Here is a 67,773-nt window from a genome sequence, read left to right on the forward strand (position 1 = left end):
TAATAAGCACACAAAGACTTACATAAATCATTAAACTGTAGGCTGGGCTAGGGCTTCTTATTGGATAGTTCTGTCTTAATTATTAACCTGTTTCTATAAATCTATGTATTTCCACGTGGTCTTGGCTTACTGGAGAATGCCTGGACCTGTTACTCCTTTGACGGCTACATGGCATCTCCTCCGCAGTCTCTCTTCTGCCTAATTTTCCCAGAATTCTCCTCACCTCCTAGTCACGCCCATCTTCCTGCCTCTATTGTTCAAACAGTGTTTTATTCATCAACCAATAAGAGAAATGTGTATGAAGAAGGAGGACATCCCTCATCCCTAAATTGTCTCCCCAGCCCTGATCTATTTTGGATCATGAAAGAGCCATGCTGATGGCAGGGGGGGGAGGGGATTCCTTCTGTATATGTTTGTCTTATTGGTCGATGAATAAAACACTGATTGGTCAGTAGCCAGGCAGGAAGTGTAGGCGGGGCTACCAGATGAGGAGAATTCTGGGGAGAGGAGGCAGGGAGAAGCAGCCAGAGAGATGCCACGTAGCTGAGGAAGGAGTAACAGGACTGGACATTTCTCAAGTAGTACTTGGATTAATAGAAATGGGTTAATAATTAAGAGAGAGCTAGCCAGTAAGAAGCCTGAGCCATTGGCCAAACAATTTATGATTAATATAAGCATCTGTGTGTTTACTGCTGGACCAGGTAGAACAGAAACCTCTGTTTCTCTACCATGCCATGACCAAGACTTGGCTTCTCCTACCAGGCAAGCTTCTCAGAGCAACTCCGCAAGACACAGTGGCTCTGGGTGGCCTCGGACCCCCACCCTGCCATGGATGGTGACTTTGTGTCCCAGCGATGAGAGCTTCATCAGTCCCTTTGGGCAAGGAAGAGACAGACTCCCCGACATTCTTGTTACATACCATCAGACACACATCTGTTTTGAGACATACTCTGGCACAGTTGGAAAAAACCAAACTAACAAACATAGGATGGACAGCTGTGGAGACTCCATGGGGCGGGGCTGTCAAAGGGGGCCCCTGGCAGTAGGATCAGGATCTATCCCTAGTACATGAGCTAGCTTGTTGGAGCCCATTTCCTATGAGGGGATGACATGCTCAGACTGAATGCAGAGGGGAGGGGCTTGGTCCTGCCCCAACTTAATGTGCCAGACTTTTTAGACTCCCCATGGAATCCCTCCTTACCTGTTGGGAAGAGTAGATGGGGGGGGTGGGCTGGGGAGGAGGTGAGGGGTGGTGGTGGGAGGGAGAACTTTGGTTGGAATGTAAGATGAAATGAAAACAAACAAATAATATTAAAAAAGAAAACCCTAAAATATACCTACATGATGAAGATTAAAAAACAAAACAAAACCAAACAGCAAAAACAATCAGCCATCGGCGATGGGCTGTGATTTCCTAAGTCTGACGATCCGGCCTGTGAAGCAATAAGGCCTTCTCTTTTTATTCGCTCAGACTCAAGCTGACGCACTTCTAACACCAGGAAAAGGGGAACGTGGCTTTCTTGGTATCTCCCAAAGAGGAACCGAAACATACAGCCAGACAATTCCATTCAAGAGAAAAGCAGACCCAACCCCAGGAAATAGCGTGTGTGCCTGAGGTCAACCCATTTTTTTTTTTTTTTCTGAATGGAGAAACAGGGTGTGGCAGGGGACTTGAGGCTTTTAATAGAGTGAAGAACTGTGGAGCCTTCCTGGGCTCTGCGGGGGCACAGCTGGCCTCACTGTGCGTCAGGGTGACTCCCCGACAGGCTCATACTCCACCCTAGTGCCTGGGCGCCTCTGGGAACGGACTCGGTGGCCGCAGATGTGGTAGCCACCGAGACCAGCTGTCTGTAGTTGGCGTGCCTCTGTGCGACTTCCGACAAGGCTGGGTGGTTTCTTTCACGGTTGGCCTCCTTCATTTCTGTTACGCGGTTCTCTTTACGGGGTGCCCCTTTCTGTGGGTGTCTCCTCTGGGTCAGGGTCTCTTCCCGCTCTGGGACACAGGACGGATGCCGGTCGTTTTCCACACGGGATTCAGCTCACCTGTGTGTTCGGCCTTCTGGTTTCGCAATTCGGCGTTGTCTTCCGCAAAGCCAGTCCTGGAGAAGTGTGAAACTGAATTTTAAAAAAATGGCAGGAAAAAAGTTATTCCCGTTTTAAGAAGTTCAGGATTCTGCGTTGAGCCGGACTCAAACTGTGTTCGGCTGCAGGCTGGACACACCCATGTCACGCTAAGGCGTGTGAGTGATAAGAAGGGTACTTTCCTTCTCCACACAGATCGTTCTGCGCCCTTTGGGGATGCATGAGCTTTCTCGTGGTTAGTGGGAAAGGGCCAGTGCGGAGAGGAGAAGCAGGCAGCCTGCAGCATCCGTCTGGTGGGCCCCACCTCGATGCAGGTCTGCCAGATAGTTTTGTTTGTTCCCTGGCTCATGTCCGGGCGCAGATGCAGGCGGGCAGCCTTGGTAAAAGACACCATCATTCTCATTGGTTTCTTCCTCCACGGCATCAACAGTTAGATTGAAGTTTAGATGCCATGGCAACAGCACCGAGGGGTGTGGCCTTTAGGAAGTGGTTCTGTTCCGGGAAGGCTTCGCTCTCATGGATGGAATGATGTGTCTCTCAGGAAAAGTGTGAGGGCTATTTCAATGGTGGGCCGTCAGAACAGCATCAGGATGGTCAGCACCTAAGCTCACCCCTTCCCTCTCCTGTATGGTGATCTGAGTGAGGCAGGTCCCCCTACAGGCTCACTGTCTCAACTTAGTCTTCACAGCAATAAAAAACCCAAGAGATCAGCCTACTGTCTCTTATCTTATTTATTTGTGTGTGTATGTATGCACATGTATGTGTGTGTTGTATATGTGTACACTTGTTCCTGTGTGAGTGTGTGTGTGTGTGTGTGTGTGTGTGTGTGTGTGTGTGTGTAGGCCAGAGGTCAACACCAGGCACCTCTCCTCAGTCACTCACTGCTTGTTTCTTGAGACCTAGTCTCTCATTGATTCTGGAGCTCACTGCTTTGGGTAGACCAGCAAGCTCTAAGGATCCTCTTGTCTCTGTTCCCTGACTCCACTCTGGGGTTGTAGGTACACATGCTGCAGTTGGCATTTCTATATGGCTGCTGGGGATGGGAACCCAGGTGCCCATGCTAACTCAGGGCTTCACTCTCTGAGCATCTTCCCCAGCTTCTAAAGGTTTCCTTGCCTGTTTGCTCACTGGGACCCTGATGTCACCACAGCAACCTTCTCTCTTGTCCTTAACCATCAAAGAGGACTCCTTAGAGGGTTCCAAACCCCTGTTCTGCACTTAGGGTGAGCAAGCTGTGAGCATTGAAGGCTTTGGATCCCTGTGGGAGGGGAGCCTCCCTTAGCCTCTGACCTAGTGCTGAGACCTTGCCCAGCCTCCAGCTTCATCCTAACTTGAATATTAGCTGAACATGTGCATTGGGCAAGCCGGTGAACTCCTTTTTAAACGGCCTTATTCTTTTCATTGCAAAATGGAAAAATAACAACAAAATGTACAAAGTTGTCACAAGAACCAGGTATTATACCATGTGAAGGTTCCCAGTGTCCAGTCTGGCATGACTGTACCAACAAGCCCCAAACCTGGGGCTTAACTGTCACATTCATGACCCTGCATGCCAGAGCCCAAGGTCCAGGGCTGGGTTCTTGAGACACCTCTCCTTCCCTGCAGGGCTGACTTCTCTTAGTGCGGTCACCTCCGAGTGCCCTATTCCCATTTTCCTACAGCAGCACAAATCTATTGGCTAGGGAATCTCTCCAACCTCTCATTTTACCTTAACTCCAAACAACTTCATTTCCTGAGGTTCCAGGTTTAAGATTGACCACGAAGGAATTTTGGGGACCGTACGGCCGATGCCATCCAGTGCAGTGTCATATCCAGAGTTGATAATCGTGCCTTCTTTTCTTTGAGACAAGGTCTCACGATTTTCAGATTGGCCTTGTACCTGATACATAACCAAGGGCAACTTTGACATCCTGGGCTTTGTGCCGCCACTTCTTGGAGTGCAGGGATTACAGGTATGTATGTATCACACCTGGCTTATGTGTGGCTGGGGATCAAACTCAGGGCCTGCGGGTGCTAGGTGAGCTTTCTTCCCACCGATTCACATCTCCAGCCCTGGCACTGAATGCTTTTAAGTTACTTTTTGTGTTGCTGTAACCAAATGCCTTGGCTACAACTTGGAAACAATGTAGCAAGACTGCTTCGCTCAGCTCAGCGTTGAGTCCATGATCACTTGGCTGGGTCTCTGTGAGGCAGGTGGTGTGACTGGTTGGTGAAGGTCGTTTATTTCAGGTGTACGGGAAGCAGGTGGGGAGAAGGACTTGGGACCGGGCGTAAATTTCAAAGCCTAATTCAGGGATCTTCCTTCATCACCCAGACCTCAGCTTGCATTAGCACTCCCTGCCTGTCTAACACCAGCCTTGGCATTTGCTTTCTTCTGCAAGGGAACACAGGAAGCGGCCTCATCTGTGTCTTAGTTACATTCTCAGTCCTGTGACCAAAGAAATTTAAGGGAGGAAGGACCTTCCCCTTGCAGTTTGAAGGTTCAGTCCATCATGGCAGGGAAAACCATGGTTGGCAGGAGCTCAAGGCAGCTGGTCACCTTGCATCCAGTCAGGAATCAGAGAGATGAATGCTGGTACTCACCTTGCCTTCTTTTGGTTTTTGTCTTGAGACCTGAGCCCATGGAATGTTGCTGCCTACATTTAGGGTGGATTTCTTCTCTCCTCCATTAACTTAACCTAGAAACTTCTCGAAGACAGGTCCAGAGGTGTTTCCTGGGTAATCCTAGATCATGTCAGCTAGACTGTGTTGGCCGTCACACCAGGATACACAGATCCAAACACAGCATTGACCCTCACAGATGGACACACAGATCCAAACACAGTAATGGTCATCACACAGAATACACAGGTCCAAACACCATTCAATTGAGTATAAAACATATCCAAGGCATTCCCAGGTAACCAGACAGAGGAGACATCCATATAGTCACCCCTTCACTCAAAACGTTGAGCCCCATCAGACTATAGAAAAGTCTGGGAGCTCAGCAGCCCACCCTGGCCTCTCCATGTGGGCCCAGCCAAGTGCTATTTTCCAGTGTCTACTGGTGTGCATACTCCTGACTGTGCATCAGAAGCACATGGGATCTCTTAAAAACTTTCCCCCGGCAGGGCACACCGGGCTCAGACCACCACATCAGAGTCTACAGGGCCCAGACTAGAATTTTATGAGGTAGATCTGGAGCACAGCCAGGTGGCTGCTTGCAGAGTTGTGCAGAGTTCTAGAATCTTCTCTGCCCCAGACACCCTGGCTTCCAGACATCCTCATTTTCAGAGGCTGGATGTACCTAGACGTTGGGGCATCCCTACAATCACGGAGGTGTAGCTTTCTTCAGGATCACCTCCCAAAGAACCAGGCATCAGGTGGTGCAGGACCCATAAACGTATTCAATGGCGGTGTGGGAGGATCTGACTCTTGCCACCCTGGGCTGCCACACTCCGTGCTGGCATCATCTAGTCTCAACTCCCCTTCTCCTGCCTCTCCTCTGATCTTATTCCTGTCTCTCATCAGGACACTGGGCTTAGAGCCCAGTTGCATGGGGGAGACAGCTAATGCTCCTAACCTTGATCTCTGGTCCAAACAAAGTCACATTCTGGTGTTCAGGGCAGATACGTCTAGGGTGAGGGACACCATTTAACTTATTCAGCCCGGACAATTTAACTTATTCAGCCCGGACAGCCTTGTGACACCAGAGGGACCCTTCCTTCTGCCAGTTGCCTTCATGTGACTACCCAAGGAAGGCTGAGGAGGCTCAGTTCCATCAGAGGATAGTGTCCATGTCCATGTCCAGCTTTCTATTCTGGTCTGGTCCTACTGGGCGTGGCAGGTTGTGTGTCTTTTTCAGTAAATGAAACCTAGGAGAGAGCTGTTTTGGCTCCCCACTGCTCTGGCCTCAGGGCTGGTATTATTTCTGGCTTCTCCACACCTGGACAGCTGTGAGCTCAATGGGTCACAGCTTGCCACCCCTTGCTAACCCGAGTCTCTGGGGTTTACAGGTCTGGAACAAAAGCCTACAGTCCTTGGGGTGGTGATGGTTTTTCTCCTGAGAAGTTGTGAAGCCAGTTTTGTGAGGTTAGCTGGCTGGGTTTGCCTTGGAGGGCTTTTGGTCCACAAAGGGCTCATTCAGCGATCTCCTTGAGCCTTAATGAACTGTAGAAGACAGGCCCTGGGGCCAGACAGCCCTTCTCTGTCTCCATTCTGCTGTAGGCTGGACCCCTTGTGGTGGTTCCCCTTGGCAGAGATTCCTGGTATCAGATCTACCTTTGTGACCCTAGGGCTTAGGCTCCTTTGCGGTTGAATGGAATTAACAGAAAATGTTAAGGTTCAGGTGGATGTCCTGTTGGAACTGAGTTCCCAAGGCCACATCTTGGGATCTGGTTTGCTTTGGGGTCAAAGGGATAGACAGGGACCAGACTTAAGTCCTGTACAGTGCTTTATTTGCGTTTCTGGTAAGACAATAAGGTAACCCTTCTCATTTCTTCCTTTTAAACTTTTTTTTTTGAGCCAGGCTTGGGGGTGCTCACCTTTAATCCCAGAACTCTGGAGGTAGAAGCAAGCAGATCTCTGAGAGTTCCAGGACAGCCAGGGTTACACAGAGAAACACTGTCTCAAAAAAAAAAATCAAAGAAACAAAACAAAGAAAAACCAATTTCTGTTTTTTTATTTTTTTTAATATAAGTATGCTATATAGCTCAGGTTGGTTTTGAACGTTTTTAGTCTGCTGCCTCTCCTCCCATTGACTGAAGTTACAGACAAGAGTCTCCTCCTCACCCCATGCTTTCTTCTCCAGAACTGCATTGCAAGGGCTCTCTTTGTCCACAGGTGAGGCTCCTTCTTCTTCCCCTTATTGACTCTTCAACCCTCAGGCAGTGTCCTTCAGGGCAGTGGGAAAGGGAAGAGTTGGGGATGCTGAGGCTGAGTCTCCTGACCTGAGCCCGATGAAGAGTGTCTGGGGCCCCTGTGTGTTAATGGCTATATTCATGGTAATAAGTGGAGAAGTAAGGCTTGAACTCATGTCTGTGGAGCTTGAAGCCTGAGCTTTCTCTCCCTATATAGGAGTGGGTTTAGAGAATTTCCCTGGGGGCAGGGCAGTCACAGAAGTTGGCTTCCAGGGGGCTTTACTGCTTTCCTGTCTTTGCAAAGGACCTAAAGGTCACTGTAAGTGCTAGACCAGTGAGTGACCATCCTAAGAGCAACTCCTCAGTGATGTGGCAATATGGTGCCTGCACTTTTGTGATCGTCCCCTCTCACTGCCATCTAATTCACACTGAGCGCCTCCCGTTCACACACTGAGCACCCCCTCTGTGTGAACTCTTCTATAGAGGAATCTGAGGGAGTGAAAGTACATCCATGGGGAACTTGGGGAGTCAACTAGTCAGGAAGGCGCTGGCCCTGCAAGCTTGAGTGACTGGGTTCAATCCTTACAGTCCAGGTGTGGACATTTGCTCATAATCCGAAAGGAGGATCCCTGGGTCTACTTAGCCAGATTGGTAAGCCCTACGCCTCAGCGAGAGAGAGACCCTTTCTCAAAGAAAGCAAAATGGATGGTGATCAAGGATTGGCATCAGAGTTTGACCTGTGTCCTTCATGTGCATGTATGAACACACACACACACACACACACACACACATATGCACACACACCCCAGAGAAAGTACAACAGTTGTCATCATCACTAGGAGATGAGACCAAAGTTCAGGAGGGCCCCAAGGGGGCCGGGCACACCAGCCTGTGCCTGGAGAGAGAGCCGCAGTTGCAGGGAAGAGCTGTGGAGGGTCAGTGTGACTTGATTGGGAGGAGGAGCCAGGGCCTCGGGGAGCTGGGAAGACAGCGGCAAAGGCCTGGCAGGCTCTGAGTGCTTCATGGCAGATGGGGCCAGAAGAGAAGCACAGGTGTCCAAGTCAACCAGAAGGACACCTTCCAGGGGTCCCTGGTTTTGTCCTGAGCTGTCACTAGGAACAGTGACCTCTGTGTTTGTGTGTGTGTTTGTGTGCACGTGCATGTGTGTATGCATGCATGTATGTGTGTATGTGTTTGTGTGTATGTGTATGTGTGTGTGCACTTACACATGTGCATGGATGTGTGGGCACGAGTGTGCATGTATATGTGTGTATATATGTATGTGTGCACGTACACATGTGCATGCATGTGTGTTTGTGTGTATGTGTGTGCACGTGTGCATGGGTGTGTGCATGTGAGTGTGCGTTAATGTGTATATGTGAATGTGCGTGTATGTGTACATGTGTGTGTTTGTGTGCACATGCATGTGTGTATGAGTGTATGTATGTGTGTGTGTGTTTATGTGTGTGAGTGTGTGCATGTACACGTGTGCATGCATGTGTATGTGTGTGTGTGTGTGTGTGTGTGTGTGAGCAAAATGGGGAATTTGTCCCCAATGTATGACAGGCTCTAAGCTCTAGAATCCACTTAGAGTAAAAACTCTGTAAGTTGGAAACAGAGTCGCCCTAACCTGCCTCGTGTTGTTAGTCACACAGCAAGCTCCGGCTGAACTCCAAAGCGCCTGTGCCATCCTGAGAGGATTGGCTCCCATACAGCTAGAGTGATAAGAGTAAACTCCAGCATGTAAGTTTTCTACAGAATGAACTTTGCTTTTGTGCCATGGAGAGGTTGAAGAATGTTGAGCAGTCGGGGACCAGTGGTGGTAAGGAATGTATACAGGTGCTGGGCACTCCTGGGGTTCAGACTTGAGAGCTCTGCAGTGCCTACAACAGCCCTAAGCCTGCCCTCCCTGACCCACACATGCCAAAGGAGCTGTGCTGTGCCCTGGACAGCTGTGGAGAGCAGACAGCCTGTTCTGGGCCATGTGGGCTCTGCTGTGCCGTGGGGAGTGGGGAATTGCCCTCGTCTCTCATAAGCTGGGTGCTGCTGCCATCACTCACTGGTGTAGGGTATGCTTTGAGAAGTCACCCAAGAATGGTCTGAATGGATGCAAGAGAATCATGGGAGGCCTTGTGCCCTGGGTGTTTGGACCACTTCAATGTTTGAAAGCTATGCCCCTGTCTTTGGGAGAGCTTGTTGAGCTCCAGCTTCTCAGGCCCCCTTACTGGGGAGCTGGGTCCTTATGGGGCTGAACCCTGACTCAGTGCCTTCACCTAGCATCTCTGTTAATTTTTTTTTGGTTTTACGAGACGGGGTTTCTCTGTATTGTTTTGGAGTCTGTCTGTCCAGCCCAGCCTCAAACTCGCAGAGATCTGCCTGCCTCTGCCACCCGAGTGCTGGGATTAAAGGCGTGCGCCACCACTGCCCGGCTCATCTCTGTTAATTCTAAGGCAGGCGAGCAGACACACTGGCTATATGGTAGGTAGAAGATGGGAGTCTTTCACATGGAGGAAGCTTCTGGGTTTTCCAGCTCATTGGGTATCATCACCCATGGAAACACCCACCCCATGGTCATTATGAAAGTTTGTTTTATTTTAGTTGTGTTCAGTAAAACTGTATAAAAACTAGTGGTCCATTTCACCCCAATCTGTTATTATTTTTAAAGTTTTAATTAGCCATACAGAGTAATTATAGGCTTCCTTATGGCATTTTCACATACACTTAGTTTTGATTGAATTCTTCCCCCTCCCCCCCCACTGAAGATTGGATAATAAAAAATTAGCAGGTATACACAATGGAGTTTTATTCAGCTATAAAGAAAAAAAATAAAACTATGAGATTTGCAGGAAAATGGATGGAACTGGACATTGTTATATTAAGTTTGGTAACCTAGGCTTGGAAAGATATACACCAGACATTGGCTTTCACATGCAGACCCTAGCTTCGAATTGTTATATTTGTGTATTTGTGTGGGAGTGAGTATTTATGTGGGTAGAGACCAGGTGTGTTAGCTAGGGCCCCTTTTGCTATGAAGAGACACCACTGACCATGGCAGCACTTATAAAGGAAAACATTTAATGGAGACTAGCTTACAGTTCAGAGGTTTAGCCCATTATCGTCATGGAGGGAAGCAAGGGACCTAAATTAAGAAAATGCCTCCGTAAGATCAGGCTATAGGCAAGCCTGCCTAGCATTTTCTTAATTAGTGATTGTTGTGGGAGGGCCAAGTTCTTTGTGGGTGGTGCCATCCCTGGGCTGGTGTTGGTCCTGGGTTCTATAAGAAAGCAGACTGAGCAAGCCATGAGGAGCAAGCCAGTAAGCAGCACCCCTCCATGGCTTCTGCACCAGCTCCTGCCTCCAGGTCTCTGACCTGTTTGAGTTCCTATCTTGGCTACCCTCAGTGGACTATGACTCTGGATAGGTAGGCCGATGCTTTTGGTCGTGGAGTTCCATCACAGCAATAGCAACCCTAGAAAAGACACTGAATTTTAGCTGCAGTCAACTTCTTGCCAGAGACTCAGCCTGTCTGTGGCATTTTCAGCCCTTACCTCCCCATCTCCCAAGAGAGCGGAGTCCGTAGCAGAGGTCTGATGACATGTGGATTTCTTGGTTCTTCCTCATCAGACATGAACAGAAACAGTCTTATGCAAGTTGTGACTCAGTCCTACCACCCCCACAGACTCCACACACTCAGGAGATTGACTGAAGGGAACAGAGGGAGCTTGCAAAACAGCGTGCCTGTAGACAGACTTAACATCCTAAGGAAAACGTACCAGTCCCCAGCCCTCAGCCCTGCAACATTGTGACAGCCATTCCCAGGGAACTAGGGGGGAGATTTAAGAGGCCAGAAGGAGGGGGAAGAGGACAGAGGGGTTTTTACTTTAAGGTCCCCTTGGATACACTCACGCCCGTAGGACACAGGGGGCCATTCTGAGTCAGCCAGAAAGTAGAGGCTGTGCCATCTGCCCCTCACACAACCAAAGACGGAGGCACCTGCTTAACTTCCACTGTCACTCGTGGAATCACTTTCAGTCTCTGCATCTGTAGAACATTCTCCTAACCACTCCCGGGGAGAGCGTCGAAAACTTGCTCCAGGAGGATTACCATTTCAAGCCTCCGGCCTAGCTGTCCTCCATATTGGGAAGACAAGCCAACCTTGCCTCCCCAGGCATTATTTTAGCAGGGACCCAGGTGAGGCAGGACTTTACTGATGATCGGGGATGCAGCATTGGCCCATTGCCATCGCAGCCATTCCTCAGGGGGCCTTGCCATGGAATCCTCATCCATGGCGCTACCGCAAAGGCGGCCACAGCCAATCAGCTCACATGCGCACTTATCCTGAAGGTCCTCCCATGGCCCCTCCCACCTGCATTCGGACTGGGCGGCTCTGCCCAAGGCCTCATCGTCATGAGTTTCTGCATTTGACTAAGGACGGCCCTCCGAGCTAGTCCGCCCTGCAGCTAGGGTTCGCGTGCTGTCTGTAAGCTACGATGTGGGAAGAAGACATTATTTATAACCAGCCACCTCTGCTTGAAGGAAGGAAGGAAGGCGCGGAGTCGATGAGTTATAGTAACGCGGGAATGCGGGTCCGCCCCCCTCCAGGTGTCTGCCCTCACTTGCCTGAGTGTGGGTGGATAGTTGCCCCCTGCGTGGCTGAGAGTGAGCGGAGGGGACAGAGGAGGCTTCCCTTCCTCTGGGTGTCGGACCTCTAGGATGTGTTCACATGTGTCAAACGCAGTACGCTGGTTTACAAAGGAAATCTATTACACTGGTATCGTTATGTAGTCCTGTGCATTAAAAGTGTTAAAATGCATGGCGGCTGGAGAGGCAGCTTAGCGGTGAGAGCCTTAGCGGCTCTTGCAGTGGACCTGGGTTCAACTTCCAGACTGACGTGGTGGCTCACCACGCCTGTAATGCCAGTCCCAGGGCTCCGTGGCACCTAGGCACGCATGCAATACACATACATACATCCAGGCTGAGCACTTGTACAAACAAAAACAAAATCCCCCAGAAACTAAAAAATACAAGTGTGAAGTGTATGTGTGTGTTTGTAGCTCAGGCTAGCCTGGGATTTATGATTCCCCTGCCTCAGCCTCCAGAGTACTGGGAATTCCAGTGCATGTCCAGCTTGGGCTGATCATTCATTTCTCATAGCCGGCTTAATTTCAGTGAGCAGTGGGAAGAAATGTTCCGAGCCTTGGGGAACAAATGTCTGTTATCTGCCTATCCATCTGTCTGCCTGTCCGTCCGTCCGTCCGTCCATCCATCCATCCATCACCTATCACCTCTGAAGTGTGCTCTAGAGACCCCTGTGTTGACGCTCACTCCCCAGCCCGTGGTGTCACGGGGAGGTGCTGGAACCTTTAGCATATGGAGAAGTCAAGTGACTTGGTGACTTGGGGCCTTGTCCTCGAGTGGAGCCCCTGCTGGGAGAATTTTCTCCTTAGGGTGCCTGTGACTAGGCAATGCCACTCCCCCTTTTAAGGTCCCAGTGACAAAGCAAGATACAAGAGTCCCTGCTGGGGAAACACCCAGTTGACTGGGCTTCCCTTACAGAGCAGGGGTGAGGGGTTGCTTGCAGGAATGTGGGTGACCTTCAAGCAGCCATCCCAGAAAGTCTGCAACCAGCACAGAGGCCAATTCCTTACCCAGAGCCACACAGGTACATCCCTGTCCTCTATCTTCCGTAGCCTGCATATTTCTAACCCCTCCTCAGGCTGCCCCTCCCCCCCACACCGTGTGGTATTAGGGCAAAATTGCATACAGCTGTTTGGAAGGAGTTGCTAGATACTCAGGTGAGATACTCAATGGGGAGTGAGGGTCAAACGACCCTCCCCACCCTCTTCCCTAAGGGGAATACCAGCAGTGAACAGGCACAGCTGTGAAGATCATTGGCGAGCAGACGCCGCCGGCCTGAGGGAGATGGCGGCTGCTTGGCTTGGAGGGTAGTGCATCAAGGCCTCCTCTGCCACACAGTCACCTCATACGATGTCGCTGCAGGTTCCAAAGCATCAGCGCCCACCAAGGGAACCCTCTGAGAGTGAGTCAAAAGAAACCCGTCCTCTTTGTGTGTTGGGTGTCTAAAGGACTTTCCACCAGTAATGGAAAGCTAGCACAATTTTTTTCTCCTTCCTTCCTTCCTTCCTTCCTCCCTCCCTCCATCCCTCCCTTTCTTCAATCCTTTCTTCTTTCCTACAAAAGATTTATCTAAGCAATATTTTTAATGTATTGTATGTACATGACATTTAGTTCTAGTCCACATAAGTGTTCTGGTGAACACAAATGCGCCTCTGTGTGTGCGTGCGTGCGTGCATTTGCAATACTTGCATGAAACAAATGAAATGTCTTGGTGAAGGATGCGACCCAAGCTCCATGAAGCTGTGTTTATATAAACCTAACACACATAGCTTAAGGATAGCTTTGTATAGTATTTCCTATAATTTTATGCACGAATCAAAATTTCACGGTATGGGATTTTTCCACTTATGGTGTCATGTCAGTGCCCTAACTGTTTGGGATTTCAGGACAGTTCATATTTCAGGGTAACCGAGCCTGGGTAACTCTGCGTGGATGCGCTTGAGGCTGTTACTAAAACTGTGGTGAAATCCGTTGGTCTTTTTTGTTTGATTATCCAAAGCCAAGCGTCTTGCCAATGCTGTTGAGCTATTACTGTAAAAAGTTCTCTGGGAGTGCTGCAAAGCATCAGAAATATTGAATTCACCCAATTAGCCTTTCTATCTGTTATTTTAGCTGCTATTACTTGACTTTATCTTTGGTGGACAACCTGGTCCCTGGGACATTGATTGCCAACAACTGGGATTCTGGGTGTCTCCCAAGTAGCCCTTGATGATCAAGGAAAAATCAAAATCCCAAGGAGACGTGCAGATCTGACTGGGCTGATAAATCAGGGCTCTCTTCCCTCAGGGGTCAGGAGCCTCCTTTTGGTGCAGGCTGGGCTAGGGAGACACCCAGTCAGACCTCTGACTCACTTGACTGCCCCGGAGCCAGAATGTTAACTGCCACCAAAGGAGCCGTAACTCATGGAATGCTCCATTGATATTGTTGGGTCATTGATCTTTCCTTGGGACCTGACAAAATTACAGCTTCTCTGGACAACTGTGATGGTGTATTAAGTTCCTGGGACAGTGGAAACAAAGTGGTGTGAGCTGGGCAGTTTACACTTGGAAATCCATTAACTTGGTCCTGGAGAAGGTATGTCTGAGACCAGCATGGGTCTCCCCAGCCAGGAGGAAGGGTCTACTCAAGGTCTCCCCTTGTGAACAGATGGTTTCTTCTCTGTACACATAGCTCTTGTTATGAGTGATGAGAACACACCCCAGTAACCTCATCATATCCCCAGGACCTCTGTCAGGATGCTGTCTTCAGACACAGTTACATGCTGACATATCCAGGACTGCATTAGGATTTCCACCTTTTTCTTTTCTTTTCTTTGAAAGGGGTGCAGTTCAACTTGTCATATCTAGGCAGGTGATTCTGCCTGTCTTCAGAAAGTCCAGAGTAGGTAGGTGTCCTTTCCTCTCCTTCTGCCTCTTGCCATGGCTCCCATGGGGGACTGCTTGGGCTAATTAGCATGCGAGCTAATGTGACATACAGATGTGACGCACCTGCACTTTGTGGTTTGTCCTGGCTTCTTATGTCCCTGCGTTGGCCACAAGGAGAGCATGTCCAAGTGGCTACTGACAGGCAGTCTTGGTTCCAAAATATGTGTCTGTAACCTCAGTATCTGGGGACAGAGACACATAGATCCTTGGGGCTTAGTGGCCAGCCAGCCAAGTGGAAGTGACAACTCATTCAGGTTTAATGAGAGATTTTGTTTCAGAAAGGTGGGGATGGAGTGATGAATACACCCAGTGTTTATCCCTGGCCTACACACGCACACACCAGCATACACACACATACGAACACCCCCACGCACACACATACCAGCACACACACGCACACATGCATACACACCAGCACACACACATACACACACCCACATGCACAGGCACATACCAGCACATACGCACATGCACACACCAGCATACACACACACACCAGCATACACACACATTCACACACACATACACACACACCAGCATACACCCACATGCACACACACACCAGCATACACCCACATGCACATACACCCACATGCACACACACCAGCATACACACACATGCACACACACAGACTCACAGAAAGAGGGACACAGAAAGAAGTAGACAGAGACAGACAGAGGGGGTCATGGAGGAGAGAGGGGGGAGGAGAGAGAGGGGGGGAGGAGAGAGAGGGAAAGAGGAATTCACGAGAAAGGATAAAAATCACAGATGGGAAAACAAATGAGCTGGTGGCAGAGAGACTGGCCCCTCACAAACTCAGTGTGGGGTCACCACCATGGGAAAGTGACCAGGTTCGAATCTGCCGGCTCAAGGGGCCTTCGGGAATGTCTCCAACCGCCTGCCAGTTGCTCTGTGCACCAATCATTCCTCCCCGGACCGCAGACCGAGGTGCCAGAGGCAGCAGAATCTTTCCCGGGTGTTCCCCAGGCCAAGTTGGAAGAAGATGTAGACCACAGTGTGGGCGGAACACACAGAACAAAAACCCATCTTTCGAACCAGCCAACACCAATTCAATCAGAGGGAAAGGTAAGCCTGAAATGCCAGCCTGCGCCAGGGAGAGGGGCCAGGGTTGAAGACGCCTTGGAGTGAGCCCTGAGGGCAGGGCAGAGTGGCAGAGCGAGGGGTCTGTCAGTGACAGGGGATGACGGCGTCTTCTAAAGCAGCCTGAGGGTCAGATACGACTGTCCTCAGTTGTAGTGCCCTGTGGAAAGGAGCTGGTCTCCTGCTCAGCCACGGCTGAGAATTCCAACGTGCCAGCATCGGAGTTTTGAATCAGAGTTGTGAGAGCCTTCTGTGTGAAAGCCTCTGAGACAGACAGGGTCTCTCACTGTGACCTAGGGCTCACCAAGTAGCCAGACTGGCTGCTTGGAAGTCCCCTGGCCTCTGCCTCTTCTGCCTCCCCAGCCCTGCGATTGCAAGCATAGGCACACACCTGCCTATCGTCCCCCAGCCTCCGGAGATGGCTGGTCTCCTTAGAAAGTGCGGACTCAAGCTTTCTACTGGAGCCGTGAAGTTTCCACTCCTCCTGTAGGTGTGAGAAGTGATTAGATGTTAGATGACGAGGCTGGGTCTTGGCCAACACTCACGGAAGTCCTCCCAGGCTGTCTTTTGTCACCCGGCATGCATCTCTCTAAGGTTGCCAAGCAGCACAGAAGATGCCCGGCTAAAGCAGAATTTCAGAACCAGAACGGCTAAATGTTTGGTACACGTGTGTCCCATTAATATTTGGATTACATTAAAAGTATCTGTTGTGCGTATGAGACCCGGGCTGGACTAGGTGGCCTTGGTGTTTGTTACCGACTGGACACCGAACACGTTCTTCAGACACCAGAACTCTAAAGGGGTCACTGCCAACACCGTGACAGGATTTGGGAGGCCAAGCTGGGCTGGCATGTGGTGGTGATGTAAGGGGGGATGATATATGATCAGGGGACATCGTATACATGTGTGAAATTGTAAAAGAAACAAACCAGCCCCACAAATAAACAACAGGTACATGAATAAAAGTAAGCTATAGGGGAAGAGAGAAGAGGGGTGGGGGAGGATGGGGGGTAAGAGAGAAGAGGGGGGGGGAGGAGGAGAGGAAAGAGGGAAGATAAGAGGAGGGTATTGACAGAAGACCTCCTTAGATTCAGGAGCAGACTGTATCGGCTGGGAATATGGGCACTCCGCTGCTAAGGACAGCTAGTCCTGGCTGGAGTTGGGACACAGGAAGGGCAGCCAATTTCTTGGCAAGTCCTCTTGAGGTCTCCATTTACCCATCAATAAGCCGGATCTCCCAGCCCCAGAGGGTGGTTTGCAGTGACCAGTGAAGACATTTGAGAGCCGCTGGGGAGCAGAGAAAGGAGTTACCATGGGGTTCGATGCGGTATGGAGATGTTGGGGTGAAAAATCTCCAAGCAGGAAATCCAAGAATTCCCCAATTAAGATTATGCTAAAAGATCAACCCATCCTCGGGCAAAAGAGGAAAAAACAAAACAGAGCAAACCCAAGAAGGAATCTTAGAGACAGAGAAAAAGAATCCAGCCAGACATTCCCATACTCACCCCTTTTGTGGGATTTCGGTTTAGAGGAAAGTCTCATAAGTAGGTCCTGAGTGGCATGATCATTCAAAGTCTCTCCTTTGGGGACATTCTCTGCTGTAGGCGGTGGTGGGACTCCGGGTATCAGAGGAAGTACCTGCCTGAGGAACCAGTGCCGAGAACCGGACACAGTCACCATGCTGCGGGATAGTGTCTGTGTTCTTGAGTGTGTGGAAACTTCCAGACACCTTTCACCAAAGCCAAAGGGGGACATGCAGGAGCCATCTCAAGCACAGAAGGTTCTAGAATAAGCGTCTATTGGCGATCATTTGCCTGTCTCTGTTCCTTTGGGTGTCTGGGAGCCATGTGTATGTGGCTACTTGACCTTTGCATGGCTGCAGTAGAAGTTCCATCAGGTAGAGCCCCATGGTAATAACGGGAAGGGGGGGCCCCACTCACTTCATGCTATGGGCAAGCCTGAAGGGTGAGCGTGCACTGGGGAGTGTTACCCAGCATGCTCTAGGCTCAAGAACATGACTTCAAATGGGCTTGCAGTCTGTCCACACGTGTGTGTGTGTGTGTGTGTGTGTGTGTGTGTGTGTATGTATGTATGAACACACTCAGAGGCCAGATCAAAATCAGATATCTTCCTTTCTCACCATCGTATCTTTTTTTTTTTTGGTAGTCAAGCTTTTATTTCTCTCTCTCCTTTTTTTTTTTTTTTTGTTTTTTTGAGACAGGGCTTCTCTGTATAGTTTTGGAGGCTGTCCTGGAACTTGTTCTGTAGACCAGGCTGGCCTCGAACTCACAGAGATCCGCCTGCCTCTGCCTCCCGAGTGCTGGGATTAAAGGCGTGTGCCACGAACGCCTGGCTTTCTTTCTCTTTTTTAAACATACTAATCTCAGTTCCCCCTCTCTCCCCTCTTCCCGCTCCCCCCCCATCTTACTCCTCAGAGAGGGTGGCCTCCCATGGGGAGTCAACGAAGTCTGTCCCATCACCGTGTTGAGGCAGGACCAAGCCCCTCCTGCCCACCCTCCCAGAGAGACTGAGCAAGGTATCTCTCTACAGGAAATGATCTTTAAAAAAGCCAGTCATGCACTAGGGATAAATCCTGGTCCCACTGCTAGTGGCTCTACAGACTACCCAAGTCACCCACTGTCACCTGTATTCAGTGGGTCTAGTTTGGTCCTATGCAGGTTCCCCAGCTGCCAGTCCAGCACCAGTGAGCTGCAGCTAGCTTGGGTCGGCTGTTACTGTGGGTATTATCACCTCTCTCTCTCCTCACTGACTTTGAGATCAGCCTCTCACTGATTGGCTGTGCTGGCTGACCAAGGAGCTGTGAGCATCCTCCCGTCTCTGCCCTGACTGTCTCCGGAACTGGGGTTACAATGTGTGTTAGCTAGTCCTGGCTTTTATGTGGGTGCTGGGAATCCGAACTCGGGCCCTTACTTAGCATGGCGAGCGCCGACTGACCTCATTTACTCTTTAAAGGTCCGTGAGTTGTCCAAGACAGATATATGCAAACGGCAGAAAGTCAGGGGAATCCCAGTGGGAGGAAGGAGTGAATTCACCTGGAGTCACACGGACACTTTGGATGTTTGGCGGGGGCATTCTGGTTACTGATACTTTCCCCATTTCTCCTTCTATTTATTGCTTTTATCATGAGCACTTTCCAAGCCACTGAAAAGCATTTAAAAAGCGTTTTCTTATGGAAACATGAAAACATGTGCAAGTTAAATATCATGGATTTAGCGCAGTGACCACCCAGCCAACTGGGTCATCACCCGGCCTGTCTGCTGATATCCTCCCAAGCCTTGCTCCCTTCCAGAAACCTCCAAGGAGTTTACAGGAATCAAATTTTATCTCCAGATGCTTTGGCATGCCTGAGCTGAAAGATAAGAGTGACAAAAACTTGAAATGAATGACAAACGGTTTTCTCACGTAAAAATAATACTTCGAGTATCGGAGTGTTCTGCCAGCATTTATGTTTTCCAGATTATCATACGAATTTTATTTTTCAAAAGCTTGTTTGTGTTGGAATCGAAACAAATTCAATTCATTCATCTAGACTGACTCCCATCCCATTTTATTTTATTTTTTTAAATTGAGGAAACCAATGTAGTTACTTTGTGGTTTTCCGTGCGTGGGCGTGGAAGATGTGGGCATATGCCACGGTTGCTGATGTGCCTGCCATTGTCCCTAGCATGTTTGGATGTCATTTGGCTTTCCTGTCAGAGCCAGAGGTTTGAGCCAGATTCAAGTTCAGGTGTTGGGGACATCAAGATGATGTCACTGGTGCTGCCTTGCACAGGAACTGTCCGTTTTCTTGTGATCATGTGGGCTTGATTCCCCAGTCCATCCCGGCGCTTCAGAGTGTCACACCGAGTCATTCTTCTTTGTATACTGATTGGAATCAGTTTCTTACCCAATCCTCTGGTCGCCCTGTGAAGACTGGAGCACAGGCAAGGATGGTAAACCAGGGGCTGGAGAGGTAGCTGCAGATGGGGAGAATGTGAAAATGCTCTAGAAAAGTCAAGGTCGTCCTGGCGAGCCATGAATAGTCTGCATCTCAGGTTTGATTGACCGAGCGTTAACAAATAGTCGTCATAACGGTTTCCCGTCTGCATGGAGTTGTGGGAGAAATGGGACACTGACATTCTGGCCTCAGTTCTGATGCCAGTGGGCCCCACAACCTTCAGCAGGTCCCTCGGGCTCTCTGAACCTGTTTCTTCATCCGTTTATTGGGACAGCAGCCCCCGGCCCCCTCCATGTTAGGAATAGGACAGGACAGAGTCACTGATAAAAATGTTCCATAGACTGCAAAACCTGGTGTGCAAGGCTGAGTACTCCTTTGGGGGGGGCGGGGTCATGTGACACATACCAATAACACCCCTCCCTCCCTGTCTTTCCTTCTCTCTTCTTCAACCCCCCCCTTTTCTTTCTGTAGTGCCTGGCATAGGACCCAACCTCCACCACTTAACCTCACCCTGCGGTTTGGGCCACAGTACACTTTATTAATCTAGTTTTAGAACGTCCCTTGAGCACGTCGGGTCAGATAAAGGAGTTAAAAACTGTGCACTGGCGGTCCCTTCTCCACTCATTAAAAGTGTCTGGGCGGGGGGTTGGAGACGACACAGCTCACCTGTTAAGAAGACCGGCTGCCCTTCATGGGACCCAGATTTGAGTCCTAACACCCACACGGCAGCCCACAGCCGTCTGTAACTCCAGTCCTAGAAGATCCTGTGCCCTCTCCCACCCTTTGGAGGCAGTATATGCAGGATGAACACCCATGCATATGAAATGAAGGAATGAATTAATTAAAATTTGCATAATGGTCTTGGGCCACGGAGTTTCAATGGAGCAGCCTAGGTGAAAGGAATAGGAGGCCGCTCACCCCCTCGTGATGGGAGCTCTGGGTCCTCACGGACCACCAGGAGGAGGCTGTTCTGTCAGGTCTGGAAGAATGTGCCCAGGCTCCCTGAACGACAGGACCCCAAACAAGGTTTCCGGGACCCATCAGGAGCACCGGCTTGCTGGGCCTTTTCTTGTGGAGCACCCCAGCTTGCTTCTGCACAAACAGTACTTGATGGTATTTTTTTCCACCATCTACAGTGACCGCTCACACAACTCTAGAAGCTCTGGAACTATAGCCAAGTGCTAAAAATAGCAGCAATCGTAAAGAACCTGGGTGTTTCCCAGCGTCTAAGAAGAGCCTGTAGGGCTCGCAGGGAGGCATGGGTGTGCCCTTCTCTCCAGGTAGCTCTGTGTTCTCTTTCTTCCCCTCCTCGCTTCTCCCCTTCCCTCCCCCTCCCTCTCTCTTCTCCTTGCCTTTCTTCTCCCTCCTCCCCTCCCCTCCCCTCTCCTCTCCTCTCCAACTCCTTTCTCTACACACTAGTCCCATCTTGTTCTTGGTTTCACTTTCTGCAATGTCAGCGACCCAAACACAGCGGTAGTGTATGTAAAATGTGAAATGGAAAAAAATCCCAGAAATGAGCAAAAGGTATGTTGTAAGGCATGCGCTGCTCTGAGCAGGGTGACGGAGTCTTGCCACCCCGTTTAGTCTGCCAGGGTTCTGAGTCATCCTCAGTCTGCCGCACGGTGTCCACGTGGTGTGTGCTACCTTCCCGGAAGTCACCTAGCAGCTGTCTTGATGGATATACACAGTGTGTTTAGGATAAGCCTTATTCCAGGTAGTTCAGGCTCAGGAGAAAGAGTAGCAGCCCTGACAATGCTGTATGCCAAGCTGAAGCTGCAGGCACTCCACTCCCGCCAGCCGCCTGGGTTCTGTTGCTGCTTTAGCCCCAAATAATGCACGAGACACTATACTAACTGGGAAGCTGTTGGCCGTTTGCTTGGTTTCTTATCGGCTAGCTCTGACTTAATGATTAACCCATAACTGCTATTCTGAGTATTTCCACGTGGTCTTCTCTTACCGGAGAAAGGGTCCGGACCTCTTACTCCTCTGGTGTCCTACATTGTGCCTGACTGTGCCTCTCCTTCCCAGAATCCTCCTCGACTCCTAGTCCCACCTATCTTGCTTCCCTATTGGCCAACAGTGCTTTACTAACATATACACAGAAGGACTTCCCCCATCAAAGTGGAAAGCAGACTCTTGATTTAGAAAAGGAACGAGCAATGTTGGGAGTTGATGGGGCCCACAGTACAAGCAGGTACTGAAGGGAGAAGCATTTATACAACTCAGGGCAGCACAGTACTCATTTTATTATTCATCATTAGCTTCTTTTTAAGATTTACTTTATGTGCATGACTGCTTGCCTACATGTACATGTGTAGACCATGTGTGTGCAGTGTCCGCAGAGACCGGAAGAGGGTCGGGAAGCCCCTGGAGCTGGAGTTACAGACTGTGAGCCACCATGTGGTTCCTGGGTACCGAACCCGGGTCCTCTGAAAGAGCAGTAGGCATTCTTAACTCCCAGAACCGTCTCCCAGGCCAGAACGTTTTTGCTTTGTTTGGACTGGCTTATGCAAATGTTTTTCTCACATGTGTGTATGTATGTGTGCAATGTGTGTGCTAGTGCCCGTGGAGGGCAGAAGAGGAAGTCAGATCCCCTGGAACTGGAATTATAGACGGTTGTGAGCTGCCACATGGGGGCTGGGAATCAAACCTGGGTCCTCTGGAAGAGCAGCCAGTGCTCTTATCCCCTGAGATATCTCTCCAGCCCGGGTCCTGTTAACTTCTCCTGCCTAGTTTCCAATTTAAATCTTGTCATTGTTATGTGTACTGGAAATAAACACAATGCATACACTCTGCAGTAGGAACCGAGGTTTCAGGTGTCTGCTGGGGGATCCTGGGTGTTTCTTCTGCCCATAGGGGGGCGCTCCTCTATGCAGTCAACTGAATTAACCAGTACAGGTTAAACCCTGGAACAAATAACCCAGTGTTTCAGGGGCTTAGCACAGAAGAATCTCCTTCTTATGTACAAGCCAGTTGTGGGGGAAGCTCCAGGGACGGGGAAGATGTCTGCTCCATTTAGGGTCCTAGTGTCCTCTGGCTTGAGATGTGTGTGAGCCATCTTACCGTTGCTGTGACAAAACACCAGGGACAACTGACCAAACAGGCGAAAGGCTTGATGGGCTCTGTTCCAGAGGTCTCAGCCCTCGGTTGCTTGGGCCTTCGAGAGAGCATTGTATCCCTGCAGCCGTGCAGGAAGATGCGGGGCTGAGATATGGGGGGGGGGGGGGATGCCTGTAAGTCTAGTCTGGAGGGTGGAGATTTTTCAGGTCAGACACACAAGCAAGCACTTATGCCTGCTGGCACACACGCGGGCGGTTTTCTCACGTGCCAGCCCATGCTGCCATGTTTTGGTTGGTGCTGCATGTAGAGGAGGCCCCAACAACAACAGGCGGGCTCTGGAGAGCCAGAGACGGGCTCTGCCCTGAACGTCCAGAAGCCCACCTTGCTGATAACTCTCTCTTAGCTCAGTGCTACTCACGTTCCTGCCTTTGAGATCAGTGGTTTTCCCACATTACCTGGTATCAGTGTGCTTAGGACCCAGGGAGTTTGTTCTTCCTGGGTATAACTGCTCGGAGTAGCTCTTTTCTCTTTCTCCTCTCTCCCTACCTTGTTTCCTCCCATTTCTTTATGTCAGCCCAGACTGGCCTTGAACTTGTGATCTTCTGCGAGGATCGTAGGTGGTGACTCTCCCTGCCCCATCTCTACTTCCTTTCTTATACCATCGCTCCTGCTTATACCCTCCCTCTCCATCCTGTCTGTTGTCTTCTGGAACCTGGAACTCAATGGAGAGAAGCTGAGTTGCAGGAAGGACTTCAAAAGTGAGTGTAATAAATTTCCAAAAAGGAGCTGTGGGAAAGGAGAAGACATTGAGACGGGGGGGGGGGGGGGAAGAAAAAAAAAGGTTAGGAAAAATTAAATATGAGATTGGACGGCAGGCTCTGTCAGAGCTGGGAAGTCAAGGGGTGAGTGACGAATGCCCTCCAGTCCAGTGTCTAACCTGCTGCCTGAGGAGGGGGGCCGGGCCGGAAGCCAGGCAGAGGAAGGGAAGGTCCAGGTCCTCCGTAAGCACTGGCCTCAGAAGGGACGCGTGGTCCGTAAACTCACTGACGTGGGACGCCTCCCCTCCGTTGCAGGAGAGCAAACTGGTGAGCGGCTACACACTTTCTTCCTCAGACTCCCTGCAGGCCTTTGCCTGTTTAGAGCAATGGCGAGGTTAACTGTCCACTTGGCGGGAAGATCTGTCTTACTTGTGGGCAGGACCTCTCTGCATCGGGGGACCCTGGAGCGTGTGAACGGAGAAAGAGCGTGTGCCGGGCATGAATATGTTCTAGGCAGTGCGAGCAGCTGCCTCGACATCCTCACCGTGATGGACTGTGCCTTGAACTGTGAGCTGAAATAGATCCTTTGCACCCCGAGTTGCATTTTTTTCCCCCAGGGTACTTCACTGAAGCATCAGGAATAGAAATGAAGACATTTAGGTTGTGGAGTCTGTAACGTGTAGTTTTTCCTGCCATCTGCCTGGACCCTGCCACAGCTGCAGTCCCCAAATAACACACAGGATGCTCTATTAATTATGAAGCTGTTGGCCGTTTGCTTGGTTTCTTACTGGCTGTCTCTGACTTAAGTATTTAACCCATAATTGCTAATCTAAGTATTTCTCTTACCAGAGAAAAGGGTCTGGACCTCTTACTCCTCTGCATAGTGTCTCTCTGCCTCTCTTTCCCAATCCTCCTCGACTCCTAGTCCCATCTATCTTGCTTCCCTGTTGGCCAACAGTGCTTTATTCAACAACCAGTAAGAGAGACAGATTTACAGAATGACGTCTCCCATCAGGAGTCGGAGGGCGGAGGACACCTCCCACAGTGTGGCATCCTCTGCTTTTTATCCCCTGCACCCGTGTACCTGTGGCTCCAAATCGACAGACGGCCCCTATGGTAGGAAGGGGGCCCACTGAAGGTTTTATGAGGGTATCTATTTGTGAACATGCTGCTTTCTGAACGCCACACATCGTGGGACTTGCAGGTGCTTGACTGGCTTTGGGGACCAGTCAGTCACTACTCTCATTGAGACTGTTGAAAATTGAAGAGTCTCTGTGTACTGGTCATCACGCCCCTGTTCTGACCAGTTATCTCCATGCAAAGATACTTCCAGCATGCCGCCCACCCCCAATATACACGTGTTCTCTGTCACCATTCCCAACTTGTCCATCAGGAGCCTCTGTTTTCAGTGGCCTCTCAATCACCTGTTAGTGGTGGGTTTGCTGTGGTTTGCATTTCTGTAGTATGCAATCATAACTTTTATTTTTTTATTTTATTTTTTTGGTTTTACGAGTCAGGGTTTCTCTGTATTGTTTCGGAGGCTGTCGGTCCAGCCTGGCCTCGAACTCACAGAGATCCGCCTGCCTCTGCCTCCCGAGTGCTGGGATTAAAGGCGTGCGCCACCACCGCCCCTGCTGCAATCATAACTTCTTAAAAAAAGTCAATCGCGTATGTGTCCTGGGAGACGGTAAAGGCCCACATAGGTGCAAGAGGAAGAAGGGATTTCTGAATTTATAGATCATACCACAATATTTATGTCTTCATAGCTTCTTTCCCCCCTGTTTCTCCTGCTAAGTTCTCAGGCACATGCATGGTGTGTGTGTGGTGTGTGTGTGTGTGTATGTGTGTGTGTGTGTGTGTGTGTGTCTTGCAGACAGGAGCCTTTGAAGCAATTCTTCTCCAGGAAGTTTCTATGATGCCAGCTCCCTATGATAACCCTGGAAAACACACTGAGCAGCTTTCTCATGTGCCAGCCCATGCTGCCATGTTTCGGGAACATGTTAATTGTCTTGGCTGATTTCTCTCCGTAGGTTTCCAGTAATTTTTGGTTGTTTGGGTTTTTGTTGTTGTTGTTTTACTTTTTTTTTAAAATATCTCTGTTAGGCCACTGCAGGGGTCAGTGGCCCCTTTCTATACAAAGCCTGTAGTAGCATCCTGCCTGTGAACCTGTAACAGTGGCCACATCCTTTGGGCATGGATTCAGGTGCAGACATGACCCGTTTAAGGTAAAGGATCTGGGGACAGACGCCCCCTTGGGTAGTGTAGAGCATCGGAGAGGCAGGGTCTGCATCCTTTGAGCAGGAATGCCGTAACAGTTACTTACTATTACCCCTTAAGTTCATCTCCAGCAAAAACACCTATTTATCATTATCTTGGGGTCTGGTGAACTCATTGAAACCCTGCCTTCTTGGAGCTTGCTTGGGTATCTCCAGTTTGCCAGGCTGCCTTGCAGATCCCCGAATGGCTGACCCACTAATGTATGCCATTCACTCTCCGAACTTTATATAAACTTTACTCTGGTATTTGTAGAGCTCTATTTAATGGACATTTAATATGACGTTAAGTGTGAAATTATGTGTTTATGCACTGCAGTAACATCTGTACATGTGTAACAGGTTAGGTTTCTCTGTCAGGGTTGTATCTGATGATAAGGGTAAAACTGAGATGTAGTGGTATCTTGTTCCGCCAATGGACTTGGGGTGGTGGCCACACCTTAGGGCGTGGCTTCAGGAAGGGGGGGCGCTGGCTCGTGCTTTCTTGGGTTGTGGTCGGAACGTCCTCAAGGCCAGAGGCTGTGTCTGTGCCACTACAGCGAGATCCTGTTCTGATGATAAATTTCATTAATGAAGAGAATGCTCAATGGTATATTTTCCATGGTGAGATAGAATAAGCAGTCTTGCATGGAGAAACTAGATTATTCTTAGTCGGGTCTTCTGCCTCTGACCAAGGGGCACCAAGAGACACCAAGATTTCTTTCAATCCATACTTTGGGGGGTTGTACTGGCATCCCTCCTCAGGGTTTTCTGGACCAGCATTGGGCAGAGGGGGTTAGCCATGACTCCTGGGAATGAATCAAGGCACTCCACGGCACTGTAGGCACTTGCCTAATCCCGCCTCTGCAGACTACGCTACTTATGGCCTGTCATCCTCACCTCAGCGGGCTCGGGGAGAACATTCCGTGGTAAGTTTAGGCATTATTCACGCTTGCTAATGAATAAGTCATCTCATGGAGATGACAGAGCCGGTCTGGGGAAGTGATTTCATGGGCTCAGAACAAAGTGATGAACCACGCCATGTCTGAGTCTTTGCGTAGTTCACCTGGCTGTGGCTCTTGGGCTAGATGCCAGCCAGGGCTGTCCTGACACCCAGCAGTTCTGCAGACTCAACACCAGCTTATAGGAACATGGCCTAACAATCATTCGTTCAGATCCCACAGGTAGAATCTGCTGGGAAATTCAGCCCACAGCCCGTGGGCAGGAGGAGAGTTTCTGGGTGGCCATTGGTGGGCAGAGTGGCTGGGTTGGCTTGGGAGTAAGGAGTTCTAAGCCACCACCCTGGCAGAATTCAGAGTTCTTGGAGGAGAGAGGACAGGAGGAGTGTCGGGTGTAACGGTTTGCTGCTTTTGCCTGCTTGTTCCTGGCCAGTAAGTGCATGCACCCTGATGTGGCTGCCGCTGCAACCGTTACCGCCATCCTTCACCAACACCAGGATGTAGTTTCTCTGGCAACCGGATTCCCCAGGTCTCAGTCAGTCAGTCATCAGCATGTTCTGTGCCATTAGTGTTCTCATTCACTTCTCCATCCCGGAAGCTTCTCTGCTCCAGGGGAGGTGGGCAGAGACTCAGCAGACTTGCCGTTTGCCCCAGTGATGCTTGGTGTTCCGCGCCTCTCTTTGCTTACTGCTTTTCCTACTCATGCCCGTGTCCAGGGGGCTACAAAGGACCAAGGAGCTGCTCAGGCCACTTTTCCAGAGCAACACAGCACGGGCATTAGAAGTGTTTACATGGCCAGGCGGTGGTGGTGCATGCCTTTAATTCCAGCACTCGGGAGGCAGAGGCAGTGGATCTCTGTGAGTTCGAGACCAGCCTGGTCTACCAGAGCTAGTTCTAGGACAGCCTCCAAAACAATACAGAGAAACCAACCAACCAACCAAACAAATAAACAAAAAAACAAACTATTCATGAACTATTAACTAGGCTACAAATTTTTTTTTGTTTTTTGTTTTTGTTTTTCGAGACAGGGTTTCTCTGTTTTCAGGCTATCCTGGAACTCACAGAGATTCACCTGCCTTTGCCTCCCGAGTGCTGGGATTAAAGGCGTGCACCACCAATGCCCGGCTAGGCTACAAATTCTTGAGGACTTTTGGACTCTGCCGCCTACTGTAGACATTGCGTTATTCTTAAGTGACACCTATGGGTGGGTGGTTAAGCACTTGGCTCCACTCCTGGGATTTCAGATTCTCAAATCAGGTCTGTTCCTGGAATATGTACCTCCTGCATCCCAGCTCTGACCCATGGGTGGGGGGTGACTCATCTAGACAGGGGAGCATGAAGTTCAGTCATGGGATGTGGGGCACTTGGAGGGACAGCTGATCTATAACAGGAAGTTATAGATCAATATCATTGGGGACCGATCAGTAGTAAGTACACCTTAGATCCTTTCCCCATGGATGCACATATGCATGTACATACACACACACGCACACGCGCACGCGCGCACACACACACACTGACTTATATTTGCACTGCCCAGAGCTTGTTACACATTCTGCTATGAACTACTCAGATCTTGAAAATATTGCCTTTCAGGAAAGGACAGCGCTGGCTTCTCCTGGACAGTCAGATGTGGGTGAATACAGTGTCCTCTGTGTCCGTAAGGGTTACTTTTGATTGTCAACTCAGCTGGACAGAGACACTCGCAGATGGTTGGTACAGCACCCTGCCTGGTGTGTGAGGCATTTCCAGGAGAGGGTGATGTTACCCTTGGGATAGTCCCACCCTGAACACGGGCAGTGCCATTCCTAGGCTAGGGATCGGAACGGCATTAATGTGGGAAAGGAAAAATCAAGCCCTCACAGGTGTTCTCGCCCTCTGCTTCCTGGCTCCGTCAAGGGAGAGCTTCACTTTGCCATGCCCTTCCTTCCTCCATGATGGACTGGAGGTGTGAACTCCAATGCGTCTTTCTGTCCTTAGCTTGTTTATGTCAGAAATTCGCCATGGTGACAAGGACCGAGTACAGACGTCTCCTATATCATGCCGTGTGCTTTCTTATAGGAGTGGACTCCACCCTTTCCTAGTGACTTAAACCCCAGAATAACCTCCAGAAAGCTCTGGAACTTACCCTGTGGTTACTGAGACCTATGGATGAGATGTTCAAGAATTGGCATCATTAGTGAACCCACAGGAGTGGCCGGGGCTATCCAGTTTAGGCAAGGCCAGGAGACTACCTGAGCGGCGTTAGGGACCCTGGCAGGTGTCTGACCCCCTGTTCTCACAGTATTCTTCTGCACAGCCACAAAATGGAAGTGACCCGAGTTCCCCTTTCAGTGGACAAATAAACTCAGTCCCCTGTGCAATGGAATATTACTCAGCCTTAAAAAGGGAAGGAATCTGACACACACTACAACCTGGGCGAATCTTGACTCACTGTGAGATTCCTGGGTAGTCTTGTTCGTAGCAACAGTCAGGGCAGTGGTTTCTGGGAGCAGAGCGGAGTGGAGGCTTCGTGTGAAAGTGAACAGAGTTTCAACTTAGAAAGATGCAAGAGTTCTGGAGGCAGGTGGCTGGCGGTGAGGGTCACACCTGTGAGTGGTCTTACTGTCTTCGCAGCAGGGCCTGTGGGGCGGGGCTCAGTGGTGGAGCCCGAGCTTAGTTTGTGTGGCTCTGCGTCGACCCCAGCATCCCCCCTCCCACCTAAGAAGCAGTCCATCTTGCTTACATTATACCTCATCTCCCTCAGAACACTGAAGAGTTACCAGATCCCCTGTGGACCTCTGTGCCTACGAATCAAAGGCAGGAACCAAACAAAAGCAAGACTTACTCCTGGCAGGGAGAGGCCTAACCCTTCCCTGATATTGCTTTCCAGGCAGAACATAATCATCTCAGTGCTTCTTTCTCTGTCAGGGCTCCTTGGCCCAGTGGGGGGCGGGGAATTTGCTTAGGGTCTGCTTTCCTGCAGGGGGCTTCAGGGACTCAGGCAGACCCAGCCTGGTGCTTGTGTACAGTGCAGGAGGCAGGAAGCAGTTCTGATGACCATCTACTAGTTCCATGCCCAACACAGAGCTGTCCCCAAACAGGAACAAGGACCAGGCTGCCTTCCAAGGCCCCCCAGTGTAATGGGGTGGGGGGTGGAGTGTGGGGTGGCAGATGGGCAGAACAGAAGTGAGACTGAAGACTTGTCCCCTGGGAGGACAGGGTAATGGCACGGGTGTAAGGACTCAGGCATTATGCAGGTCTTCGCCTGTCAACAGGCAGTAGTACCCTGGTTGAAAGGTTCAGGCATTATGCTGGCCTGCCCTGTTACCTGGCAAGATGCACTCAGGCAGCACTCTGGCCAGCCCAGAGTTTTGCGAGAACCACACAGGTGCAAAGGACCCCTTTAAAGGACTGACCCCTGCCTGCTTACGCTCTCTCTTACTCCCGTCTTCCTCTCCATCTCCTCTCCTCTGCTTCTCTCTCTCTCTCTCTCTCTCTCTCTCTCTCTCTCTCTCTCTCTCTCTCTCTCTCTCTCTCTCTCTCTCTCTCTCCTCTCTCTCAGCTCTGCACGGGTTGGTTACCTCTCACCCCCCTTTCCCTCCTTGTCCACCAATAAACCTCCACATGGGATCATTGAGTCACGGTTTGTGTCTCGTTACTGGATAAGCGTAGACATTTTAACAACACTGGTCAGCCCAGGGTTCCATGGAGGTGCAAAAGAAAGACCCCCTGTCCACTTAGGCTCTCTTTTCCAGTTCTCTTTCCTGCTCCCCCTTTCCCTGCTCTTTTCTCGAGGGTTCCCTGAGGCAGGCAGGGCATTTCCTGCCTCCCTCTCCTCTCCTCTCCTCTCCTCTCCTCTCCTCTCCTCTCCTCTCCTCTCCTCTCCTCTCCTCTCCTCTCCTCTCCTCTCCTCTCCTCTCCCCTCCCCTCCCCTCCCCTCCCCTCCCTCCCCTCCCCTCCCCTCCCCTCCTCTCCTCTCTGTCTCTTTACCTCTTTTCTCTTTCCTTCCCCCTCCCACCCCTTTCCAATAAAACTTCTCACTAAGCTCTGTCTGCCTGGCATGTTTGTCCCTCTGCCCTCATGCTTTATCATTGCAATGGGGGGCACGCAAAGGGAGCCCAGTTAGGAGACATCCAGGTGCTTGCTCACTGAGAGCTGGCAGAGCTGAGCTGAGCTGGAAAAAACAAACCAGTGAATGGTAGGGGACCCACTTCCAAATCCGATGTGCTTTTAACTCTTTTTCAGCGCAAGGCTTTGGCTGAGTCTCTTTGTGGTGAGGACAGTTCCCACTCTGTGCAGTGAGGAGGCACAGTCAGTCATTACTGGTTACTGGTCTCAAGTCCCATCCCGTCCCCCCCCCCCCCGCCCCTCGGGAGCCTCTGAAGAACAGGAGGCTCCAGCCTTCCCCTCTGTGCTCCCAGCCAAGAGAAACACAGTTTTGTCCACGAGAAAAAAGCTTATGAAGGGATGGAGTGTTTGCTTAACACAAACAGTTGCATTCACTTGGATGCTAACCACTGGTTCTAAAGGGACTTCCTCGGATGGGCCAAGGGCGGCAGACAGAGAGGCAGTGCAGGGGCTTCTGTGTGGAGGGAGGTGGGCTATGTGGAGTGTTGCACTTGTCTTTGCTGACAGACAAGTGCCACTTCGCATGCTCACACAGCACTGGGTCATACTGGAGTCTGGGCAAGCTTTCTGAGATGCTGATGATGGTTGGTCCTGCACATCTGTGTCTCCACCCATCTACTCCACAGAAAGGAGAGCGTGGGAAGCATCCGATATGTCCTTTGAGAATCTGCTTATTTGGATAGCACAGTGGGTGAAAGGTCAGCCTTGTATGCTACTGCCTTAGAGTTTTAATGTCTGTGAGCCACTAGGCCTGGCTTGAGCTTCTGAGACTTCAAAGCCCACCCACCCAGTGACACAGTTCCTCCAATAAGGCCACATCTACTCCAACAAGGCCACCTATTCCTAATAGTGCCACCCTCCACCTATGGGGCTATGGAGGCCATTTTTATTCAAACCACCACAGCTACAGATTAAACTATGACAAAAATCTGTCAAAAATCTATCCAGCAGGAGTGCTATGAAATGATAACTTTGAGACCATGAGGTTGATCAGACATTTGGGTGGTTTTTATTTTACTTTATTTTTGGTTTTTCAAGACAGTTTCTCTGTGTAACAGTCCTGACTGTCCTGGAACTCTCTGTAGAGCAGGCTGGCCTCAAACTCACAGAGATCCATCTGCCTCTGCCTCCCAATTACTGGGGTTAAAGGCATGCATAGCCACCGTCCATTTGAGTGTGTTTCAGATGTAATGTGTCACCCTGTGTTCTCAGCAGGAACTGGCCAGTGAGCCCTTTGCCAGCTGGGCGTCAGCACTTCCTGGAGGCTTTCCAGGGAGGCTTCAGTGATAGCTGACACAGCTGAGGAGATTGTGGTATCAGTTGCCTGAGTTGCTTACAGTAGACCCCAGGAGGCAGCTGGCACCCACGATCAGAATATCAGTGCATCTCAGATACAAATCGGGTGACATTCCACTACCACAGCTGATTCACTGAGTCACTTTTCCTAGAAATGGTATACTCCAGTGCTTCTAATATGGGTTGTTTAGTTTGACTTGTCTTGGTGAATGAGGTGGAAATGATCTTCCCAGGGGGTGTGAGTCAAACAGCACCATTAAAAGTACCCTCACTGATGACACCAGCCATGAGAGTCTGAATAGATCTGCTCTATGTCAGGGGAACCCAGGGAAACAGCCAGTTATGTCTGATATGTGGAATGCATGTGAGATACTCTCACATATAATACAGTAACCTACTCACATATATAACACTGTAACATCCTCTCATGTATAACACTGTAACATCCTCACATGTGTAACACTGTAACACACTGACATCTATAACACTGTAACATCCTCACATGTATAACACTGTAACATCCTCACATGTATAACACTGTAGCATCCTCACATGTATAACACTGTAACATCCTCACATCTATAACATTGTAACATCCTAACATATATAACACCGTAACATCTTCACATGTATAACACTGTAACATCCTCACATCTATAACACTGTAACATCCTCACATATGTAGCACTGTAGCCTACTCACACACATAACACCATAACCTTCTGGCATATATAGTACAACAACCCCATAGACAGAGACTCATTCTCAGAACTTGGCTCAAATGGTTATGGGTGCTGAGAAGTCCTAAGCTCTGCAGTTGGCAGCTGGAGATTCAGGGGAGTGAACACTACATGCAGGCTGAGCTCTGAAGGCAAAAGGAGGCCAGCAGCTCAGTCTCGTAATGTCAGCAGAGAGCGCTGCTGTCTCCTCAGAAGGCTGGCCTTTTCAGTCAGCCCACACCTTGGGTTTACTGGATGAGGCTCACACTTGGAAGGATAATTTGCTTTACTTAATCTACCACTTCAAAGGCTAATTAAATCCTTGAACACTTTCGTAGGGCTATTACTGCCTTGTCAAGTTGACATTTAAAATTGGCACACACCCGTGGAGCAGAGGCGCAGGCCCAGCACAGTGACCCTCTGTGTGTGTATCTGCTGGGGAAATGCCTGGCCGATGTGGCTTGACTTATAACCCAATGATCCGTTGTGTTCAGCCTTGACTCTAGCTGGACCAAAGAGCTCACAATGGAAGCAAGACCGTAATAATTTCCACAGAAGGAAAGTGGCCCAGGAACGTGTATACAGGGGTGTGTGGTTTCCGAGAGAAACGATTTCACGAATCAAATATGGTAGGCAAGAATGTCATCCAGTTGATATCTGCATCATGCTCATCTTCTACTAGACCAGTGTCTGGGATTTAGGGATGGAAAATGCGTTCACTGTCACCCTGACTGGGTTTGGAACCCCCTGGGAGATGTACTTCTGGGTGTGTCTGTGAGGAGGATTGCCTGAAGTCTGAAACCTTGCCAGCCAGGTCTACGGAGTGAGACCCCTGTCTCCAAAAAATGGTTCTCATGTGAGTATACGTGCAGTGGAGTGGACCTGGCAAGGTCAGTGTGGACATGCCTCTGATGTACAATGGGAGCAGACGTCCATGGAGCGGGACTGTTAAGGAGAGCTCCCAGTAGGGTTTACAGTGCACAGAAGGTGTGGAGAGAGCATGAATTTGCTTGTATTTGCATAATGGTATGCATTATCCACACAAACATTCAAGGAATATAAACTTTCCTTTCCAGAGTGGAAACTGATGAGCAGGAAGTGGACGTGCTGTGAGCAGGCCAGGAAGGAAGGGCTCTTCTCACCCACACGCAGACTTTCCCAGGGTCTCTGGTCCCCCATGGATTATTACCATTCAGACAACAAATAAAATAGGGCTTTAAAAAAAAAAAAACGGCACAAAGGAATTTGAGTCCAGATGGGAAGTTGCCCCAGTGCGGTCTGGCCGAGCCCTCCATTTGTCTAGTCTGATACCAGGCTTGCTCTTGGAGTGATGGTCTCTTGCTTTTGACAGGTGTCAGATTTCCTGACCACAGTGATGGAAAACGGCTTACTTAGAAGGGCAGGGGCCCGAGTCGTCCACAGTCGGCTCAGACTGTTGTGACCGGGGTTGCAGCTGTGGCAAGGGCTTTAGGAAGGGAGCATAAGCAGTTGAGTGTTTGGAACCTTTGGCTGGAAGGTGCGATGTTAATTGTTTCCTTTGGAAAGGGTTTCCTGTGGGGGGGGGGGACCCGGTGTGGGAGAGAAGCTGTGGACGAAACTCAGGTTGACCCCAGGACTCATCTAAGTGCCCAGGGCATGTGTAACTGGAGTTTCCTTGTTCTGCCAAGTCCCACGGCCACTTCAGCCCCCAAATAAACACACAGAGACATATATTAATTATAAAACTGTTGGCCAATGGCTAGCGCTTCTTACTGGCTAGCTCTGTCTTAATTATTAACCCATTTCTATTAATCTAAGTATTACCAGAGAAGGGTCCAGACCCGTTACTCCTTCCTCTGCTACATGGCATCTCCTTGTGTCTCTCTCTGCCTACCTTTCCCAGAATTCTCCCCATCTCCTAGTCCCATCTATCTTCCTGCCTCTGTTGGCCAAACGGTGTTTTCTCCATTAACCAATAAGAGAAACATATTTACCGAAGGACATCTCCCATCAGGCATGAGGACTGGTTGCTTCCTTAGAGAAAGCAGTGAGACGGGCTGGGAGTCTTTCTCTGGAGATACTCTCCATTCACAAAGGGTGGAGAAGCTGGAGGATGTAACACGTGTGTGTGTGTGTGTGTGTGTGTGTGTGCGCGCGCGTGTGTGTGTGCGCGTGTGTGTGTGCGTGTATGTGTGTGTGTGTGTGTGTGTGTGTGTGTGTGTGTAGGCTAGGAAGATGGCTCAGTCAGTAAAGTACTTGTTGCATGTGGACCTGAGTTCAGACATCTGGCACACACACATGTTAAAAGCCACGCTTGGTAGCACCGGGAACGTAGAAATAGAAGGATTTCTGGGACACACTGTTCAGCCCACCTAGGTAAATCAGAAAGCTCCAAAAGACCTTGCCTCAAAAAACAGGGTGGAGATACCTACATATATGTGCACTCCCTGAGTGAACAGGCACATGCACATGTACATACATACACACATACACATACATAAACACACACACACAGAGCATGCCCTTGCACACCCAGTAAGTTTGGGGATGGTCTTTGGAGATGCATAAAAAGCAAGAACATGGTTGGTTACTGGTAAGAGGCACATTTCAAAATGTACGGTGTGAAAACATACAAAACTTAGTTTGATCGACGACAGGTTTTGAAGAGTCTGTGATACTTTCTCAAGCATGGTTGCTCTGCCTCCAAATCTGTCCTGTGTCCGAGCAAAGCTAACATAGGAGGGCCAGCTCAAGGCTCTCACCCTGGGCTGCATCCCAGATGCCACAGCAGTTCAGTCTCTGGGGAATCTGTCCCCAGCAAGGCCAGCTCATGACTTGACACGGTATTTCCATAGACTTGATATCTTTATTGCTGAAGAGGGGGTGCTGGGTTTTCAGTTTGCATCAGGCCCTGGGTTATATAGCTGCTCTAAATTCACCTCACAGTGACGCAGCTGGGCTCGCATTAGGATTCTTTCCCGCTTTTTTTAAAGCAACTTAAACCTACCAAGTTGGAGTTATTTTCAAAGAAGCCTGCTGCTCTTGAATGGCATTTTGTTTCCTAAGCACACTGTGGCTCCTCTTTTAGAGAGGTGGTCTGTGTGCTCCGACAGGCTGCTCCTGGAACTCGCTCTTGCCTGAGGAGTCAGGGAGACCCAGTTGGCAAGCTCAAGTTCTGCGGTTTTGCATGACCGACTGTAGATGGTTGTGATGGCTGAGTCTGCACTGAAGCCGGACGCTGATCGTGCTATGCAGAGCTCCTCGGGAGAGAGTCCATTTTTCTTGGGGGAAGCTTAACTTTCAAAGGACGTATCTGGCAAGCACTCACACATTCAGTTGAAAGTAGTTGGCAGTTTTGGAAGCACGGTGCTTTGTCCACAGGATTAACCTCTGGGTTTAGCTGAAGATGCATCACTATTCAAGCGTGTCTGAGACGCAGACATATGCCAAACACAGGGAAGGAAGGATATGAGGAATATCCGGGCTCATGCTTTGGACTTTGTTGGGGTGGTCAGGGACAGCTTGGCTGGTAGATTTGAGTTGTGTCTCAAGCTTTTGATCAGCTCCCCCACGCCCCGAAATGTAGCTTATTTTGCTTTGTTTATTAAATAATTTTGCCGGACCGCTCAGTGTGTGTTTGAAGATGAATAGCCTCTGCGTGAGCCAGCTCTGACTGCTGAAGTCTAAATTTCCAAAGCACTGTCCTCTGCAGGGCTGTGCGCAGCGTGAACTCTGAATTCAGTAGCGGCAGGGCCATGTTTATCTTGCTCTTTTAACAAATGCAGCAGTGTTGTATGAGCCCTGAATGATGGCACAGGCTTTACAGCGGTCAGTTTTATAGTACTGTACTATAAGAGTATGTTTAGATGAATGGCTTTATTGTTTTTTTATTTATTTATTTTCGTGAGGTTTGGAAAAAAAAAAGGATTGGAAGTAGAATTTCCCAGGCTGGAGAGATTGTTCAGTGCTGCTCTCCAGAGAACTTGAGTTTGATTGCCAGACCTACGCTGGGCAGCTCACAAGCTGGTAACTCCAGCTTCAGGCGATCTGATGCCCTCTTCTGGGCTTTAGAGGCACTTGCAGTTACATGGGTTCACACACACACACACACACACACACACACGTAAATACAATTTAAATAAAATTATTAACAACAAAGGAAATAGAACCTCAGCCCCTTCCCCCTCTTGCCCTCTCATCCAGTCTTCTGTCGGGAACATCTTGCATGAATGTGGTATTTTTCTTAAAGTGGATGAGGTAAACACGTTCCCATTAACTGAAGCCCCTCTGCTTATGTGGGGTTTGCCTTTTGGGTCTGAAGGTTCCATTGGCCCCGGCACACCGTCCCAAGAGTGCCCAAGGTAGTCTCGATGCCTTAAAACCACTCTGCATCATCTAGACCTCCCATCTCTCTTTATCCCCTCCCCATAAACCTGTAGTGAGCACTGACAGGTTTTAGCAGCCACCTTCACAGCCCCAGCACGTCATATGGTTAGAATCTCACCCTTTTCAGATCAGCCTCTCACGCTATGTGCCTAAGCACCCTCCTCTCCTCACGGGCGACAGAACTTTATTTAAGTGCTGCATGGTAGTCCATTTGTCTGCAGGCATCGCAGCTTATCTACTTACCTGCTGAAGATCATGTCAGTTATTTCCAAATTTGGAAAATAGGAATAAAGCTGCTATACACACATTAACATGCAGGCTTTTCTGGTTATATATTAAAAAAAAACTCACCTGGGCTTATATTTATATAATTCCTTTTCCCTGGTGTTCTGAAAGACAGCATCTAGGTATTGTTGAGAATGTGATTTCTGGATCTCAGGTGAGCTGTATTGTAGTGAGAACATAAATTGCAAATGAACTTTTTGCATGTAAAATGTTCTGTATTTACTACGGATCTGTAAGGGACTATGTACACAACTAGGAAATCACTGTTTAAATAGTCAGGTGTGAAAGTGCCACAATGTTTACATCCTGCTCCCAAATGGTGCAGGAAAATTGTGTGTATGAGTGTGTGTATGTAAATATATATGTATATATATGTGTGTGTGTGAGTGTGTATATGTGTGTGTGAGTGTGTATGTGTGTGAGTGTGTATGTGTGTGAATGTGTATATGTATGTGTGTGAGTGTGTGTATATGTGTGTGTGTATATATATGTATGTGTGTATGCATGCATGTATGTGTGGTGTGTGTGTGATGTGTGTATGTATGTGTGTGCCTGTGTATATGTATGTGTGTGAGTGTGTGTATGTGTATGTGTGTGAGTGTGTGTATGTGTATGTGTGTGAGTGTGTGTATGTGTATGTGTATGTGTGTGAGTGTGTGTGTATATATATATGTATGTGTGTATGCATGTATGTATGTGTGGTATGTGTGTGAGTGTGTGTATGTGTGTGAGTGTGTATATGTATGTGTGTGTGGTGTGTATATATACATGTATGTGTGTATGTATGTGTGGTGTGTGTGTGCATGTGTATATGTATGTGTGTGAGTGTGTGTGTATGTGTGTGCATGCTTATGTGTGTTGTGTTAGCCTGTGAGACAGCTCAACAGTTAAGAGTGAGTACTGCTCTTGCAGGGGACCTGACTTTAGTTCCTAGCTCACAAACACCTACACCTCCATCTTCCAGGGATTTGAACCCTCTCCTGGCCTTTATGGGCACTATACCTATGTGTATGTGGGCACATAAATACAAACAAATAAATTCACAGTTGTGTCATTATGCCGGGCTAACAATTTTTGAAACTTGCAAGGGCCAGGAATTAAGAAAAAATATTTTCTTAAAAATCCCCGCACTATTTTTGCCAGCTCTTCAGTAGGTTTGAAATTACTTCCAAGAACTGACTTAAGAAACTGTTGCCTACAAGAGCAACAACATTGTGACAAAGCCAACTTTGATTTGCAAAACCCCCACCCTTGCCAGCGAAGGGAAGCCTTCCTCTGTAATACCAGGAACCAGCCCTCCTAAGTCACAGTTGAAGGGTGTGAGCACCGTACATGGCTGCTGCCACCCACTCCTGGAGGAGCCTCTGAGAAAAGGATGCACCGTGTGTAGTTTCCGAGATGACCTAGGAGCGACTTCTGGTGCAGGCTGAGGTCACAGGGAATGGTGTAGGACCTGACCCGCCGGGTGGCAGCACCGAGGCTGGAGAAGTCAAAGGGATCTAAAGACCAGCCCCCAGTGGCTCCCCAGGTCCTATCTGGGATGGACATTTTGTGCTATAGACTCCCCTGAGGACCCTGGGGCAAAGGAGCCCTGTGCTTCCCCACACAGGCCAGGAGGAGGCGCCGCCACAAGCGCCGTACTCTCATGGCGGGAGATCGCATGGAAGGAGGGCCTGAGGTGTCGTGACTGGTTGACTCAATGAACGATAGTATGTAGTTTATGTGATTATCATTGTCACATAATCTAAATCACTGGAGAGACTAGCCTCCGGGTGTGCCTGGGAGGGAACATGGTGGCGCCATCCCATGGCTGGGGCTCCTGGCTGCAGGAAAAGGGAGACAGTGGGCTGAACACCAGCGTTCATTTCTGTTTCCTGAGTAGAGCCACTGTGACTGGCTGCCTCGGGCTGCCGCCACCATGCCCTCTCCTCTCTAATGCCCTCAGACTGTGACCCACAATAAACCCTTCCTTCCTTAAGTTGCCCATGTCAGGCTTTTTTTTTTTTTTTTTGGTCACAATAACAAGAGGAACAACCGTCACCGTAGGTGTTTGGATGTCCATTCTTGGTGTGCCAACATACTGACAGGGACGGACCCCTCCCACTACATACACGCCCATTTCCTAAGGCGTTTCCACGATGTCCAAGGAACTGGGGCTGGAGAGGGCCTCATACTGCGGCTAAGCCCCTCCCAAAGCCGACGCCTTCACGAGCCTAACTCCACGCCCTAGCCAACGTTCTTTACCAAGAATGGAAAGCAAGGCGGGTGCTGTCCCTGGAGGTCTCCATGTTGCAGGGTGTGTGGCTTCCCCAGGACAAGGGTTGGTGTGTTGTCTTCTGCCCCTGAGAACCAGGAGGCCAAATCTGTCTCTGTGGTGATCTGCGGTCACTCAAGAATGGCTTTGTGCCCTCTGAGGTGTGTGGGTGTGAGATGACCCCATGTGGCCTGTAGGAGCTGTCACTCTGGTTCTAGATGGGAGACATGAGTCCTTGAATCCGGAGGTCTGAAAAGGAGGTTTCTGTCCCGCCAGGTCCTTCCACCCTTCAGCCCCAAATAAATACTCAGAGACTTATGCTAATTATTGAACTGTTGGCCGGTGGCTAGGGCTTCTTATTGGCTCGCTCTGTCTTAATTATTAACCCGTTTCCACTAATCTAAGTATTTCCACGTGGTCTTATCTTACCAGAGAAGGATTCAGACCTGTTACTCCTTCCCCCGCTACATGGTGTCTCCTCTCTGCCTTCCTCTCCCCAGCCTCCACCCCCCCCACGTCTTGTAGCCCGCCTATGATTTCTGCGAGGCCAGTGTTTTATTCATTAGCCAATAAGAGAAACATATATACAGAAGGACATCATCCCATTAGAGCTCAGGCTCGGGGGATGACGGGGTGGGGGCCGGAAGGCAGGAGGGCACCGTCCTTCTCGTCCACCATCTTCCGCAGTGGCTCCCGTGGATCTGGGTTGCTGGAGATGTGTGCACCAAACTACTGAGTGAGTGGAGTGCAGCAACCTTGGTGGTGTGTGTGTGTGTGTGTGTGTGTGTGTGTGTGACATCTGAGATGAGACTGAATGGAGAGAGCCAGCACCAGGGGAGACACTTCCTACAGAGACCCCGGCACCTGTCAAGGCAGTGTTGGCTGGAAAGTCGCAGCCACAGGCAGTATCTGGGAGTAAGGCCACACGGGCAAGGCTTTGTAGGGAACGTTAGGGCTTGGGAGCCTGGGGTGGACAGATTTCAGGCTAAACAACGTTCCGATGTGACACCGACTTTCAAGAGATTCAGATGTGTTGGGGAAGTCCTGTTATTTGTCAATAAAGTACTGTTGAGCCTATAGGAATCTAGATAGGTGGGGCTAGGAGTCCAGGAGGATTCTGGGAAGGAGAAACACAAGAGAGTCAAGATGTAATGCCATGGGAGTAGGAAGCCCGGAACTATTCTCCGGTAAGAGAAATACTTAGATTAACAATTATGGGGTAATTACTTAAGTCAGAGCTATCCAGTAAGAAATAAGCAAGGCCAACAGCTTCATAATTAATATAGCTTCCTGTGTGTTTATTTGGGACTGATGGGGCTCTAGAACCAGGCGGGCGGTAAAGATTCTCTCAAAGAAAAAGCTTCTCTTAACACAGATGAAAGGCACGTGCTGAGTCTGTTTCTGTGGCTGCCTGCAATGCGTATTTCATATAAACCAAGTCGCACCACAGGTAGGCTTTGTTCAAGTGCTCGTACCTGTGTCCCCCACTCCATTCTTTTGTGGTCAAGCAGCAGTCCACAGACGGGAGGAAACGGCGCAGTGTACACACATTGGCCAGTGGGGGGTCCCGGTTCGCCCAGTCAAGAGATCCCCCAAGCCCCGTGTGGACAGCGGTGACAGCCAGGCGGTGACCAGAAAGGGGGGTTGCCAGAGTCCCGGGGGGCATGGGGGAGGGGTGAAGGTAGACCTTGACAAGAGAGATGGGAGAGATGAGATAGCAGGCAGATATATTGTGTGTGTGTGTGTGTGTGTGTGTGTGTCTGTGGTGTATGTGATGTGGTGTGTGGTGTGTGTGTGTGTCCTCCTTTGCGTGGGTCTTTCTGGGTCACCACTGAGTGATCCTAGGAGCTACGTGATGGTGATGTGTGTGAACTCTATTGGATGTCCGTGTCCCCCGAGCCTCCACCTGGTTTGCCCCCGCATGCTTTCTTTTAACAAGAATGGGATGGTAAGCGATGTCTACAGAGGGGAGGGTGTTCTGCATGCACCGGATAGGGGTGTGGATGCAACTTTCCTCTGTGGGTTGTGGTCTTTGACCTCAGAGAGGCATAACAATGGGCCCAGCCAGGAAGTGAGCAGGAATGACCACTTCTGCCAGGAAGGTCTCCTCAGGGGAACTTCTGTTTGCTGGGAAAATTGCATAGGACCCTGTGCTAAATGTAGTCGGAGAGCAAAAACAGCCTCTGTCGTGAGTAGAGTGGAGCTGATTCCGGTGGACAGAGCGCTGTGATGCTGCCTCCTGTCTGTGCTTCTGGGGCTGATTCGCCAGAGCCTGGAATTGTGTGAAGAATTAGTGTCCCCTCCTAGAGAGATGGTCTAGCTCTGCACTTGGCCTTGGTGCGTCTTGTCTTCCCATCTGGGAGATCACCCTGTTGATATCACACGCACACACACACAACACACCACACACATCACATACTCATACCATACACACATGCATACATGCACACTTATACTATAACACACACTACACTAGGACACCATACCATATACATAACACACACCACACATCACATACTCATACCATACACACATGCATACATGCACACTTACACTATACCACATACACAACACACACACCGTACCACACACACAAATATACCGTACTATATACTACTATATACATAACACCCACATATACACACAGACACACACATACTGTACCACACACACAGACACAGACACACAGACAGACACACCGCCACGGCCGCTACACTCTCATGTAGCCCAGGCTAGCCTCAAATTTGCTACACAACCAAGGGTGACCTTGAGCCTCTGATGGTCCTGTGCCCATCTCCTAATCATTAGGGTTACTATGGCATTGGGGATCAAACTCAGGGTCTCCTGAAACCAGCTGGGCTCTGTCCTCAGACATCATAGTCATTTTTTTTAAATGATTGTTTAATAGTCTAACAGAAAATTCTCACACAGTGTACTTCCAGGTTGTTTGATTAATAATATGTCTATTACAGTCATTTTTGTGTGATGGAATTTTCTGTCTTTGGGTATAGGTATTAGTGCTCTGCTCAGTGTAGAATTGTGTGTGTGTGTGTGTGTGTGTGTGTGTGTGTGTGTGTCTGCCAAGGATAAGGCTGAGTTCTCTCTGCTGGGACCTGGGACTTGGGCTTTGTTTGGGAATAGGGTCTTTGCAGATGTTATCAAATAAAGCATACATCATGAGGTGGGTCTGGTAAAAATGATGGGAGTCCCGGTTAAACCTAATGTCCTGCCCGGCAGGGTCAACATCAACGCGGTGTTCTGGGCAGCGGCTTCCTGGGCAGGTCAGGGTCTTTTCTGGGTCATGGCTCCCAAGGCTGTGCAGGGGAGAGAAATTCAGAGAATCACCTGGGATCTCCACTGGAGGCTGGAGGTGGGGGTTCAGCAGGTCCTGGGGGAGGTTATGGGTGCTGAGACAGGGCACCATCTTGGATATTAGGAGGAAATGAGGGGCTAGAGGCTCAGGGCATGTCTAGTGCTCTACTTAGGCTGGGCAAATGGTGGCTGTGGTGGTCCCTGGCCAGTTCCTGTCCACCATCCTGCAGTCTTCATTTTCCCTCCAGGCGTGAGAGGCCTTCAACGGGACTGCTGGCGTGCAGATGGTGTTCTCTCCCCAGGAGAGGAGGCAGTGGAGGAGAAATAGCAGAGACTTAGAGGGTGTCAGGGAGTCTTGTGGGTGGGGCTGGTGGCGGCTGAGGGGTACAGCCCTTCAGGGTCCTGGGTGGGGGAGGGCTAGCCTCTTTCTAGCTGGATCAACCCTCTACAGGCAGCCCCTGGCCTGTCCCCCTCCCCCTCCCCCAATCTCTTTGTAGCTTACTTCCTGAGCACCTGGCTTTGGGAGTGGGCTACTCCTGTGGGAACCCGGACCTGCTGGAGGCTGTTGAGGGATCTCACAGCTTTGAATGCCACTCTCCCCAGGGCAGGTCCATTGGGGGCTGTCACCACTTTGATCCACACCCCTCCCCCGCGTGCCCAGCCTCCCTCAGTCCGCAGCATCCTGGGAGAACCTCCCTTCCCACTACCGTCCCAGTTAGTGGACAGCCCTTAAGACAAGCCTTCTGTGTCAGGCTCTTTGTAACCCAGGGCCACAGCTCTGCAAGTCCAGGGCTGAGTCTCCTGTATCCACAGGGGGACACTGGACTCACTTGGATTTCTCTTCAGAGGCAAAAGCCCAAATCAAAGCAAATCCTCTTGGAAAAGGCGCTTCATGGACTCCCCCAGTGCACCCCAGCCTAGGTCCTCCCTGCTCCCCTGTGCTGGTAGGGTCAGCCTGAGCTTAGAGCAGGGGGAGTGTCATGTGTGGCCATTCAGCTCATGGGCAATGGGCTGAGCCTCTGGGGGGCTGACCCAAAGCTGATCAAAGGGGATGCATCTTTTCTTTTAGGGCGATGGTGGGTTTTGTTGGTGGAAAAATGCCCCTCCATATTGTCTGTGAGGGGCTTCATTTGGCCCCATATCTAGTGCTCTATTGCCTTGAGTTACTGTCCCAGAGTGAGCAGGAGGCCTGTTTGCAGGAAGGTGCAAAGCTTCAGCCTGCAGCTGGAGGCGGGAAGAGGGAGGTAACTGTCTGGGTGACACCTCTAGCTATCAGGGCAGGGTGTCACTAGGCAATGGTGATGCTTTGATGTTGGGGCTGCCCCTTCTCTCTCCCTGGTCTCCAGACAGCCAGGCATGTTAAGAGGGAGGCACTTGCAAGGCACATAGCACATGTGTCACACAGGGCATGCACCACATGCAGGACACACGCACCCCACAAAGGACACACACTACACACAATGAGATATTGTATGTGCATGTGTGTATGCATACTGCACACACAGGGCACAGACTGAACACAGCACACATGTCACACAGGGCATGTACTGTACGTAGGGTGTATGCATCATACATAGGACACAAACTACGCACAATGAGATCTTATGGGTACATGTTTGCATATGTGTACTGCACACAGGACACAGCACATACAGGACACACTCCACACACAGGACACACTGCAGACACAGGACACACTGCACACACAGGACACACTGCACACACAGGACACACTGCTCACACAGGACACACTGCACACACAGGACACACTGCTCACACAGGACACACTGCTCACAGGACACACTGTTCACACAGGACACACTGCACACACAGGACATACTGCTCACACAGGACACACTGCTCACACAGGACACACTGCACACACAGGACACACTGCTCACACAGGACACACTGCTCACAAGGACACACTGCACACACAGGACACACTGCACACACAGGACACACTGCTCACAAGGACACACTGCTCACACAGGACACACTGCACACACAGGACACACTGCACACACAGGACACACTGCTCACACAGGACACACTGCTCACACAGGACACACTGCACACACAGGACACACTGCTCACAAGGACACACTGCACACACAGGACACACTGCACACACAGGACACACTGCTTACACAGGACACACTGCACACACAGGACACACTGCTCACACAGGACACACTGCTCACACAGGACACACTGCACACACAGGACACACTGCTCACAAGGACACACTGCACACACAGGACACACTGCACACACAGGACACACTGCTCACAAGGACACACTGCACACACAGGACACACTGCACACACAGGACACACTGCTCACACAGGACACACTGCACACACAGGACACACTGCTCACACAGGACACACTGCTCACACAGGACACACTGCACACACAGGACACACTGCTCACAAGGACACACTGCACACACAGGACACACTGCACACACAGGACACACTGCACACACAGGACACACTGCACACACAGGACACACTGCTTACACAGGACACACTGCACACACAGGACACACTGCTCACACAGGACACACTGCACACACAGGACACACTGCTCACACAGGACACACTGCACACACAGGACACACTGCACACACAGGACACACTGCACACACAGGACACACTGCACACACAGGACACACTGCACACACAGGACACACTGCACACACAGGACACACTGCACACACAGGACACACTGCACACACAGGACACACTGCACACGCAGGACACACTGCACACGCAGGACACACTGCACACACAGGACACACTGCTCACAAGGACACACTGCACACACAGGACACACTGCACACACAGGACACTGCACACACAGGACACACTGCTCACACAGGACACACTGCACACACAGGACACACTGCTCACACAGGACACACTGCACACACAGGACACACTGCACACACAGGACACACTGCACACACAGGACACACTGCACACACAGGACACACTGCACACACAGGACACACTGCACACACAGGACACACTGCTCACGCAGGACACACTGCACACACAGGACACACTGCTCACACAGGACACACTGCACACACAGGACACACTGCACACACAGGACACACTGCTCACACAGGACACACTGCACACACAGGACACTGCACACACAGGACACACTGCTCACACAGGACACACTGCACACACAGGACACACTGCTCACACAGGACACACTGCACACACAGGACACACTGCACACACAGGACACACTGCTCACACAGGACACACTGCACACACAGGACACACTGCTCACACAGGACACACTGCACACACAGGACACACTGCTCACACAGGACACACTGCACACAAGGACACACTGCTCACACAGGACACACTGTTCACACAGGACACACTGCTCACAAGGACACACTGCTCACACAGGACACACTGCACACACAGGACACACTGCACACACAGGACACACTGCACACACAGGACACACTGCACACACAGGACACACTGCTCACAAGGACACACTGTTCACACAGGACACACTGCTCACACAGGACACACTGCTCACACAGGACACACTGCACACACAGGACACACTGTTCACACAGGACACACTGCACACACAGTACACACTGCACACACAGGACACACTGCACACACAGGACACACTGCTCACACAGGACACACTGTTCACACAGGACACACTGCTCACAAGGACACACTGCTCACACAGGACACACTGCACACACAGGACACACTGCTCACAAGGACACACTGCTCACAGGACACACTGCTCACAAGGACACACTGCAGACTGAAGATTTACTGTACACCCAACACATATCACATATAGGATACATGTTGAACCCAGAGCACATGTCACATACAGAGCACAAACCATGTACAGGTAGCACAACCTCTCAAGCCAGGGAGCAGAGGGCTGAAGAGTGAACCCCCTACTGGACAAATAAAGGCCAAAAAATTTGTGGGGGCTAGGAAAGATGTACTGTGATCTTTATTCCTAAAATTATAGATACCTTTATTATAAATGTATTTCCTAACATACAGATAAACTAAGTGTTGCTTGTAGAAAAATCTATAAAAGACAAAGAGTTTGGAAATAACAAAGATCATTTTGAATACTGCCAGGAACGGATAACTCTTAGAAAGTCAGCGGCACCAAGTCTAGATGCATGGATACACACTGACAGGCACGGAGCTCCTTGCCTTTGCAAACTCGTCTCAAAGACAACCCTGCCCTTAGTACATGTCCCTGCTGTGTTCATGTAAGATCCCATGGCAGACATCTTCCCATGGATTTCAGTAGCCACTCACCATTCCTTTTGGAGAGCTAAGCTGTCTACTGAATTCACAGACACTCTGCTAAAAAAGTCCAGGTTCCTCTTTGGACACAGAACAAATTTGCCACTCTGTGCTGTAGCTTTCTTCATCTGCGAATTGGGAAGCTCCGCCTTAGCTCAGGTGGCCTGTGTGGCCGTTAATTGCTATCTAGACAAGGTCTCGCAAGTCACCGTGAAGGATTTCCCACCCAACTCAAACGCTTTGTGACACTGAGCTTAATCATTATCATTTGTTCATTTTGGGTAATTGTCTCTCTGCGAATAGCTTATCTGGGGTTCAAAGATGAGCCAAGATTTGTCAGTCTCCAGGGGGCTGCCTGACGGCCGACCACATGGAAGAAGGAGGAAGGAGCCTCTGCCAGCAACTTGTCTTCCCGATTCTCATCTAGACAAAGAGATAGTTCACCAAGATTTCCATCCAGGCCTTTCAGACGACAAAGCGAGACTAGTTGATTGGGAGTTTCTGTAACGGGCACAGGGCCTGCCTCTGGGTCCTGGCACGATTTCAGATGTGACCAGTCAGGCCCTCAACACTGTAGAGTTAGGAGGGAGAGGCAGCCCAGAGCATGTAACAGGTGACATAGAAGGTAAAGACAGGGACAGAGTGCTTGCTATGGGTTCAGTTTTGGGAAGTGCAGGTCGTGGGGTCACTGTGCACGAAGGAGTGAGGTCCTCTGCTCTGGCCCTTCATGGGAATCTCAAGGCTTGCTGCTGCTTCCTAGAACACCCAACGTCTGGCCTGTAGAAGTGTCAGAAATGCCAGATCCTTGAAGGGGAGGCCATTATGGCCATATGGCCTCTGCTTTTTTTTTTTTAATTATTAAACTGTTGGCTGATAGCTAGGGCTTCTTACTGCCTAGCTCTGTCTCAATTATTAACCCATTTCCATTAATCTATGTATTGCCGCGTGGTCTTATCTTACCGGAGAACACTTGGTGCGTCCTTTCTTCTCGGTCCTTATACGGTGACTGTTTTGAGGTCCTCCTCTGCGTACCAATCCCAGAATTCTCCTCCCCTCCTCATCCGGCATATGGACTCTTCTTAACAATCTTGTCTCCTGGGGTCTGGCGTCTATGGACCTACCTCTCTTTACGTCGTGGAAGAGACAAGGAGCTGCTGGAGAAAGGGTCAGGTCACTCCTGAGTCAATTCCTAGTTCTGAGTTCATCTAGGGACGCAGTTTAAATCTGTGTAAGTTGAGGCAACTTATGATTGACTGATGCAACTGCGGGCTGGGACTCAGGAGCCATGGAAAGTAGGCACTGGCAAGCGTGCGTTTCATAACTGGTTTCCTCTGTGTCCACTAAGGATTTCTTCTTAGGCTGTGACCACCCACTGAATTTGAGGCCAGATTTTGGGGGGGATTAGGATCATTTCAAACCTTCAGATTAAGGTTGACCCTCTGTCTCCACAGCACAGGCTTAACTGGTGATGAGCAAAAAGTTATCTGAGTACAGCCTTACACCCACCTTCTGTGTGTGTGCACGCACACGTGTGTGAATGTACATGTGTGTACGTGGGTACACGTAAGTGCATGTGAAGGCCAGAGGCTGGCTTTGGATGTCAATCTCAATCGCTTTCCCTCTTAACTTTTGGACAGCGTCTCTCACTGAACCCAGAGCTCACCAGTAGGCTAGAGCTGGACGGAGAGTGTCAGAGTCCCACCTGTCTCCACCCGACTCCCCCAGGGCTAGGGTTACAGGTATGTGAGACCACACCTGGCCTTTCTGTGGTGCTGAGGATGCAAAGGCAGGTCCTCATGTCTGCAAGGCAAATACTTCACCAGCTGAATTCTCTCCCAGTCTCCTTCTCAGACCTGGAAGCACTGACGTTCACTCCAAGCTTTGACTGACGACACTAGCCTTGTCCTCAATTTACCTGATTTTCTCAGGTTGAGAAGCCCAATGCTCCAAAGTTCCTTCATCCCTGGGAACAGGGAAGTCTTTAATGTTGTGTGATTTTTCCTCCCCTCATTTCTTAGAGTTAGCATCTCCAGTGTGGGAGGGTACGTTCTTAGGACTCAGACAACCCACTGGAGGGGCTCAGTTGGATCTTTCTAGAATATTCACCTGTATCTTTAAAATTTAACTTCATTGGGGATATAGTCCATCATGGTGGTAGGAAAGTGAGGTTGGCTGTTCATGCTGACTTGGTTGCCAGGAAGCAGAGAGGATAGGAAGTAGGGGCTCAGCTTTAAAACCTTAAGGCCTGCCCCCAGTGACTACTTCCTCCAGCTAGGCTCTACTTCCAAAAAGTTCTACAGCCTCCCAGAACAGCGCCACCAATTGGGGATCAGGTGTTCAAACACATGAGCCCATGGGGGCGTTTCTCATCCAAACTGCAGCAAGAAGCTTGCACTCCCTAACTCTGGGTTCCTCGGTCTTATTGGTGTTTACTAGTTGTCTGGAAAATGGGCACTTTATCCCGGTGGTAGACAGCTCTTAATTGCCTCGGAGGATGACAGACCCCCTTAATTCTGTGTTTCAAGCAGCGGTCACTGAAGGTACCCAGTGAGGTGTGTCAATGACAAGTCTTGTCTCCCCAGGGAGTTTGCAGAGCCTCTTGGGGGCGGTGGGTAAGAGAATGACTGTCCATGGCTTTGTACGGAGGCCTTGCACGATGTGATGACTCCATCATGGGGCCGAGGGGCTTGATTCCCTGTGACAATCCATTGTCATCAAACGAAGACAGGGTCAATCAAGAGGACAAGGTGGCAGCAGAGACAAGTCTGGGGGGGGGGGGGCGGGAATGGGTAAAACATACTTGGCCAGGATTATGGCAGACTTGCACAGCATACTCCAGGTGCACGGGGGCGGGGCGGAAGGGGCAGTGATATGCGTTTGAAGATTCCGGAAGAACAGAGTGGGAAAACAGAAGACGTGCAGAGACTGGAGTGGGGGTGGGGACAGACAGTATGGGCACAGATAGCAGGATAATGGGAAGAAGAAATAAGGGTTTATTTTATTTTATTTTTTTACTGGGACAACCTGACATCCAGACCCGATAGGAGACAGAACCTGGCTTTGGCTGCTGAGCAGGGACTGGGCGGCTTCCCTGGATGGGTTGGGCGGGGTTAGGGTTAGGGTTGGGACCAGCTGCTTCCTGATGCTCCTGTTGCCCCTGGAGAGATCTGCTGAGGTCAACATGAATGGAAGTCTGATGCTCTTAGGGTCACTGGAGCTCAGGCCTATAGTTCTCACACGGAGCTGGGAAAGCTTTTGTCGTGGCAAGTGTGGTCTCCTCCCCCAAAGCTCGTCCCCTTCACCTGCCCCCACAACCTGTGGCTTTTGCCTCCTTCCTCTCAGCCTAGTGTCCTGTGTGTGAGGTGAAGGGACGGGTCTGGGCTGCCCTGATGTACCCTGCACTTACTGTGTCAATGCTCCTCTAGCTACTGTCCCGGGTAAGGCTCCTTCTTGCAGCCTTGGTGTCTGGGGACTCAGAGAATGAAAGCTATGGCCCTAAGTCTGTTCTAACTGGTCTGTGGTTTTGCCCAAGTTGCCTTACTTCTCTGGACTTTAAATTTGTCGTCTGTAAAATGAAGCTAATGGCAGGGTTTTTGGCTCATTCGTTATTTCCCAATCTCAGAGGATTGAAATAGACCTGTAACCGTGCCTGTTGTGTTTAGCGAATGACATCAGCTCTAGGGAACAGCAGTTATGACATCACGCAGGAGCAACCTTGGTAGGTAGCCACCTTCTGGCATTCAAGGTGTTATCCGATTGGCCAGAGGAACCCATCCCAATGTGAAACGTGCGCAGCAGCAATGTCCTGTGTTCGGAGAACATTGCGTGGCACGGCACAGTTTCCTGGGTTCTAGTGTCGTCAGCTGAATGTTAGACCGTAGCAGGGGGGTGCGCCTGCTGAACTGTAGCTTGCAGAGTGTGACTCGGGAAGTTTGGACGAGGTCCAGGAGCTTGTCCTTGTGATGGATACCAGGGGAGGTACCAGTGACACAGCCGGGCAGACTCTAGGTTAGACTCCAACACTGTGCCCCTCCAACATCGAGTGACGCTTACATCAGACTTAAAGGGTGGGAAATGACGAGTTTGTTCTTGCTTCTAAAGCCCTAAATCAGTCTTGTGTGTGTGTGTGTTTGTGTGTTTGCATACATGCAGAGTCCAGAGGCCAACTGGGGTATCTGTCCTTCCATGCAACCACCTTGGTTTTTGAAACCGGGGACCCAGGGCTTGTGGATCAGGCTGGGCTAGCTGGTCGGGGAACCCCAGAGATCTGCTCGTCTCTGGCACTGGGGACGATGAGCAGACTCCGCCATGCCCAGCTGTGACATGGGTGCTCATGGCTGACTGCCAAGCATATCACCAACCTAGGCATCCCTCCCTGCCACGAGGTTACTCTTGTTCTAGGAAACTGTCTCCCAACTGTGAACATGGGAGTAGAATGATTTTTCGTGGTGACATTATGGCTGAAGTGAAATTATAAAACGACAGCGGCTCCCCCTAACCAGAAAATACCCGGCTATGGAACACAGTCCACCTAAGAAACATGATTCTAACAGGCAGGACGCTGGACCCTGAGAGCCGCGAGGAGGATCTGATAGCTTGAGCCTGCCCAACGGCAGGCTCTCTCAACGGTTGGCCTCTGCTACTCCTGGGTGGAGCAGGTTGGCCGGCCTCTCTGCTGGCAGGGGAAGGTGGGAGCAGGAAGGCATGGGGTGGGGTGGGAGGCTGCAGGGCTTGGCTGAGCTTTCCTGCCATTCTGCCCTGTTGGCCAGAACTAAATTTAGGGCCAGCTAAATAAAGGCATATTTTCAGGGCAGAAGGAGGCGGGAATAGCCACGGGGGCAGTGTACTGCTTGCTTTGGCTCAGGATTCTTTACCTTTTGGGTGTCAATTTGCAGCGGGAAGGCGGTAGGCTCCTTGGGAGCTATGAGGGCTGGAATGAATAAGGAAGCAAAAGCTCATGGCCGAGAGGGTATGAGCTGGAGGGGACGGGGTGTGTGGGGGGTGGGGGTGGGGGTGGGGCTTCTGTTTGGCTAGAGGAAGTAGAGATGCAGTGTCTCCCATGCTTCACTCTCTGCAAATCCAGAGCAAGGCAGTGGGCTCCTTCCAGGCCCCTTTTTGCCCTCTCTGTGGGCGGGGCTTCCTTCCTGATGCCCGTTATCTTGCCCTCAGGCTGTTTCCTGTCTGGGGCAGGGCTCTGAGGAAGCTTCATGAGTAGCGGCCAGCCGGCAGGCTGGCGTGTGGTGGAGAGGAGCTTTGTATGGCAAAGCCCCGCAAGCTGCGTCAATCTCCTCTCCTCTTCCTCCACGTTCCCAGTGGCCTTGTCCCATGTGTCAAAATCTAGGGGCCCAGCTAGGACTACCCTGCCCCCACCCACTTGCCACCCCAAAGGCTTCCTAGGCCTCAGTACGCGTCATGTGACTCTGGGAGAGCCAGCTGCCATTCGGTTTTCCAGAAGGGAATTCTAGGAGGGAGGGGGGTCGAGGGGAGGGGGGAGTGCGCTGTGGGGACCTCAGCAAGCGTCACAGGCGGCTCTCTAGGTACAGACCAAGTCAGGTGGTGTTGTGCCCCAGCCCACCCGGGTCCACACCCCGCTTTAGGGTACTGTGTGGCCTTTGAATGGATGAATGGGAATGTGTTTAGATCATCTGTGTGGCCAACCACGGTGAGATTCCTGTGGCTGTGGAAGACGGTGGTCCTTCTTCTACACCAATGGAGGAGTCTTGGCTCTTTTTTTTTTTTTTTTGTTTTGTTTTGTTTTTTCGAGACAGGGTGTCTCTGTATTGTTTTGGAGGCTGTCCTGGAACTCGCTCTGTAGACCAGGCTGGCCTCGAACTCACAGAGATCCTCCTGCTTCTGCCTCCCAGAGTGCTGGGATTAAAGGTGTGCACCACCAACGACCACCCGGCGAGTCTTGGCTCTTGGCTGAGGGAAGACTGAGAGGCTTGCATGGGAAGGAAGGGCAGGAAGAGATGGGGGAACTCAGGCCCAGTTTCCCAGGTCAACTCCCTCCTCTGAGCTGTACAGTAAGCTCTCTGGTTTTAAGGTTACCTGTTCAGGGGGAGATGGTTGTCACAAGTTTCTAGATGGACTGGAGAACGTACACTCAAATGCCTGTCCTCACACTGCCTACGAATGAGACCCTGTCTGGAAGGATGGCGTGTTGGGTTAGGAGGGTCCCTAAGTTCAAGGAGTGAAAAGGAGAGCAGGAGAAGCCACATCAGGAAGGGATTTGGAGGACCCCAGCAGGGCGGTGTGGCTGCCAGCAGGGTATAGAGATAACCAGCAGCTGGGAGAGGCCGGAAGGGTGGTCCTGCCCTGCATCCAGATTCTAGACTTCTTGCCTCCCAGGCTGAGAGGGAATGGAGTTTTCTGTGCGTTAAGGGCAGCAGAATTACTGCTTGGTTTGTGGTGACTTTGTGGTGGCCTCGGGAAAGGAATCTTGCTGGGAAAAGCCCTTTTCTGCAGCCCCCCCCCACCAGTCAGAAAGCACAGGAGGTGTGTCCTAGCATCTGGTAGGGAAGTGACCCCAGGCCCTCAGCCTTCCCTTATCTCCTCTATGCTGGCTTCCGCTGTGGGGCCAGGGCAGCTGCAGGCGAGGTCTCAGTCCCGGGCCAGGAACTCCAAGAGGAAACCTAGCAGTGGCCCATGTTCCCAGCCAGATAGGAATCTTGGCTGTGGTGAAGGCCCTTTTCCTTTGCACTTAGCCTGTGTTCCAGAGATAAGGGAGAGCCGGCTCCAGCACAGAGGAAGCTGTGGGACGACGTCCTAGAGAAGCGGCCTCCCAACTGATGAACCAGGCTTCGGGAAGGATGAACCGGGCTTCACGAAGCCCCTCCCTCTCCCTCCCCCCTCCCCCCTCTCGCCCGGAGTCGGAACCCTACATTGTCACACCTCTGCCCTCACCAGCCACATGACCCAAGCGGGATACATCTCCCAGCTGCCTCAGTTTCTTCAGCTGAGAGGACCCCAGGGCAGCTGCCACACAGACCAAATGCGTGCGTGCGTGCTTGGCAGGGCTGCGGAAGACCCTGGTGCTTGCAGCTGTGAGGAGAACACAGCCTCCTCACGCATAGCCGCAGCTACCCAGGGTGAGAGGCAAACCCTGCGACCAGCCATGTGAATCACACCGTCCTTGAACCCCGGATCCAAGAAGGTGCTGAGTGTTTCTTGGGCTTGGAGCTTCAGAAATCAGCTTCCTTCTGCAAGACATTTGTCATGTTGGGTAGGCTGAGCTTCCTGGGAACAGGCCCTTCCAGAACAAAACCCTAAATGGTGAAGGGCTACAGAAGGCAGCACCCGTGGCCGTGGACACATCATTTACTAACAAGCCTATTGTCTTTCTGTCCTCTCTTACTCAGGAATAGCCTTGGGACTTCTCACACACCTGCTTCGGTGCTACAAGAAAACAGCGTCTCTTTGTCTAGCTAGGTGATGTCAGCGGACCTTGGACCCACTTCCTCATAGCACACTGTTTCTCCCTCCCCGCTCTCTCACAAGGCACCTTCAAAAAAAAAAAAAAAAGTAACTCTGCTGTCCATGGGCAGGGAAGCTTTTATTTTGGACCCAGCTGGTACTGCCTGCCGTTGTAATAAACCCTGCCAACACCGCTCTGTCATGAGATCTAGGTAAAGACACAGCCACGAAACAAACCAACAGAGAAACAGCTACAGGCCAGTGTCCCTCCTGAGCACAAATGCACAGATTCTCAACAAAATACTTGCTAACTGAACACGGGCGCACCTTGAAATGATCACTCACAATGACTAAGCTGGGTTATTCCCAGAGATGCAGGGATAGTTCAGCATATGAGAACCAATAGATGGAATGTAATTTATGTAAGCGGACGTTAAGAAAAAAATATCACACGATCTTCTCAATAGACTTTTACTTTCGTGATTAAAAAGTCCTGGAGACAGCGGGTTGGAGGCACCATACAGGAACACAACAAAAGTCACATAAGACAGTCCCACGGCTGGCATCATGCTAAACAGAGGAAAACTCAAAGCGATTGTATTAAAGCCAGGAGCAAAATAGGGATGCCCACCTTCTCCATTCTAATCCAACAAAGCGCTCAGGGTCTTGGGGCAGTAAGACAAGAGAGGGAAATAAAAGGGACACAGATGGGAAAAGCCCTGTTTGTAGATGTGATACCTTAAGTGAGACTCCTACAGAAAACCCGCTAGAAACTGACCAGCACTTTCAGCCAAGTTGCAGGATCAGTAGCCTTGCTCCACACTGACGACGGACACCGAGGAAGAAACCAGGAAAGACGGCTCTGTTTGCAATAGACCCCGGAAAGGGGTAAAGCCCCTGGAGTGAACTGATCCAAGAAACCAGGAAAGACGGCTCTGTTTGCAATAGACCCCGGAAAGGGGTAAAGCCCCTGGAGTGAACTGATCCAAGGAGGCAAAGGGTCCCTAAACCCCAAACTTGAAAACTCTGAGGAAAGAAATTGAAGAAGACACTAGATGATGGAAAGACTTGCCTTGCCCATGGGTTGGTAGAATATTACTGTAAAAATAACCATCCTACAGAGAGCAATGCAGAACAACGTGAACCCTCTTAGCCCCCATGCTTCCCAAAGCAGAAGCCGTGCAGTCTGTGTGTCTGGCCCCGGGGTGGTAGGGAACAGCAGTAACATCCACCTGGGATACGGCACTGCCACTGCCCTCAAACGAACCTGCATGTCACCCGAGCTCTGGCCTACACTAGCCTACATAACCTTTGACATCTTGTAAGACAAATTATTTTCCTTTCTGTACCTGGCACAGACACTTTGCCCGCTGCTGGAAAGATTAATAGCCCAGTCTACACGAATACCGGAGAGATTCTGCTCCCAAGAGACCCGGATACTCCCTCTCCTGAGAAGGAATCCATGGCCCATATTAGCATCCGTGAGGCCTGGCCCAAGGCAACCATACCCAGTACCTGCGGAGACTATGGAGGTTGCCCAAGACCGTGCCACACAATGTCATTGTCCTCCCAGGGAAACGACACACCCATTTTTTTATCTTATCACCCTGGCCTAATCACCACGGAGCCTCTCTGTATTTTATCGCTTCTGAGTTTGTTTTCTCATCCCTGACCCAAGGTCCAATGCAGTCAGCTGATGGTGTCATTAGAACCTCAATGTCATCAAATACCTGGCCCGGCTGGTTTGGGCTGGGTCGTCAGAAGCTGTGTCAGTGATTAGCTGTGGAGGAGACTCAGCAGCCGGCTTGGCTTCCGGGCCACCAGATGGGGTCAGGATTTCCCTGGGCTCACACCTTCTGTGTGGCACCAGCTCTCTGTACCTATATGGGCCTTGCAGTCCCTCCAGTCCCCAGGCAGCATTCAGAGAGGCTGGGCCTTCTGGGTCCCATGTATCTGCGGTGTGCGGCTCAGTGCTCGAAAGCTCTTGTCAGCCAAGAGGCAGCAACCTCAGGACCGCTCCCCGGAAGCAGCAAGAGGAGTCTTGGGATTTCGATGTCGAATGAAATAAATCGCAGGCCAGAGTCTCTTGCTTTGTTTGTTTGTTTAGTTATTTGTTTGTGTGGCATTTTTTGGGGCAAGGTCTTGCTTTGTCTCCCTGGCTAGCCCGGCACTCACTAGACAGCCCAGGATGGTCGTAGCCCACGGGCAGTGCTCATGGGAAGCTCTTTCAGGGGACTGTCATAGGTGCATATGTCTGCAAATAGCGTATGTAATAAAGGAATATGGAGTGTCAATTCTGACCTGGTCAGAGTACATGCCTGGGAAAGCAGTTCCAGTTGTGGGGTGGGTGGGTGGGGAAAGGGCAGCATGGGGGGGTTAAGAATGGAGAGGTATATACACTCAGATGATGACAAATGATGGGTTAAACCTGCTTCTAACACCCATGATATATTTGCTATCTATCATCCATGTATCTAACATCTGTCAGCCACTTATATATCTATCATCAATCTGTTTTTCACCAATCTATTGTATCTAATGTCTATGTCTTAATTTTGTCATTTTGAGACAGGGTCTCATGATGCAGCCCGGGCTAGTCTAGGACCTGTGACAATCCTCCTGTCTCATCCTTTAGAGTGTGGGATCTCATTCTACCTTGACCCCTGTCTTCCAGATGTGACTCACAGTGCTGAGTGTGGCAGTGCATACCTGAAATCCTAGCACCTGGGAGGCTGAGCCAGGAGGATGACCTTGAGTCTGAGGCCAGCTTTGGGGACAAATCAATAACAATGGGTGTGAATAGCATCTTGTCTCTATTTACCTGTGAATGGACAGCTGAGTTGTTTACACCGCGAGCTGTTGTGAACGGTGAGCACAGGTGTGTAAATATCTGCCACAACCTCTTAGTTCCTTTGTGGGAGGATTGCTGAGTTATGTGGTAATCCCATGACTAACCTCTCGAGGAACTGTCTCCTATATCTGATGCCCCTCTTTGTATTTCCCCAGAATTGCAGGAGTTCTCACGTCTTCAGAGCCCCAACCCACAGGACTAGTTATTTTCTATTTCGTTTGATTATAGCTCTCTATTGAGGGAAGAACACTCACTTTGCAGTTTTTATTTGTATTTCCCTAATGGTGGATGCTACTGATGGGTCTTTTCACAGTCTCATTGGCTTTCTGTAGGTATTTCTTGCAGTTAAGTCTCTTACTGCCCTCTGCCTATTTCTTGAGCTGGCCTCTGATTTCAGCATCAGTTAGAGGAATGATAGAATGAACCATTCCATCTCAATTTCCTTTAAGAATGCTTCTTATTGCTGGGTGTTGGTGGCGCACACCTTTAATCCCAGCACTGGGGAGGCAGAGGCAGGCAGATCTCTGTGAGTTCGAGGCCAGCCTGGTCTAAAGAGTGAGTTCCAGGACAGCCTCCAAAACAATACAGAGAAACCTTGTCTTGAAAACCAAAAAAAGAAAGAAAAAGAAAAAAAAGAATGCTTCTTATTTTAAATGTTTATTTTAGCTTATGTGTACAAGCATAAAAGTTTTTTCCCCCCTGTAAGCATGTCTGTGTACCATGTCATGCATGTCTACAGAGGCCAGAAGAGGGCGCTGTATCCTCTGGAACTGGGATTCCAGGTGGTTGTGAGCCACCATATTGGTGCCAGGGGCTGAACTGGGGTCCTGGATGAGCAGCCGGTGCTCTTAACACCGAACCATCTCTGTGCTCCTGAGAATGTTTTTGTTTGTGCAGTGTTCCCTTGAAGTGAAGCCAAGGGTTTCCGTAGCCAGCTGGCCAAGGCCATGAGTAAACAGGTATTTCTGTAATGTGGGTAAGTGGCAGTCTGCCTTAGCTGACTCCGTCACAATGTGGGGCCTGCAGTCTGTTGTTTTCCGCCCATGGGGGACTGGGATGTGCTTAAGTCCGGTGTTCCTTGCCAGTGAAACAAAAGGGAGATTTTTATCAGGCCCAGAAAGCAAATGGCAGAAACTGCTGAAGTCTATTGCTATGGTTACGAGGGCAGGGCAGCAGCCAAGACAAGAGACCCAGCTCTTGGCTTTGAGGGGTCTGAGGACCAGAAGGGATCAGAGAAATAAAAAGAAGGGAAAATAATCTTCCAAAGCCAAGGAGGAATGTGTGGTCTATGCCGAGGGCTGCGGAGGGTATGGATTTGATGAGAGGTCACAAATGGGCCTGGTCAGCCTGCACACGTGGAGCTGAGGAAGGCAGGATGCTCACCAGAGCACAGAGAGTCCCTCAAGAAGTGCACCAGAAAAACTGGCAACAGCCATATCATATCTCAGCCAGTGATTCCTGAGACCCTGAAACCCTTGGAACATCCCATTTCTACATACAGTACACATATATGCACAAGCAGGCATATGTGTGTGTGTGTGTGTGTGTGTGTGTGTGTGTGTGTGTTGGGGTGGGGGAGAGTGAGCCAGCACACATGCAGAGAATGAATACATGTTGCCTTACCCTGTCGTAACTCACAGAGTTGGTAAAATTAGTGAAATGATTAAATGAAAAGTTCCATAGAAGTCCATGACCTGCCTACCCAGGCCTGTGGACTTTATCTGAGATTTGCTGACCTCTGTGCAGTTCGAGGCTATGGCTGTTTAGACACAATTTGGGAACAAATGGAGGTCAGGAAAACAGAGTGGGCACAGAGAAGAATGTGTGCCAAGTCCTCAGAGGCCAGGGGTCACAGAACACAGGAATATGTTGCTTCATTTGTTTTTCAACATCAGAAAAGGAAATAAGAGGAAGGAAACATAGACTACATTGTATCTTAGAGCTCAGGGTTGCAAGGAGAAATTATCCAATGACTAAGGCTTTTTTTTTTAGTTCATTATTATATGCATTTGAACAAAGAGCACCAGTCCTAGTCCCTGACTCATTCATACATTCATCCATCATCCATCCATCATTCATTCATCCATCCATCATCCATTCATCCACCATCCATCATGAATCATCATCCATCCATCCACCCATCCGTTTATCCATCTATCATGCATCCATCCATCCCTTTATAAATATTGATGAAAGGCTAGATAGATGGTTTAGTCAATGAAATATTTACCATGCGTGCATTTGGACCTGAACTGGATTCCCAGAACCCAGGCGATAAAAACTGGGTGTAGTGGTGCACGCTTGTAATTCCAGAGACATGGGGATGGGAACAGGAAAATACCTGGGGCTTGCTGGCCAACCAGCCTGGCCTAATCAGCAAGATCCAGACTCCATCTCCAAACAAACAAACAACCCAAAACAAAACCCCTGAGTATCCCCTGATCCTAAAGACCAAAACCAAAGCCCAAAACAAAACAACAAAGTAGATGGCCATCTTGGGGAATGATGTGCTTGATACCTGAGCCTAATCTCTGGACTACACACACACACACACACACACACACACACACACACTAAAAGTGTTTTGATGTCTGTGATTGAGTAACTCATCATGGGCCATCAACAGATATTAACATCTTCTTACAGAATACACAGCCCCATGGAATATGGCTGTATGGTTTAATTGCTTTACCATCCCAGGATAATGGAAAATCCCTTTGATATCATTTAACTTAAAGCAATAAATCAAAAGCATTTATTTATGTGAGAATACACTGCAGATAGAAGTCTGTGACTTGCGTTTCTGGCCCCGAGGGGGTGACCCGGCCTGAGGCCCTCACAGATGCAGGGACAAGTGTGTTCAGACGGCAGCTTGGAGCTTTCCTTGTTATCTGAGTGCTCCAGCCCGGTCTTGGCTTCTTCCTCCTTTTGTTTGGCAGGCTCCACAGCTGTGTCATGAATTTCCTCTTGTCTCCCGAGAGCTGCTTATTGCAACCAAGGAACACTTCCGTCTGCAAAGCCATTCAGACTTTTTTTTTGTCCCTCGGACCTTTAATCTTTAATGGACACGTGACACTCTTGTGTATCGGTGGACACGATGTGCTGTTAAAATCCATGTATGCAGGTCCAGTGAGATGGTCCTCCTGCAAGCCTGATGACCTGAGTTTGAGCCCGAGGACCCGTGGGGTGGAAGGAGGGGACTGGCCATTGCACACTGCCCTCTGACCTCTAGGTGTGCATCATTGTAGGTGTCCCCTCTCCCCCTGCTCCCGTCACAAACGAGCACAATAAATTAACAAATAAACGTATACAGAGATGACGCGGTGACGGCATGGAGTTGGGATGGCAAGTATGCCTTCCGTCTCTGATATCTGTCATTTCTTTGCACTGGGGACGCCCAGAATATTCTCTATTAATGACTGAGATGCATATTTAATGGCCATTAGCCGTAGTTATCTTCCTGTGCCATGGAACGTTTGAAGTCATCCCTTACGCAGCTCTACCCTCATGCCCTGCTTCCTTTTCCAGTTTCTAGTAACCTTCTCTCTCTCTATTTCTAAGAGGTTCTTTCTTTAGCATCTGTGCATGAGTGAGAATCCCAGGTACTTGCTCTCTGTGCTGGCTTGCCTCATTTAGCATAGTGTCCTCCAGGCCCACCTGAGTTACTGCAAACTGCAGGATTCCTTCTGTTTTCAAGGCTGAGCAGTGCTTACTGGATGCACTGGGCTTTCTTCATCCCCTCATCTGCCTGCAGTCGCTCGGGGAGTCCCACACCTGACTGTTGTGAACAGTGCCAGATGCGGGAAGGACAAGTATCTCCTTGCCCATCCTTCATCTCTCTCATCCATCTTTATGGGGAGATGTTGTTTCAGGCCCAGCAGTTTTAGGCTGTGTAGGACCTTGTCTTCTCTTCTGGGAACTGCAGGCTGGGGCAGAGGAAGGGTGGTAGTCCGGGAAGGCAGCCTGGAGGAGGGGGGGTACTTCACTGAGCATGCTCCTAATTGCCTCATGTGCTTATTCATTCCTGGAGCTGGCCCTAAAAGTTTACTCTTATACCTGAGGCAGATGCGAGGGCTGGCATGAGGCGAGGGCGAGGTCATAAGAATGGGAGAGCTGGCCCTGACCCCCACCAGCTACAGCACTCAGGAGAGCAGGCCCCGCACCTCGCAACACAACTGAGACAGCCCTGTTGGCGTAGGTGTGGGTGACCCAGCCCGGAAACCGTGAGCAAGGGAGAGCTATCCCCATCACCCATCTGTCCCGTGGTGGCATAGAAGGAGGAGTGTTGCCCCTCCACCTGTCAATGCCTAAAGCAGGTGTGAGAACTGACCCTGAGGTCACAAGAGTAAAAGAGCTCTTCCTGACCCCCCCCCCCACCGGCTGCAACAACGCTTGGGAGAGCAGGCCCTGCATCTCACCGGGGCGGCACAATACAGTCAGCCTTGTTGGTGGCCCTGTGGGTGAGCCAGCCCTGAAGCTGTGGGCATGGGAGAGCTGTCCCCACTGCTCATCAGACATGTGTTAGCATGGACGGAGGAGAGATGCCCCCCTCCGCACACACACGCGCGAGCGCGCGCGTGCGAGAGGTCCCTGCACCTCACCTGGGCGGCACAGTAGAGCTGGCCCTGAGGGTGTGAAAGCAGGAGAACTGCCCCTTGCTCATTGCTGCAAGGGGTGAACTTGCCAGGGCAATGCTGGAGAGCGCACCCTAGTGGAGAGGGCAGGGGAGAGCTGGTGGGCTGACCAACCCTGTAACTACCCAGGCCCAGACCCAGGGTTATAGCTTGGCTGCCCCCAATATCCACCCCATGTATGATCTGCTGGAGCACGTGAAGGGACCTGATCCACAGACCCAAAGATACAGAATCTCCATGACACAGGGCAACAACAGGATCTCCAAGAAGAGTCCTAGTGAGAGCCCAGTATTGATGGTGCAGCAGAAACCAGGGGTCTCGAACCAGACCAGTGACTCTTTGCAATGAACCCTTGCAAGTAAAGATGCATGGACAAAGGGGTTTACTGTGTCATGCTGTAGCTTCCATGACAGTATTTTTAGTTCCTCCTTTCCTACATTTTTTTCTCTTGAATTTTGTTTTTTTGGGGGGGGCAGGACAGGGGCGGAGGGATGGGGAAAACGAACGGAACCAGAACTCATGAGGTAAAAGGCTCACGACTAAATAAAAAGAAAGAAAAAAGTCTATTCTTTCATATAGACCATGCATTTTGGTCATATCAAACCATTACCACACTTCACTTCATTCTAGACCCTGCTCCCCGCCCTGTCCCCCTCTTGACTTCATGTCTTTTCATAACCCACCGGATCCCATGTACTTACAGACACACATGAGTGTACCGTCTGCTGGAACTCGGGCTCCCCCTCTCTAAGAGCCTTTATCTGCCGAAACCCGTCAGCTAGGGATGGGACTTTGCTTCCCCTCCCCAGTCTATGCTTCGATATTGGCTGGCTTGATCTCATGCAGGCAGCCAGGGCTGCTGCGGGTTCACACCACCTGTCGTGCCCAGGAGACACGGTTTCTCCCCAGTCCTCCCTGACCTCTGGCTCCCACGGTCTCCCCTCACCCCCCCTGCAATATTCCCTGAGCTGTGGCGGGTGGCGGGGGTATGATGTAAGTGTCTCACGCAGGGCTGAGTTCTTGGTAGTCACCCATCCTTTGCGCTCTGACCAGCCATGAGTCCGCGTCAACCGCTAAGGGCATCTTTTCGGACATCGCCGTCTCTGTGGGGATGACCCTGCCCTTCAGTGCAGGGGCTTAGGACTTTGCATGGCAATTTGTGGATTTGGTGAGGGGTTGGGGGACGATTGCACGGCTTATCCCATCAGAACAGCTGAGGCACGGGGTGTCTGCCGTGTTGCTACAATGTGACCACCCCTGGGCACAACTTGACCCGAGAGTGTCTTCCTCCGTCCCTTCATTTCCTCTCTCAGAGCACCTAGCACAGGCCAGAGGCTCTGAAGGGTGAGAGGACTCCATGAAGTCTGTCACAGGGTCACAGGGACCCCACTGGGCCGCACCGTGCTGTATGCGTGTAGCCGGGACCTCACAGACTGCCCTGTTGCTTTGGATGCTGCCTTTTATTTTCCTGGGAGAGTTGCTGAGACCAGCACGAACCCTTTTCCCCTCAGCACTTGCCAGCTGCAAGCTGACACCGGGCACCCCTGGTGTGTCTCTACAAGGGACATGCTGGTTTTGTGAGAAGGTAGGGATTTTTTTTTGTTGTTTTTGTTTGTATGTGTTTTGTTTTTGAGATAGTAGCCCAGGGTGGTTCCCAATTTGACATTACCCGAGGATGACCTTGAACCCATGATCCTCCTGCCTCTACCTTCCGGGTTCTGGGACTACAGGTATGTGCTGCCGTGTTTGGTTTGTGCGGCACTTGGGACTGGACCAGGGTTTTATGGGTACTAAGCAAACTCTCTACCAACTGAGCTGCATGTCCCCACCAAATCAGGGGGAGCGAGGCATGGTGCGGGTTGATTTGTACCTTATGACCCTCCAGGGACTGACCCTGCAGGTTGAAAGCACTTTCTCGTCACTCTGGTTTTTGACTTTGCAAGCAGCCCCTTTTCTCATCCAGAACAAACAGCGCTGGGCCTGGCTCTTCATCACCCTCTGCGTCGCCTGGATGGAATCTGATAAAGAGACCTTTATGGCATTAATTACAACCCGGGGTTCCTCACTGCTGCTGCTGCGTTTTATGTGCGAGTCTTGCGTGCTCTGTTTAATGTCGAGGAGAAGGCTCGTAACACACCAACGTTTATGTGGGCCCATTAATCTTCAAAGCCTTGCGTCGACTTTAGCCGGCCTCAATGGCCCTCCTGTGCAGGTAATAGTAAGGCTTTTTGGGTTTCCCGGTCTTCGTCCTCCTGCTTCTGCTTCTTTGTAGATGAATTAAAAAAGAAAAAAAGCACACACAGAAAAATGTGTTGTGATCTGTAGGATCCCCTGCTTCAGATCTGGGGCTGCCTTATGGCTGCTGACTCCCTTCAAAGCTGCCTGTGTTGCAGTGGGGCAGCTCAGAACCATGTGTGGCGCTGCCAGTCTTTGATTTGAGCTGAGGCGGCAAGCTGCTTTTCATTAAGCACACGCTTCTTATTGGCGGGCACCTCTCTCAAACCAGCAAAGGGCTTTCTGTGTGCAGAGTTGGGACCGGAATAATAAGGAGGGGTCCTCTGGAGAACCCCGTCAGGTGACTGGTGTGCGCAGGCTGCTGTGCCCTGGTTGTGTTCATCCATGGGAGGGACTGGACGGACTGGACAGGCTAGCCCCCCCCTTTCTCCCTGGACGTCCCAGCTCTGATGTTTCATGAGATCTGTACAGGGGCTGCATTCCGCAATTCCTGGACCCCATTTCAGAAGGCACGAGCCTCAGCCACATGTTTGCAAATCAATAGCAGGCAGAACTGCATTCTGCCGAGGCCTGGGGCCACTCAGTGTCCTTGTGGGTGTGTGCAGCAGCCCCCTGTCCACTGTGATATGTTCCAGCTGCCGTTGGGTTCTTGACAAATGTATTTCTATGTCAAGGGTTTGAAAATGTCAACGAAACAGTTTTAGTTTAATTTTTTTAGTTAATTAAATCTGGTGGGTTTGGCTCTAAAATTAGGGAAGAAGTTAAGAATAAAGTCTTCGGATACAGCTCAATAGGGCTCTCACGCAGGCGTGCGCGCGCATACACACACACACACACACACTCAGAGTTGATCTTGGAGATGTGAGTTGAATGATGGTTACCAGCTGGGGAGCCTGGCGCGAGGATGGAGAAAGGAGGATGAACAGATGCTGAGTTACAGTCAGAAAGGGATGAAAGTCTCTGGTGTGATGTGTGGAGTAAGTAGGTAACAGTGACCACGGATGTGTATTTCAAAAACTGGAAGAAAGAGCCCCAACATCTGCGCCTTGAAGAAACAGGAGGGAGCAGCTGTTTAATGAGGCAGGGGTAGGGGGATCACCATGAGCTTGAGGCCTATGAGGTTTACACAGTGGCTTTCAGGCCACCCAGAGCTACACAGTGTGACTCTGTCTTTAAATAAATAAATAAGTAAATGAATGAATACCTAATTCATGTACACATACATAAATGGACAACTACTCAGTGGTTCAATAGCTTTCTGGGCCCAGGGTCAGGATAAGATGCCAGTGAGGACTTCAGGTGTGTGTGTGTGTGTGTGTGTGTGTGTGTGTGTGTGTGTATGTGTGTGTGTGTGTGGCTTGTGTGTGTTGCATGTATGTATATATGTATGTATGAATGCATGTATGTGTGTATGATGTGTATGTGTCTGTGGTATATGCATATGTGTATGGTGAGTGTGTATGTGGGGGTGTATATGTGGTATGTGTGTATGTGGGGTTGTATGTGTGTATGTGGTGTGTGTGTATATGTGGTATGTGTGTATGTATATGTGGTGTGTGTATGTGCATGTGTGTGTATGTGTGTGTGCGTATGTGTGTATATGTGGTGTATGTATGTGTGGTGTGTGAATGTATGTGTGTGTATACGTGTGTGTGTGTGTGTATGTGGTGTGTGTGTGTGTGTGTGTGTATCACTCTGTCTGCTGACTGTAACTGCTATGGAGAACACCACGGTGGGTCAGTCTCAGGTTATCTTTTGATTATCATTGTGAAGTCTCATATTAAAGTAATTGCTTGAGATACTGTCATTAAGGTCACATGGGCCAAGGGGTTCAGGTCTAATATCTAGTTAAGAGGATGTCTCCACCCTGCTAGAAATGGCAGTGGCGGTGTTAACATACACCCTTCCTGTTTGGGAAACGTATTGTGTCCACTCACCTTCAGCAACTAATTCCTTTACTGTCTAGAGCCCCAAACTGTGCAGCAATTTTTCTGTGCTCTGTGTGCATGCTTACAGATGTTTGTAAAAGGCAGACGTCTTACATCCTCCATGCAGGATGCTCTAACTCTCTTGCAGACTACTGAGGACTTACGCCACATTGTTAAGTTCATCTCCAAAAAGTGGAGGTGATGGGTGCGTGCATGCGTGTGTGTGTGTGTGTGTGTGTGTGTGTTATTCAGGTCAGGCAGCTGTAGGTGTTTGCTCATGGCCTTCAACATGCAAGTCCGAGATGCCACAGGGCTCTGCTTACATGATGTCTCAGTCACTCTAGCTTGGCTTGAATGTCAATCATCTACTTATTGCTTGAGGTGGGGCTTCCTCCGCATCAGACACACTCTCTGCAGAAGACGTTTTGTTTTTGGGGCAGGCTGTCATGTATCCCAGGCTGGTATTGCACTTGCTGTGTAGGTGAGGATGACCTTGAATGTCAGATCCTATGGCCTCTGACGTGATCACCACCACATCAACTTTAAGTGGTGCTGGGCATGGAACCCAAGGCTGTTTCTGGAGGTTTCTTGTCTTGCTGGGTCCCGCCATCCTTCTCAGCCCCAAATAAACACACAGATGTTATGCTAACTATAAAACTGTTGATCTATATCTAGGGTTTCTTATTGACTAGCTCCATCTTAATTATTAACCCATTTCTATAAATCTATGTATTTCCATGTGGTCTTGGCTTACTGGAGAATGCCCGGGGCATCCTATCCTCCTGGTCCCTCCAAGGTATCTCTCTGGCGGGTTCTCTCTGCCTACCTTTCCCAGAATTCTCCTCATCTCTTAGTCCCGCCTATCTTCCTGCCTCTATTGGTCAGTGTTTTATTCATCAACCAATAACAGAAACACATACACAGAAGGACGTCCCCCATCACAAGGCTTCCACAGTGCTAAGTGAGGACGCTGCCTACTGAGCTACATCTTCAGCCACCTGGACTCATCTTGACCCAAGATCTCTGTCTTCAGGCTCCAATCAAGCATCTGCCCTTCTCAGGCTCTCAATTCCTTTCCTGCCTTTCCTTAGCTTTCACAGCCTCCACTCCCATCCCCCCCCCTCCCCCAGATTGCCCACAGCACCTATTTTCAGTGCTTACTTCTCCAGGAAGTCTTCTTCGAGCCCGGCAGGGCATGGCTTCCTTTGCTGGCCCTCCTCAGCAGTCCAAGCATCCCTCCAAGTCTGTCATAACCCCACTATATAGTGACATCTGCTTTGACCTGTTTGGCTTCACCAGAAACAGTCACAGCCTCTCTCTGTGAGTACTCAGCTTCTCTCTAAACTCAGGGGCACACCCCTCCTCCTCTGCTTCCAGGCATGAAGAGCAGCAACTCCATACACCTTGGTCCAGTTACACGGGGTAGGAGTCTGCTCAAGCTTTTAATTAACCTTTGTGACATGCAC

General features: G+C 50.2%; 2 long non-coding RNA genes across 2 annotated transcripts; one reads left to right on the plus strand and one right to left on the minus strand.

The window, feature by feature from the left end:
* Nucleotides 1–12,738: 12,738 nt before the first annotated feature.
* On the plus strand, nucleotides 12,739–56,741 carry LOC121141855. Its single transcript, XR_005878777.1, has 2 exons — nucleotides 12,739–12,960; nucleotides 54,605–56,741. It is a non-coding gene; the product is annotated as an uncharacterized LOC121141855 (long non-coding RNA).
* On the minus strand, nucleotides 19,048–21,552 carry LOC121141857. Its single transcript, XR_005878781.1, has 2 exons — nucleotides 21,500–21,552; nucleotides 19,048–19,517 (listed from the first exon to the last, which is right to left on the minus strand). It is a non-coding gene; the product is annotated as an uncharacterized LOC121141857 (long non-coding RNA).
* Nucleotides 56,742–67,773: the final 11,032 nt, after the last annotated feature.

This window comes from Mesocricetus auratus, unplaced genomic scaffold (genome assembly GCF_017639785.1).
Source record: "Mesocricetus auratus isolate SY011 unplaced genomic scaffold, BCM_Maur_2.0 Super-Scaffold_100008, whole genome shotgun sequence".
Classification (NCBI taxonomy): domain Eukaryota; kingdom Metazoa; phylum Chordata; class Mammalia; order Rodentia; family Cricetidae; genus Mesocricetus; species Mesocricetus auratus.